The sequence below is a fragment of the Perognathus longimembris genome, chromosome 9 (assembly GCF_023159225.1).
Source record: "Perognathus longimembris pacificus isolate PPM17 chromosome 9, ASM2315922v1, whole genome shotgun sequence".
Taxonomy (NCBI): domain Eukaryota; kingdom Metazoa; phylum Chordata; class Mammalia; order Rodentia; family Heteromyidae; genus Perognathus; species Perognathus longimembris.
Genome location: NC_063169.1, coordinates 9,125,313 through 9,195,032, shown reverse-complemented (window position 1 = coordinate 9,195,032; position 69,720 = coordinate 9,125,313). Strand labels below are relative to the sequence as shown.

The 69,720-nt window shown below is 50.2% G+C and overlaps 3 protein-coding genes across 3 annotated transcripts; 1 reads left to right on the top strand and 2 right to left on the bottom strand.

Annotated features, from left to right (window-relative positions):
- Positions 1-23,092: 23,092 nt before the first annotated feature.
- LOC125357521 (oocyte-expressed protein homolog) lies at positions 23,093-24,231 on the bottom strand. Its single transcript, XM_048354499.1, has 3 exons — positions 24,024-24,231; positions 23,748-23,930; positions 23,093-23,178 (listed from the first exon to the last, which is right to left on the bottom strand). Exons 1-3 carry the CDS (start codon positions 24,229-24,231, stop codon positions 23,093-23,095), a joined length of 477 nt encoding a protein of 158 aa, XP_048210456.1.
- Positions 24,232-46,408: 22,177 nt separating this feature from the next.
- Positions 46,409-46,876, bottom strand: LOC125357632 (protein BRAWNIN-like). The gene has a single exon (XM_048354582.1). The coding sequence runs from the start codon at positions 46,874-46,876 to the stop codon at positions 46,673-46,675; it is 204 nt and encodes a 67-aa protein (XP_048210539.1). The 3' UTR covers positions 46,409-46,672.
- An 8,022-nt stretch (positions 46,877-54,898) lies between these two features.
- On the top strand, positions 54,899-55,744 carry LOC125357520 (KH homology domain-containing protein 1-like). The gene is made up of 3 exons (XM_048354497.1): positions 54,899-55,004; positions 55,154-55,336; positions 55,632-55,744. Exons 1-3 carry the CDS (start codon positions 54,899-54,901, stop codon positions 55,742-55,744), a joined length of 402 nt encoding a protein of 133 aa, XP_048210454.1.
- Positions 55,745-69,720: the final 13,976 nt, after the last annotated feature.

Sequence of the window (69,720 nt, the reverse complement as noted above, 5' to 3'; positions counted from 1 at the left end):
TCTAACAAACACAGTCTCTTTCAAGAGACCTCAGATTTTCACATTTCCAGATTGTTTATACATGTTTCCGTGTTTGCGTGGCTTTAACATCAGCAAGACATAGCTGAGATGACCATGAGATTGGCCAGCCACTTCTGCCAGCTCTCCCTGCAAAGTAAGCTGCCCTCCAGGAGGGTGACCCAGGCAAACTCGAGTCCCTAGGGGAGATCTGGGGCTTCCTGGCAGTCAGGGCAATTGTCTGGCCCTTCCAGCCAGGCTGGAAAAGGCTTTCAGGAACTCAAGGGATCTACAAAGTCTCCTGGCCCCTGTGTTCTGGGGAGGCTTCCCGCTGGGGTCACTGTACTGGGATGGAGGGGTTCGGGACACAGGAGCAGCCTCCTCCCACAGCTGTCCTTACAGGTGCAGGGGAGGCCTTGGCCAAGGAGCCCAGCAAATTCCAAATGCTGATTTGGAGGCCAGGAGCCAGCCATCTCTGAACGTGGTGCAGGAGGAGGGGTGCTGAGAGCTCTGGGGGACATCTACGCCCCCAGTAGGAGCTAGGTGGATTCAACTGGAAATTTCCAGAGACTCATTCCTTCTGGAGCAGGCAGCGGTGGGGAGAATGGGGTGCTGGATGTTTTGTAGTACCTCTAGGAATGCAACAAAGCAGGAATGTGAACAGTTCTCACAAACAGCAGGCGGTCCCCAAGGCTTCCTCCAGCACTGAGGGTCCCGGGAGCCTCTCCTGAGGCGGGTGGAGCCCCTTTCCTTGCTGACCGCAACAGTTACTGGCTGTCCAGACCATCTTGCCAGTGCCAGGACTTCAAGGCCCACAGAGTCAGTCTTTACTGAAAAGCGTTGCAAGCTACCAGGACTCTCCAGAAAGTGACAGGGTGGAAAGCCTGTTTACCATCCTCCTTTTGTGTGTGGTCACCCTGGGTTTGCAAAGTCCCCCGGGGACGACAACGACAGAGCCACCGGATTCAACGGTCTATTCTAGTACCGAGTCTGAACTCAGGGTCTGGGTGCTCCCCTCAGCTTGTCCTCTTCAAGCCTAGGACTTTACTACCTGAGCCACAACTTCCATTTGAACACAGCTGAGCTTTGGCTGGCTAACTGCAGAGACAAGCCTCCAGGTCTTTTCTGCCCCTGCTGGCTTCCTATTGTGATGCTCAGCTCTCTGCCTCCTGAGCAGCTAGGATCCCCTGTGGGAGCCGCGGGGCATCAGGCTGCTGCCAGACACCTGCCAGAGGAGGGAGCTGTAGGAGAGCTGGGCTGCGCTGCAGTGATCTCAAGCCTCGCCCAGGCCACCTGAGGTCCTACCAAGCTTCAGATGAGGGAAACATAGGCAGGGCAGGCGAGTCTCTCTGGTCACTTCAGCAAGGAAGGAGGGAGTGTCTGGAAGAGACACATTGGGGTCTGCTGGGAGCACTCCTGCTCAATCACGGTCATCTGGAAGCAGCGCCCTTTATGGAAATAACAAGCGTGCCTGCCCGCATCCGTGCTAGTCATTACTGCATTCCTTCACAGCGTACTCAAGCAGTATGTTATGAATTCCCTTAAGGAAATATAACTACAGGCCATTGGTGTTGTAGATAGGCAATAACTTTGTAGATGATATTTAGGAGCTATGTGGGCAGAAGGCCTAGGTGGAAGGGTAGGAAGAGAAGTAAAGGCACAGATATGGAAGTAAGATGAATGTGTGTCCTACAATGCTTGTTTATCAAGTACGAGGCCCTGAGTACAAACTGCAGTCCTACCCAAAAGCAAAGCCTATCCTACTCACCCACTGCTTGAACGAAAGATGGGAATCCATGAGTGTTTATGGAAATGGACACGTATGACCTAATTTTACACATTGTGCAAATAACATGTTTGCCATAACCCCCAGCCTTCTGTGTCTGCACTACAAATCAGGTGAGCTATTCAACACTAATTGTTAAACAGCATTGGCAAATAGTCTATGGAGAGAGAGAGAAAGAGAGGGAGGAAGGAAGGGAGGGAGGAAGGGAGGGAGGGTGGAAAGAAGGAAGGAAAGAAGGAACGAAGGAAGGAAGGAAGGAAGGAAGGAAGGAAGGAAGGAAGGAAGGAAGGAAGGAAGGAAGGAAGGACGACTTGTGAACATTTCTTGGGAGTCCTCGTGAGACGGCGTGTGCCAGTGGGCCATGAGAGCGACACGGCAGTGAACTTCCTGAGTGGCTCTGCTCTGAGGAGCGCCCACAGTTGGCCCATCCCCCGCTCCCTGACCTCAGCATTCTCTCTGTCTGCAGTTCAACTGCAGCCCCAGTGGAAGAGCAAGGTCAGTTCCTCCTCCAGCCAGGGCCTGAGCTGCACCTCTCAGGTGTGCTGTCCTCCCGTCTCGGGACGCCCACTGGTGTCCCCAGCAGCAGGGGCAGCTGAGCCTTGAATCTTGTTGGGAATCCGCCTGGCTTGTGAGCCCAGTTCCAGCACCTTCTCTGATCCCGCCACGGGTTGGGTCAGGACGTTGGTGAGGGAGCGAGTCCTCAGATGCTGCGGGACTCCACTCCCCCACACGTGGAAGGGGCTCTCTCTCAGGAGACATGGCCTGGCCAGCTCCGCATCCCTGACATGGGTGTCATTTGCTTGTTCTTCCTTTGCTATCACGGCTGGAGGTGGCTCTGTCACCTCCATCGTCCGTTGGAGATTCTCAGCAGCTGCACCAGGGCGCGGCTCTCCAGCTGCCATGTTTGGAAAGTGCGTGGCTCTCGTTTGGGTGTGTGCACATGAGCTGCAGATCCTCAGCCATCGGGGACTGGGGTTGTCGGGCGGTGGAACACTGTGCACCTGCTCTGTGTTGCCTGCCCTCGGTGAGCGCAGACCACTGAGTTCTTCATTGGAAATATCTTGAGGACTCTGCGTTGGCGCCAGGGTGGAGGGCTGTCGCAGTGTCCCCACACACGGATCTTCCCCTGCTCAGCGTCTGCGCGGTTTGCGTCCATTGTCCTGTCGACGGCCGAGGCCGGGGATGCTGCATGGCCCTTGCTGTCCTCTGTCTGTCCCGCCAGGCTGACGGCGCAGGGAACGGCCAGGTGTCCGGGCTGGGCTGGAGCATGTGGGCAGCACATGGACGGATGTGGCCCAGTGGACGGCTCAGGGCCCCCTTCTCGTCCCACCCCAGCAAGGTGGAGGGGCGCAGAGCAGGCACACTGGCTCTGCCTGGGGGACCTGCAAGGACAAATCCCCTCTAGGGACTGGAGAGACAGCCGTGCCGGGACTCGGGTCCTCACGGGCTGCTGCAGCCCCCACTGTGCTTCCTGCCATTCTGCTAGCAGTGTGTGCCCAGCACACCTCTGAATCTCTGGCCGTGTAGCTCCAGGACTTCCTGCGTGGAGGAATCGGGGTCACGAGCCGTGAGATGGTGAGGGCTGGGTTTCCGGAGATCGGGTCCCCAGGGGTCCAGCTGCTGGAACTGTCAGAGCCAGGGGTGACGTGGGATGCGCTCCGGCCAGGCCCTGCCCTCGGTGGCCGTCACAGATGTCACTGGCCAGGTGTCAGAACGCGTGGCAGACGGGCGGGGAGGCCCTGGGCGCCCTCGGCCCGCGCTGCCCCCACTCCTTCGCGCTCCTTCAGGCAATGGGAAGCGACCTTGTGCGGGACTGACTGCCGCTCGCCCCGCTGCCCACGTCTCCCTCGAAGCCATCATGTTCCTGCTGCAGGAAGAGCTCCTGAGCACACCATGGCCATGGCCCGCACTGGAGTCCAGCTTCTGGCCAGCGGAGCCTCTGGTCCTGAGTCCAGCCGTTCAGACACGGACGCTGCCTTCGCCACCCAGGGAGCTTTCCTCCAGGATTGCCCTCTGGCTCTGCCATGCCGTGTGCTGTCGCCTGGCACTCGCCCGGCCGCAGCCCTGTGGGGACCTCCTCCTCCAGAGACAATCCCACACGTGGAGAAGCTCCAACCCGCACCTCCCTCCGTGGACTCGCTTGCTCACGGGACTCATTTCTCAGCTTCTGGAATTCTAATGCTTCGGATACATTTGGGACTCTGGATGGGTGCTGATCTCGAGTCAAAGTCCTGGGGATGGGAGACAAGAAGGAGGGGGTGCCCCTCAGGGAATACATAGAGCTGGCTAGAAGACAAAGTATTAAGAGGCAAAGCGAATGGTGGCGTGAGGGGAAGGAGGGAGGCTGGTGAGGAGAGTGAGAGCCATGCTGAGCTCCGCGCTGGGGGAGGGGGTGGGGGCGGCCATGCCACACAGGGTGGCCAGGCAAGGCCTAGGGGACTGCAGCTGGACCTGGAGTGAGATGCACCTGTGTCCTGTGCTGGGGGAAAGGAGGAAATCAGGGGCACCAGAAGTTCCCCCAAACATCCTCCCAGTGTGTTGCTGCTTGTGGTGCTGAGGAGGAAACCCAGGGCCTCACCCTTGCTAGGCAGACGCTCTACCAATGACCAGACCCAGCCATCTCTATAAAGTGCTTTGCTGTCCAGTTGGCCCCCTCCCTGGGAGGAACTTTAGAAGGTGGTTGAAATGCCATGACGTTGAAGACACTGAGTCCAAGGAGCCATGACCTCAGGCCACTGTGGTCCTTTCCTGCACTCCCAAGCAGTTGCCTCAGTATGTCCCTGCAGGCCCGCTAGCTGAAAAAAACCCTCTTGCTCATAAGAAAACCCAGATTGAACTACCTCCTAGTCATAAGTATGTGATTGAGGTGAGCTGCCCCGTCCAGAGGAGGGCTTCTAATGGGTAGAAAAGAGAGCCTGGGGGGTCGAGAAGCTGGACAGGGTCTGGGGCTTGGCCCTGTGTGTGTTCTGGCCGGGTGTAACAAGGGTCAGGTCCTCAGCAGGCAGACAGGACCCTGTTGGAAATCAGAAACCTGAAGAGAGACTGTCTCTGGACTCAGGGTGAGCCTTTGCAGGACTCATGGTGGCTTCCAAACTTCATCCTATCTCAATCTCATGAGCAGTTAGCATAACAGCTAGGAGACACTGACTCCAGCTGGTCCTTGTCTCTGTTTTTTAATCTTATGCCCGCCCTGAGATTTGAACTCAAGGCCTCAGCAACACCCCTGAGCTTATCTTCCCAAGCTTAGAAGTCTTAACCCTTTATCCACAGTGCCACTTCTGGTTTCTTTTTCATAGGGTTGAGATGAGGATCTTGAAGGCTTCCCCGCCTGGGCTGCTCAGGGCTCCTGATCCTCAGATCTCAGCCTCCCCCGTGGCTCGGATTACAAGCATGAGCCAGCAGTGCAGGCTTTTCTTCCCTCTCCCCCATCAACAGGTGTGTGTGTGTGTTTTAAAGCAGGATTAGACCCAAAGCCAAGCTAAAGAGCAGGCGATGAGGGAGTTTCCATGTCCCCTCTCCTGCTCACACGGAGACCCCCATTCTGTGTCCCCCACCAGCCTGGCAGCCCGTTTGGACATTTCCTGCGGTTCCTCTGTTTCTCCCTGGCTGAGGAGCTTGTGGGGCTCATCGTCTTCCTCTCCCTGCGCCTTTTTGCTGCTGCTTGTTAGGAAAATGGTGGGGTGGGGGGGAGAACAGGCCGGACTCAGTCTCAACAGGCAAGGACTGTTTACTGAGGGGCAGCGAGGGGCAGCAAGCTTCCCCTGGGGTTGGAGATTGCGCAGGGCGAGTGAAGTTGGGGTCAGGCTCATGGGAGTCTTCATGAAGAAACAGAAAATAAAAAGTAGGCTATGGTCTCTTGGGGGTCAAGGGCGGGCACCCTTGGCCAGGCCCAGCATGGGGTGCTCTGCCTGGGGTGAGGGAACTTTCCGCCATGCCTGCCTGCAGATGAGCACAGGTGTGCACACCTGACGTTCTGCTTGACCTGGGGGAAATGAGGTGTGTGTGTGGTGGTGGGGGGGTTAATACTTTACTACTACTGAGCTCTGAGGCACCCTGGAATTCCTGCTCAAAATCTGTGTCTTTCACCTTTTCCTAAATAAAGAGTGGTGCGCATGGGAGGAGAAAGGTGTTTGCTATGCAATATTTGCTTGGCATAAGCAACACCATTGTAGGGCAGCTGCCGCCATGTTGTTATCCAACCTGAAATATGTCTGTGTGCTTTCAGTCATCCTCAGGAAATCCTGTTGACACAAAGTGACTTCAGTTGGGCCTTATGTTCTTTTAAAGGAGGAAATAGTTCTCTGACTTTAGACCTGAAGGTGTGGGGGTGATTTGGGGGGTAAACTCTTGAATATTTCAAACCACCTAATCGCAAACGTCTTTAAACCTAACTTGTGATCAAGATCAAGGGCAGCGCCGTGGGAGGGATCAACCTGGGACGCTGCCCGCCCCTCATCCTCGCTGAACTGACTCTTGTCAACTGCACCTGCTTCCACAGAAGTAAAGCCGACGTTCCTGAAGGAATGCTGAGTCTCGGGTCTCCCTCTGTGGTGACTGACCTCTCAGAGGAAAACAGCTCATTTCCAACAGCACGGAGTTCCTCACACTTGGTCAGGAGTGATCATTGGCAGTGTACGACTGTGGCCTTACCTGTAAAGCACTTTGTCTTGTGCTCGTTCCTCCCCTTCCTCCTCTGATGGGAAGGAGTCCAGGGTGGATACGCTGGACAGCTCGCAGTCGGCAAAGCCGAGTTGAGCTTCTTCATCTTCAGACTGAGGTGATGGAGAACCTGTCCCGGTTGCAGAGGACAAGGACAACTCCAAGTCAGAAAAGCTTAGTCTTGGTTCTTCATCTTCTGAGTCAGGTACGGGAGATCCTGTTCCAGTTGCAGCAGACGAAGACAACTCGCAGTCAGCATTGCTGAGTCCTGGGTCTTCATCTTCTGATTCAGGTCCAGGAGAGCCTGTGTTGGTTGCAGAGGACAAGGACAGCTCCCTGTCTGCAAATCTGAATCTTGCCTGGTCGTCTCCTGATTCAGTTGCAGTAGAGCCTGTCCCGGTGGCAGAGCACAAGTAATCCTCCAGGAGCCGACCTGATTGGTCTGGCTCTTTCATCTTCAGTGCTGCAGTTGGCACCTGGGGTTGGCTTGCAGGAGTCACCGCAGTGTTCCCTTCCCTGCTGTCCTGGTCTGGCTGCCTGGTGCCACTTGCCTGCCTCTCCAGAGGAAGTGCCAGAAGGTTCTTCTGGGTGCAGCTTGGGCGTGGGTGGTGGGTGGGGGTTGGTCCAGTGTCTGCAGGTGTCCACCAGGCGCTCCCTGCAGGGTGTCCTGGAGTCAGAGCCAGGGAACACCGGCCAGCAGCAGAACGCACGGCGCTTCCCTGCCTATCTCGGGCGAGTTCGCCAGTTGTGGCTGGGACTGCAATGGGGCTGTGTGGAGACCTGGATCTCAAGTTCCCTTTGGTCTTCTGTCAAAGCTGAGGTCCCTTCCTGGGGACCACTTCCTAAGCCTCCTCCTCCAGTGGACCCCACATTGTCCTCCTGGGCTTCTGACTGCTCCTCCTAGGACTTTCACTATTTGCAGATCATAGTTTTCCCAATGCACCCCAGCATCCCCGAGAAGGTCTGGGTGCACCGATTCCTCAGTTTCCTGAAGTTCAGGGTGAATTCAGACTACTTAATATCTAGGCTTTGTATGTTGTCGGGTGTGCATGAGATGCCAAGGCTTAGTTTTGTTACTAATGCAAAAAATTACAAGTAAAATGATGCTAGAACATGATGTGTTTTCCCCCGGTCTGGGGCTTGATCCCTGGGTCTGGGCTGTCCCTGAGCTCTTCAGCTCAAGGCTCGCACTCTACCACTTGAGCTGCAGCACCACTTCCGGTTTTCTGGTGGTTATTTGGAGAGAAGAGTCTCATCGACTTTCCTGCCTGGGCTGACTTTGAACTGCGATCCTCATATCTCAGCCTACTGAGTACCTAAGATTCCAGGTGTGAGCCACTCGTGCCTGGCAGGAAGTGATTTACCAGCCTCCACACACACACAAAATCCCTCCCCTTGCAGACACACATTGGGAAATGGAAACACATGTAGAGACAAACGTATGTCCACATGCAGATACATACCAGTGCGAAATGTTCAAAATGGCTTATACCATCTGATTTTGATTTCCCCTAAGTTCATCTTTTGGGATTTCATCTCTATGATGAATCCTTTGGAAACTGTTGGGGTTCATTCAGCCGATCAAAGAAAAAAATAAAAAATAAAACTGAAAGGGGCAGATGTTGGGGTTCATTCAGCCTTATGGACTTCAGGTGAAGGGCACTGGAGAGCGCACCCGAGATGCCGCCCTTTCCCCAGCCCTGGGGGAATGCGGAAGCAGGCCACAATTTTCTGGGTACGGAACCAGAAGAACCGGCTTTGCAAACAACCCCCAACTTTCTCGCCAGCCCATGAGCCCCCAGTCTCTCCCTGGCACAGCGCTTTCGTGTGACGTTAGCTCATGAGGGGGTCATATGGTAAGCTCGTAGCCTATCAGCGTCCTGGCCGGCCAGTCTCCTCTCGTTCCTTCCTATCATTTGTCTTTACCCCCACCTTAGTAAACCAGATAGCTCTTGAAGCTTCTCCGAGACCCGCCTATGCCTGGCTTTCTTTACTGGTAAGGAGGTAAGCGATCTCGTTTGGCCGTGTGCACGTGAGGTCTGTGCTGGCTCCCCCACTCCACCCTGGTCTTACCTGCAGGTCGGGTGACCAGGGGAGAGGGTGAGAAAGGGAGTGGTGAGAAGCGTAGCAGAGTCTTAGTCCCCGCGCCAGGGGAGGCGACCCGAGCCCGACATTTTTGGCGCCCAGCGTGGTTTCGCAAAACCCACGTGAGGAAGTCTGGCTCCCGATAGACCCTCATGGAATTAGAGTGGAAACTCTGGGACACGTGGTCCTCCCACCCAGGTCATCAACGAGGATGGGACAAGTTCAAAGTAGGCGAAGTAATTCACCCCTTGAAATCCTGAAATTCACCCTCCAAAACGTGGGCATGAATATCTCAGAACCATGTGCCATGCTTATTTGGCAGGAGCTAAATCTCAGGGTCCCGTGGCTAACTGGAGCCAACCCACTCTCGTGGGAAACTTGGGACCAACTAGAGCAGGAATTGCAGGAGTCAGAATGGCGAGAAGAACTCCGACTGCGAGCTATTAAGACCCGCAAGGCTTGCTTCTCCTCGGACACGGGGGAATCCCTGGATTCAGGAGAGGGCAGCCAGAGGGAATTTTGATGCGGAGGGGGCCCCCGACACCCCGCTCCGAGAGGCCCAGGGACGAATGCACGCTTGGTCCCTGTGACCCCAATCCAGACGCAGTTCCCGCGGCTCGCTACCCCTACATATGCAGATTTTGGCAGCCCCACTGGGCTGCAGTTTTACAGCCGCCGCCAGCCTCGGAAGTGGCGGCGCCCCACCACCAAATGCAAACGGCCTGGCCGCTTTTAAATTCGGAGCCCTTACCCCTTCATGGGAGTTGCAGGAAACTACAGATTTCCATGAGTTCAGGAGGGCAGTTCGTGAGAGAGGCAGGCCGAACGCGCCCTGGGCAGAACATCTGCTTTAAGCCTGACTCAGATTCCCTACCCACCAAGGCAATAAACAGCCTAAGGCCCTCCAGCCAGTCCCCATTGTCCCCGAGATGAGGCCAGAGACAGTAATCATGATATTTGGAAAGAAGTTCCGATTCTTAATTGATACAGGAGCAGATCGGACCATATTAAAGAAGGAGTTAGTGCCTCCATGTTGGGACCTAATCCCCAGCCCCCAGATCTCGGGGGTGGGAGGCACAGCTGGGAGTGAAACAACCAGGAACTGGCTTCCTTGGAATGATATGAATGGTGGCAAGGGAATAGTGTGTCCCTTAATAATAACAAAATCACCAGATAACCTGTTGGGACGAGATATCTTGGGAAAGATTAAGGCTGCGGTCATCACAGGCCAGGACCTGTCAGGTGGCCCTAGTGGCTACTAAAAAGAGCCTCCCTCTGAGGCCTCGGGACTGGAGGCTCCTAATTCTTCTACAGGGCCTCACCCCCAATCCTGAAGGCCACTGTTCCTACTGTCCCTGCCATTCGATGGCACCCGGGCACCCCGATTTGGGTGGAACAGTGGCCTATTCCCTCAAACAAATTAGAAAAGTTTAAAAAAATGGTATCAGAACAACTGTCCCTCGTTCAAGTGCTAGACTTGGCCTATAGCAAGGTACAAACACTCCTACAAAGAGGAGGGCTGCATATAGCCAGTGACAAGTTTCAGAAAGTATACCCCTTTAAGATCTTGGGGGCAGAGCTTAAACTAGACTCTGTGTGCCCCCTTAAGCCCCAGTTATCCTTCCAGTAATTTTATACTCTGGTGGAGATGCAAAGACTGTTAGGCGAGATTAACTGGCTAAGACCCTGGCTTCACCTGCCTACAGAGGAGCTGCTTCCACTCCATGACTCTTTGAAGGGCAAAGCGCCCACTGATGTTATTACAATAACTCCATCATTTCAAACAGCCTTCCAAAAAGTCCAATTGGCCCTAAATAAGGCACAGCTGGCACGCTACAAGCCTGAGTGCCCACTTTGGCTTTGGATCCTCCCCGGATCTGAGATTTCCTCAGCTGCTATTACTCAGTCAGGCGAGCCTCTTCAGTGGGTGCACGCCTCAGTGGGAGGAGCTCCCAGAGTTTATTCCCAGCTAGACCAGCTAGCTGACTTGGTAATTAAGGGCAGGGATACTTCCCTGAGACATTATGGGCGAGATCCCGATGTGCTAACTATTCCCTACCGGTTGTCAGATTTTGAATGGGACAGAAGGAATAATGCACGTGTGTCCAGTGCCCTGGAGGGCTTTATGGGAAAGGTAGATTGCCACTATGGCACCTCGAGGTGGGTGACCTCATTTTCCAGGCTACAATGGACGCCTCCTGTACTTTTTTCTACCAGGCCTTTTGTCAAGGCTGCCAATGTGTTTACAGATGGGGGACGAGCCGGCTCTGCCGTAGTGGTGCGCTCCGCCTTGCCCCCTGCCGGTGGGAAAGAAAACACCCATTACTTTGAAGTAGTCACTGGGTCTGTGCAATTTAAGGAATTGTACACAGTTGCCCTGGCACTGACCCATGTCAAACAGCCAATGAACTTGTTTTCTGATAGTCTGTATGTGGTTAATTTGCTACCCAACCTGGTATTTTCATACATTAAATTAGATGAAAACCCAATCACCCCTCTGATGATCCAAGTCAGGTCTCTGTTAAAAGAGCGGGGTGAGCCTATATTTTTACAGCACCTTCGTGGACACCAAGGATTGCCTGGGGACCTGACACAAGGTAATCGTATGGCTGACCAGCTGGCCACTAATGGAACTATTATAGCTCTGGCCATTGTACAACCTCAAAACCTTCAAATGGCCCAAGGACTCCATGAGCGTACTCACTTAAATTGGAGAGGGTTACATCAGAGATTTCCTTCAATTCCTATAAAAGACTTTTAAAAGATTATAAGGATTTGCAAATCGTGTATGCCTTTCATGCAGGTCCCTCCCCTGCAATCTCCTGGGGTCAATCCAAGAGGCTTAAAACCCAATTTTATCTGGCAGACTGATGTAACCCACTACGCTCCTTTGGGAAGGCTAAAATATATATTTATGTCTATTGACACATGCTCTGGCGTGTGTTGAGCCTCTCTGCATGCAGGGGAAAGAGCATGGCATGCTGAAAACCACTTCTTACAATATTTTTCTATCCTAGGGCTCCGTCTACAGGTTAAAACAGATAATGGACCTTGCTTCACCAGTAAGCCTTTACAGGCCTTTTTGCAAATGTGGAATATTAAACATACCACTGGAATACCATATAACCCAAATGGTCAGGCCATAATTGAGAGGCATAATAAGACCCTGAAGGAGCAATTATTAAAACAAAAAGAGGGGGAAGCTCCCATGACCAGCTGAGGACAGCGATGTTTACATTAAATATTTTAAATTTCTCTAAGGACCAACCTCTGTCAGCCTTCCAGAGACACTGGTCAAGCCAAACACCCCACTTAAAGGTGGAAGTCCTTTGGAAGGACCCCCTTACAGGGGTATGGCGAGGCCCAGACCCACTTATCAGTGCGGGAAGGGGATTCGCATGTGTTTTCCCAACTGGGGAACCGAATCCAATCTGGATACCAGCTAGAGACTTAAAATATTGTTCATCTGAATGACCACCCAAGGGCACCTGCCCTTGAGGGATGTCTCCCCTTGATTCCTCTCAGGAAAGCAAAGACCGTGGTGGAATTTTCTATGGAGAAATGGGAAAGCCTGCCTGTACCAGCGATGGACCCAGTGTCGGCCCTGTTTCTTCCCTGGACCTTTGCCTGGCGCCCTTTGGAGTAATGTTTGCTGTGGCAGTGTGGCCCACAGCCTTGCACAAGAACCAAAGGGAAATTTTGCACACTGTTGTTCCTCCCTTCGCTCCCCCCTTTGCCGCTTATCTTAGGGGCCCCCATTGGAGGGAAATAGGAGCTAAAGGACTTGGACACCTTAATGTTTTATGATAAATGTTTACAATAAGCAAGGGATTGGCACCTTGCTGCAATGTTTACTATAAAGTGTTGACTCACCTCAGTTGTTAAGTTACCAGCACCCTGGCTGCCAAATCGCCAGGACCTGAACCTACCTCTACCTCACCATCAAGGAAAGGGAGAGACATCTGTACTACCTTGAGTGACACCAGAATGGACCAGGATTCCTCTATTTTCTATGGACTAAGCCAGATAAGAGACCCTCCATTGCTTTGTGCCTGTTGTAATTGCTCATGTGTTAGTTACTCATGTTTGCATTTGCCTTGTATTATGGTTGCTTATACTCATGTCTGCTTTATGCTCCCATTTACATTATGTTTACATTGCCCTGTGCTAGACACATGGGTCTCTTACATTGTAAGTGATAGGCCAGAGCTGTCTAGGTACCAAGTGGCCTTTGGACTTTTAGCCATCTAGGAACCCCATGAGGCTCGTCACTCGACTCCTAGGACCTGCTGCTCGCTGAGGTCCGCTGGCATGAGAGAAAATGATCAGGGCTTTCTTTCAAGTGCCAATCCCACTCTCCCCGAGTCCTCTCATCGGGCCTGCCAGCCGGGCAGGGAGGTCAGCCTGAAGAGCTAGGGCGTGGCCCAAGACGAGTACATCTCCCAATGGGGGGGGGGGCAACCTAAGACACGGTGCGTTCTCGAGTAGGGCACCTCCTGCTGATCAAAGAAAAATTTTAAAAAACGTAAAAGGCACAGATGTTGGGGTCCAACCTTTGTACTTGAGGGGGAAGGGCATTGGAGAGTGCGCCCGAGACGCCGCCCTTCACCCAGCCCTGGGGAATGCGGAAGCAGGCCACATTTCTCTGGGTCCGGAACAAGAAGAACCGCCCGGCGGTTCAGATAAAGCGAATGACAGCACATGGTGTCTTACTCGTTTTCTTCATACACCGGGGACCCAACAAGGCCAGAGCTAGTCTAGCCCTAGACCTTGAGCCATTTCCCCAGCTCTTTTTCGTTTTTAATCTTGTTTAAAGTTTGTGTCTCTTAGAAACCAGGCCTCAAACTTTCACATTTCTGCCTCAAGTTCCTGGATGGATGAAATTATGGACATACACCACCATGAAAAGAAGTAACTTTGATTTTTTTATATGTTTGTGCCAGTACAGGGCTTGATACAGAGCCTTTACGTTTTGCTTGCCTTGCTCACTTCTGGCTGACAGTCTACCACTTGAGCCAGGCTTCTAGTCTGACCTTTTGCTGTTTCCAACTGCTATCTTCCAGGTCTCAGCATTCAGAGATGGGATTATAGGTGCGAGCCACTGGTCTGTCCCATGCGCAATAGAAGTTCTAATTAATTGGACCATGTTCTTAAAAATTGCTCTTACTGTCAGACTTTTGAGCCCCACTGGGGCCTGGTGGGGCCAAAGTCAGACTTCAAGATCCTCTAAGAAAATTTCATATTTTAAAATACTCTCTAGTCTTATCTCCACGTATACAACAGTAAAACATCCTTGTGACTGTTTCTCTAACTCTTGCTTTATTTTGTATTGTATTTATTTGTAGTTTTATTAGAGTGGGTGATATCCTGTAAACTCTGGCTATAGAAATTGCCATAATTGGGGCTGAGAATGGGGCTTAGTGGTAGAGTGTTCACCTAGCATGCATGAAACCCTGGGTTCCATTCCTCAGTAGCACACAAACAGAAAAGGGTGGAAGTGTTGCTGTGGCTCAAGAGGCAGAGTGCTAGCCTCGAGCATAAAGAAGCTAGGGACAGTGCTCAGGCCCTGAGTCCCAAGCCTCAGGACTGGCAAAAACAAACACACACACACACACACACACACACACACACACACACACACACACACAAAACAGCAAAGCCCTGGGAGACAATTCCCGAACCTTCTTGCTCCAGCACATTCTCAGTAGATCTGTGCTGGAAGTACTTGAAACTAGAGACAAGGTGAGTTTGGACTCCAGGTCTAGAAAGGCAACCATGGCCTGGGTTCCCAGCTTCTCGCAGAAGGATTCTGTGAAGGGCTTGGAGATTGGCTTTGGCAGGTATGGGTGGCTTTTCCCACAGGGATTCAGGGCAGGGTCACCCTCTCTAGGGTGGGACAGGGTGGGAAAGGGAGGCCTGTCCCAGTGAGTGAAGATGAAGGGACCGCAAGGCTCAGCCCTTCCTCGGCTTTTACCATGGCTCTGGGCTTCCTGGGCGCCCAGTAGAGCCGGGAGAGGGAGAGGCGCCCTGGAGCGCAGCATGGGTGAAGTGCCTGACTTTGAAGTCAGGCCCCACTTTACCACGTGGGCCCCACTTTACCATGCGAACCCCACTTTACCACGTGAACCTGAGATAAGTAGGCCCTGTAAGCAAACCCAGCACAAGCCTATTAGGGCCCAGCTGGTTGAGAACTCAAATAACTGGGAATACTTAACTCTGGCCACCCCTGGAATGCCTCGAGCCCTGAGCCAATCAGATTTGTACCTGTAACCTTGCTTGCTTAAACACCTGATTGCTGTTCCTTGGTCTTTGGCCTTTATAAGCTCTGTATAATTGCAGCTCGAGGCTGCCTCCTAACATCCGCTGTGTCGGTGGGTAGGACAAGGCCCGCCACGGCGCCGCTTGAATAAAGCCTTGCTTGCTATTGCATGTCGGAATGTCTGAGTCTCGGTCGTCTTCTTGGTGGTGGTCTTGGGACTTGGCACAACAGGGGGCCTGGTGGACCTGGCCCGAGAACTTCGACACTCCCTTGGTGTTTTACCTGACGGAAGAGCAGCAGGCACGCGTGTTCGGTAGGCGGCACTGCGCCCCATCCTGCCCTCCTCCCCCGCTTTTGTTTTGCTTTTGCCAGTCCTAGGGCTTGGACTTAGGGCCTGATCACTGTCCCTTCTTTTGCTCAAGGCTAGCACTCTATCACTTGAGCCACAGAGCCACTTCTGGCTTTTTCTAGATATGTGGTGCTGAGGAATGGAACTCACGGCTTCATGTATGTGAGGCAAACACTTTACCACTAGGACAACCCCCACAATATGTTTTTTTGAGAAGCATATTTTCATGAACAGAAGGACACAGGTACATGCATGCGCTCTTTTCTCCTGGGCTGTCTTCAAACCTGGAACCTCAGATGTCTCCCTCCTATAGCTATGATTTCAAGTGTAAGCCACCAGCTCCTACTTTGTGAGTTTTTCTGGCAGCATTGGGTCTTTTTATATATATATATAGTGTGTGTGTGTGTGTGTGTGTGTGTGTGTGTGTGTGTGTGTGTGCCAGTCCTCGGGCTTGAACTGAGCACTGTCCCTTGCTTCTTTTACTCAAGGCTAGCACTCTACCACTTGAGCCACAGAGCCACTTCTGACTTTTTCTGTTTATGTGGTGCTGAAGAATCAAACCCAGGGCTTCATGCATGCTAGGCAAGCACTCTACTGCTAAGCCGCATTCCCAGCCCAGCACTGGGTCTTGAACTGAGGGCTAGAGAACCCTTAGCTTTTTTACTGTGGCCTGGCACTTTGCCATTTGAGCTGCACCTCCACTTCTGACAGTTTGGTGGTCAATTGGAGATAAAAATCTTATTAATGTTCCTGCTCATGTTGGTTTTCAGCCTCCTCAGCAGCTAACGTTACAGCTGTGAGCCTCTAGTCTTTGTTTCCATTCCTCTTAACTTTATTATCCAGCATGAACTTTCCCTGTCCCCAACATCCTACTATGTAGACAGCCCAGCCACGAGGTTACTTTAGTTCAAAGACATCCTCTGACTGGTTCCCTGATGTTGTCTAAGCTCTGCTTCTTCACAGATTCTGTACCCTGAGACCTGGCTGTGCATGTATTCAAATTTGGGGGACAGAGCCTGGTAGTTTTAGTACTCTAGCTATTTTACAACTTATTTATTGATATCTTAACTTTCATTGTATGTCAGTGGACACTATTACATCCAAGTTTGTTAGCATATTTTGCCAACTTCCACTTTCCTAATTCACTGAATCAGTGAAAATCTACTGGTTCATGAACCATACTAGGGAGCATTTCCTTTCTAAAGGAGTAGATGCCCAGAAGTGAAAAGACAGAATTTTTATTTCTTTTCCAAACTCTCCCTTAATCATGAAGGTGAGGAGGGACACTATTTGATTCTATATTAAACTTGTGAATAATTTGTGTCCATGTTTTGGTTGGTGCTTTATATAAGTCATTATTTAAAAGTAAAGCATTGGAAGTGGAGCTGAAGAGCTCAGGGACAGCACCCAGGCTCAGAGTTCAAGCCCCATGACCAACAACAACAAAAAAGTAAAGCACCAACTTATACTCCTAACAGAATTTGCTGTTAACTGAGGTTTAAAATAATCTAGGGGCTGGGAATGTGGCTTCGTGGTAGAGTGCTTGCCTAGCATACATGAAGCCCTGGGTTCCATTCCTCAGCACTGCATATAGAGAAAAAGCCAGAAGTGGCACTGTGGTTCAAGACATAGAGTGCTAACCTTGAGCAAAAGAAGCCAGGGACATTGCTCAGGCCCTGAGTCCAAGCCCCAGGACTGGTAAAAGAAAAAAAAATTCTCGAACTGAATAAATAAGAGAACACTTAGGCAGGAGAGTGCCAAGTAAGAGCGCTCACACCTCTAACCCTAGCTATTCAAGATGCTGAGCTATAAGGATCAAAGCAATGCCAGCCCAGGCAGATAAATCAAAGAAAATCTCACCTCCAATTAATGAAGAAAAAGCAAGTAGAGGTGTGGTTCCCATTGGAGAGCGACCATGATGAATGAAAATGCCAAGCCAAAGTGCAAGGCACTGTCCTGAATTCAAGATCCAATACTGTCTCACACACACCACAAAAGAATCATGTGGCATCTTGTGACAGCACTGTTTCAGTAGATCTCAGGCATGCCTAAGGCTACATTTCAACAGCTTCCCGGGTCTGCTCACACTGCTAGTCAGTGATCACATTTGGGGCAGCAGGGATATACACACCTCAATGATCTTCCAAAGACTACATCTAGAGGGGTGAACCAGGGCCGGGAATCCTCATGAGCTGTCCACTAAGGTAGATTTCCATCTTTTAAGAGGAGAACCCTAATACAGGGGTGTTGGGGTTGTAAATTTTCCGGGCTTAGCTCTATCGCTCCCCAACACGTGGGGAAGGGTCCTAAGCTTACCTATCTATTCTGTGGGGGGTCCATACCTACTCTCTTATGTCCCCCCGGCCAGTAGGGTATCGGACGTGGGAGTGAGGTCCGGGTTTAGCCTTGGTTTGCGTGTGGGTGTGAGACCTCCATGCTCACCAGCCCAAGGAAGACACGAGCGCATGAGATCTGGGAGAAAACCTCTAGGGCTTCTGTTTATTCAAATGAGGAGCCCCCCAGATATACCCCCGAGGGCGGGCACAAGACAGGGATTGCAGATTGGTCACAGAGGGCTGTCGCTCAAGTGATGTCAGGGGACCTCCTTTGGCGGGCGGAGGCCTGGCCCCCCAAGGATTGGGTTTCTGGGGTGTCCTCCATTACACATGTGCTGCCCCAGGAGCAGGGCCTTATCTTCATGACAAAGGCAGGATGGGGAGGGGCAGGCCAAGGTCAGCTGTGGCCCCTTAAAGGCACAGCTGACCCCAACACAGGGGGAAAGCACTGCTGGTCATTCTTCTCCTTCAGTACTGGTCTCTGCTCAGCCTGGAAATTATTTCTATTATTATTGTTCTATTACATTATATTTTTCTCTTAAAATCTATTGATCTGGGCACCAGTGGCTCATGCGAGCCGCTCAGAAGGCTAAGATGGAGGCATGAAGCGAATTCAAGAAGCAAAGGATATAAGACTCTTATCTCCAGGAAACCAGCAAAAACCCAGATGTAGAAGTGTCCCTCAAGTGGTAGAGGGCCAGCCTTGAGCACAAAAGCTGAAGGACAGTGTATACCCCCGAGTTCAATCCTCAGTACTCCATTAAGCTCACATAAAAATGCCTTAGGCTGTGAGTGAACTGGGAGGTGATCAGAGCACTGGTGAGCCTGGGAGAACAGGCAGAGCTATAGATTGGATTCCTGAGTTAGAGATGGGCAACTCCCTGTTCCAGCCAGGGTGCCTTAGGAAATCTGTGTCAAAGGAGTAATGTGTTTGCGTGTGACACAATGAATGAACACAAGGTAACAGCCTTATGCCACCTGCTCTGCCCTGGCTGCCTCATCTCACCAGCGCCTCCTGGCTAAAAGTTCAGAATATTTAATGAGTTCCTGGGCCCCCTCTACTGGTTGAAGATTGCGAGTTACAAAAAGACAATAAAGTGTGTTATATTTTTTTGTAAGTGAACACTGCTGGCTGTTCATCTCGGGGTCTGAGCGCTCACCTGTGCCCCGCCCTCAATTGCAGCTTTTCCCTGGTTAGATGGGTTAAGATTCTCATATGTACCCAGCTTGGCTTCAGACCTCCATTCTCAGAGCGCCCTCTTCTGAGCAGCCAGAATTATAGGCATGAGCCCCTGGAGCTCGGCCATGCCACCACCATCCCTTACTTTTTTTAGGTTTCTTATAGCTGCACATTCTTCTCCAAATCCCTTCCACATTCTCCCTTCTAAGTGGTATAAAATTATTTGAAATTATTACAAAGAAATTCCTCCAGGAGCAGATGATTCTAATAAATGCAGGAAATCTTACCAGATGAAGAAGACTATTCAGACCTTGAGAAGTACTAAACTCCACCTAGTGGGGCATGCTGTAATCTCAGGCCTGGGAGGCTGGGACAGGGGATTTAAATGTATGAGGCAAAAACAAAACACAGCCAGTTGCTTGTGGCTCAAGCCTGGAATCCTAGCTCCTCCGGAGGCTGAGATCTGAGGAAGGATTTGAAGCAGATTAGTTTTCTTCGTATATTGAGCAGTCTTATTTGGAAGAAAACATTGGCAAAGGGGCAGGAGGGCATTTCAGGCCTGATGGAAATGCTCTAGAGCTGCACTCTTTGCATCCTTACACAGATCCTTCACCTTGATGGTTTTAATTCAGGCATACCGTATGCCCTAGGAATGCTAACCTTAGTTCTACAATGCAACAAATGGCGTATTAGACCTTCATAGTAACACTGTTCAGCATAGGCCCAAACAGGAAATGACCACCATATACAACAGAAGACTGAGAGGAACATACAAAGGAATTATGTTTAGAAGACAACACGAATAAATCTCAAAGTTAGGTGAAAGAAGTCAGACCCAGGAGTAAATAGTGACTGATTTCAGAGAGCTCCCAATAGTGGGCGTGTGTGTGGTGGGGATTTAGGAGTATTGGTAATATTTACTTCTGTAGCTGCTGGCTGAATGGTTGCCTCCTTTCTGTTGTTTCATGAACCCTTTCATAAGTAGGCTGCCTTTTTATTTTATTTTATTTTATTTTTTGCAAAATCGGTCTTTATTCTAGGGAAACAGAGGTAGCTATTTTCCTTATTCTAAACTAAAATCTTAAGTCAGAGGCAGTACAGATAGCACAGATAGTTTCCAAACACAAATCCGCTTCTTTGAAAAAACAAAAATAAGTAATTTGAAGTTTGGGGTGAACAATACTACTTCATACATCTACTTCAAATCAAAAGGCCCACAGACACTTTTCAGTGACATGAAAGGAATGAAATATAAATCTTATGGATACATAAACGTAGAATAAGCTAGCAGAACTGATTTTTTTTCATTAAAATACTTGTGATGTACAGGCTTTTGTTTCTCAATGCCAGACTGTTAATATCATTAAAAACCTAATCTTTGACCCAGAGTTCAACAATACTGATTTGCATTTGCAAAAAGGTTGTTTATCCAACTCAATGCTTCTGGTCCCCAGAAATACTTTAGGTCTATTACTGGAAGCAGACTGTGGTGGTAATTAATGTTTTAAGAAGTTTTAAGAAGTTTTAAGAAGTTTTAAGAAGTTTTAAGAAGTTTAAAAAAGTTACAGACCTCAGAAGTGCACCTACTCATTTGCCCAGGTAAAAATTATGAATAATAGCTCATTATTATTAGGGATGCTAGTGTTTTTATCATGAATGTAACACATCTGCAAAATGTGACTACATTTGGAAAAAAAATAATCAAAACCGCTTGAAGGTATTATGTACGTAGAAGTATTTATAAGCAATTCCTGCTATAATTCTTCAGTTATTTTGTTTATTAAAAAAGTGAGCATAGGGGCTGGGGATAGGGCCTAGTAGTAAGAGTGCTTGACTCCTATACATGAAGCCCTGGGTTCAATTCCCCAGCACCACATATACAGGAAACGGCCAGAAGGGGCGCTGTGGCTCAAGTGGCAGAGTGCTAGCCTTGAGCAAAAAGAACCCAGGGACAGTGCTCAGGCCCTGAGTCCAAGGCCCAGGATTCGCCAAAAAAAAAAGTGAGCATAGACTAGTACTGTAGCTTCGTAGCTCAATATTAAAGCTCTTGCCTCGTATGCGCAGAACCTTAGGTATGTTCGTCATCAGGGAAAAAATATCAATACTACTTTATATTGGACTTTGCACTAGTAAATATTTCTGTCGACACAATGGGTTCAAAATATACATTCCTGTACCTCAATACTACAGATTTATCACAAATAAAAATGCTAATTCCTCTTTAAATAAAATGCAGCTGGAAATGGTGGCACATGGTGGCAATACCAGCAACTTGGGAAGTGGACACACTGAGGACCCCCAGTTCCAGGCCAACCCAAGCAAAGAACCAAAACAAAAGGGCTGGCAGTGTGGCTCACATGGTGGAACACTGGGAGACCTTCACTTCACTCTACAGGACCACATAAACAATCCCTCCATGATGACAGCCAAGCTTCAGTCCGCTGGGGAGAAAAACCACAAAGCAAATGGGAAAGTACAGGAGAGATCCGCTTAGATTTTGGCTCAAATCTCACCCACCCTCACACTGCTGTCCTAGCTCTGAGTTGAATACATTAGTTTTGCAGGAACCATTCAGTTTAGGTGTTCCATGCAGGACCAATATGTATTGTATGAGTCCCTGGGGTCTGAAACCTAGAACAAAGGAAGTATCCTTCGCCTATGTAAGTGTGGTATTGTCAAGTATGTCAAAAGGAACACAGAGAGCTGGAATGTGGCTTAGTGGTAGAGTGCTCGCCTTGCATGCATGAAGCCCTGAGTTCAATTCCACATGAACAGAAAAGGCCAGAAGTGGCACTGTGGCACAAGTGGGAGAGCACTAGCTTTGAGCAAAAGAAGCTCAGGGACAAGCCCCAGGACTGACACATCTGGAAAAGAAAACAGGACTTGATAAGTTTACAGGGCTTACACCTGTAATCCCAGCTACGCAGGAGGTTGTTATTTGAGGATCATAGTTTGAAGACAGCCCAGACAAAAAAGGACAGTGAGACTTATATTTGTAATTAACCTCCAGAAAACTAAAAGTGGAAGTGTGGCTCAAGTAGTCAAGTTCCAGGATGAGAAAAAAAAGAGCTAAGAGAGAGCACATAGGTTCTGAATTCAAGTTCCAGTACACACACACACACACACACACACACACACACACTCACACACACACTCCTTTTTCTGGGGACACCAGAAAAATATTCGATGTAGTTAAGAAGTCTATCCTATGAAAAACAAAATAGACAAGAAGTTGCAAAAATGAGGACATTGAAGAAAAGGTAGGTAACAGTTACCATCCTCTGTAACCCAAGACTCACAATTTAAAGACTTGTAGGAATGTAAAATCCTATGAAAGTCTAGCTCCCCTTACTGCCAAGGAGAGGGAATTGCATGATTCCAACCAACCTCGACTTTCTCTAAAGCCCAAGAGCTCTTGGCACTTTCTCACCTAGGAATTCCAGTTCCCTAAGTGGCAGCCCAAGCGCAGGACCCATCTTGTAGATAGACGGGTCATTGAGGTGTGATTATAATTGGCCAGCTGCCCCGCCTGCCACAAACACCTCTGTGACATCACAGAAAATGAATACAGCTGACAGCAAAGCAGGACTCATTTTCACCCAGCGTTAATAAGGGCCCATCCAGAACGCTGGACAGCTCCCCATGCACAAGTGGGAGAGGCCCACCGGGAGCTCTGCCCTGTCCAGCAACAGCTTCCACGTGAGAGCCTCAGAAGGTCACTTTGACATCCTGTGCTTGTTAGAAATGCACATTATGAGCCTTTCACAACGCACAGAATCAGAATCTGGAGAAAGAGCCTATGAAATTTGTGCTTCCACAAGCTCTCAGGGGGGTTCTTACTCATCTTCATGTCTGCAAGCCAATTATGGAGTTTACACAATTTGTTTCCTAACAAAAGAGTGACGACAAAACCTCCAATTTGTAGTCTCAGCGACTGAGAGCTAAGGTAGGAGGATTGCTTAAGCTCAAGAGTTGGGGTGGTCTGTCAGCCTAGACAACAAAAAATGACCCCACTTCAAACAATAACCACAAAAAAACATCAATCACTTGCATGCCTCTGTATTTGAGGACTTGCCTCTGACCACAAAAATGGGAGGAACTCAAGATGTACTGTAGCCATGCACTCATCTGTTGAATTGAAACCTCTTTGTAAACCTACTCATACTTTTTAATATGTAAAGGGGAGAAAATATCACTATCAGGCTTCTACTCACTCCTCACCTCACGATATGGTTTATGTATTTATTTTATGTGCTCAAAAAAAGTCTTTGTATACCAGCTGCCCCAAAATTTATTTATTCAAATTGTTTTCATATCCCTGAAGTTACACACACACACACACACACACACACACACACACCAAATGCAGCAACTTCAGAATACTTGTTTGTCTCCAACTTCAATAGCAGGAGCAAGGCTGTGCACAGAACACGCCTGACAATTAGACGGTCTCAGCAGGATGCTGGGGAGTGTCTGCGCCTGACTTAGGGCTCTTCAAGAACTCTTCAGGTTGAGGCATCTTCTCAGCTGGAAGAGAAGCAATGGATACCAATCATCCACAAGGAGAAAACGTTCTGGGGTTGGAGAAAGGAATGGATATCTGCAACATAGCTTTAAAGATTGGGCCTATGCCAGGCCCTGGTGGCTCACACTTGTAACCCTTAGCTGCTCAGGCGGCTGAGAGCTGAGGACCGAGGTTCAAAGCCAGCCTGGGCAGGAAAGTCTGAGAGACTCTCAGCTGAATTAACCACCAATAAGCCACAAGTGGAGCTGTTGCTTAAGTGGTAGAATGCTAGCCGTGAGGGGAAAAATAAAAGGAAGGGAAGCCACGGGCCCTGGTTCAAGTCCAATTACGGGGTGCTCACACCTCCACCACGGCCTGGCCCTGGGAATCACCCCGTGGCCCAGCTCAGGCTGAGTGGGCCCAGCTGCGCCCAGAGTGTCCAACCTCCCCTCCTTCCCCACCCTGCTGACGGCCCCAGAGGCGCTGCAGCTTCCTAGTGCTTAGGAAGTGCAAACCGCTGTGCGCAGGCGAAGGGGCGGCCGGAGGGGGTGAGCAGACCCCAGGGCCCCGGGGGCCTCTCCAAGCCCCTCACCTGGCCGGTCCTGGAGCTCTGCGCCCCGGGCTGCGAGGCTCAGGAGAAAGCTCTTCACGCGATTCTGCCCCGCAGGCCGTCCCAAGATGGAGACCTCAGCCACGGTGCCGCGGGCCACCTTGCTCACGTGCACCAAGGCCCGACTCCGCCATGCCAGCTGGGAGACCACGGCTTGGTGGGGACCTGGACGAGTCGGGCCAGGGGTCAGGGGGAAGGGCTGGCCAGGGCCGGGCCGCCCTGGGGGCTGGGGGGGCGGTGGGGGGTGGGGGGCCTGACCCAGCGGCCTCGCCCGCCCTGGCCGCTCCCCGAAGATCTGATCTGCCAGCCAGGCCTCCAGGTAGAACCCCAGAGGGCGGCTCATGTCCTCCACCGGAAACCACCACGGCCGGACGCGAACCTGGGGGCGCAGACGCGGGGCCCCACGCGGCCTCTCCTGGGGGGAGGACGGCTGCTGCCCGCCCTGTCCGGCCGCACCCGGCCCCATGGGTTCGGCCCTAGCGGACCCAAGGCCTAGAGGATCCATGGCCCGGAGGCCCGGCTGCCAAGGCTGGGGCGGCTTCCGCCAGGCCCGGCTCTTGAGGAGGCCCCGGCCCCGCCCCGTGGGCGGCGCCCCTAGGAGCCCCCAGGGCCATGGTCACTTCCGGCGCCCCGTCACTTCCGCTCCTCCCCTGAACTGGATGTGGGCTCTGGGGGGAGGAGGTTGGGGTTCCCGGGGGCCCAGAGCCTCAGAGGCGTCATCCCAGCCCCAGAATTCCAGCCTCAGGGCCTCTGCCCCTGCACAGCGTCCACGCGGAAAAGCTGATTCTACTTCAGCCTGTGGGGAAATTATTATTATTATTGTTGTTGTTATTATTTTGAATCCTCTTCAGTGCCTAGGATAAGGGTTTCCAGTCACCTTCCAAGCACAGGTAGGTAGATGAGGCCCAGAGCAGGCCCCAGGAGCCTCCAAATTTCCTCCCCTCTCCTCTCCTGGTTCTGCCTCTCCGGATGGTTACCATTTTGAAATGTCAAGTTTTTCTCATCAGGGCTGGGAATATGGCCTAGTGGCAAGAGTCTTTGCCTCTTATACATGAAGCCCTCGGTTCGACTCCCCAGCACCACATATATAGCAAACCTTCAGAAGTGGCGCTGTGGCTCAAGTGGCAGAGTGCTAGCCTTGAGCAAAATGAAGCCAGGGACAGTGCTCAGGCCCTGAGTCCAAGGCCCAGGACTGGCAAAAAACAAAACATAGAGTCAAGTTTTTAATCAAGTTTTTTTGTCCAACGAGATGTCACAAGTGGCCATCGACCATATAAAAAGTTAGACCCATGTTGTTTCCACCATCCTAAGACATTTAACATCAGTATATGTTGCTCCCTGATATTCTTAATTTCACGTCTAGATTTTCAAAGTTGGGTGCTGGTGGCTCACGCACCTGTCATGTTCGCTGCTCAGGAGGCTGAGGTCTGAAGATCAAGGGTCAATGCCAGCCCAAGCAGGAAAGTCCCTGTGATGCCGGGAGCCAAATGGCTGTCATATTGTAACATGAAACATCGATAGGGCTTAATTGAACAGAATGACTGGTGCCTGTGCTACCTCATCCGTGCAGGTTGGTCAGTGCTGATATCCTGTTTGGCGGTACATCCTACCCTTCATTGAAAATCACACACCAGGGCTGGGGATATAGCCTAGTGGCAAGAGTGCCTGCCTCGGATACACGAGGCCCTAGGTTCGATTCCCCAGCACCACATATACAGAAAACGGCCAGAAGCGGCGCTGTGGCTCAAGTGGCAGAGTGCTAGCCTTGAGCGGGAAGAAGCCAGGGACAGTGCTCAGGCCCTGAGTCCAAGGCCCAGGACTGGCCAAAAAAAAAAAAAAAAAGAAAGAAAATCACACACCAATAACCTTCTTGTAATGTACATTTTGTGGTTTAGGAACCTAGCACCCCCAACAGCCCTGCTCACGTCAGTTACCTCCATGCTAATCACTACATAAGCTGCTGTGTAAAAATAAAATTTGAGACCTTGATCAGAATCCTGTCTTGGTCTCCTTCCTTGTGTCTGGTTTGTCTCTCATTCAGGTCAATTCCCCCTCTGGTTCCTGTTGACAAAACCCCTCTGGCCAGAGCACTTTGAGATTCCTATCTCCAATTAGCCACCAAAAAGCCTGAAGTGGAGCTATGGTAGAGCACTAGCCTTGAGCCCGAGAGCTTACAGACAACACTCAGCTCCAGAAACAAACCAAAACAGTTTTTTTTTCTCAACTCAATAAAGATGTCACACATTTGAAAAAATCATGAAACAGTTTCAGATGTGGACATCGCCTCCCCCCTTTGCCTCAATTCCCTCTTCTTTAAATAGCTGGGTGATGGATGCAAGCTTACCATCCCAGCATTGACGCTTCAGGGGAGAATTGTATGTGAAGCCAGCCTGGGTTACATGCCAAGAACCAGTCTCCAAAAACAAAACAATAAAAATAAAAATAAAAAGTAGATATCACTAAAGCATTTTCCTCTTGCTTTCCCCACAGGGAATCTTTATCCTGAGGCTAGTGTGTCACCTTATGCTTATTCTTACACATTTTCTTCTGTATTTCTAGAAATATTGTTTGGTATTTCTTCTGTAACAAATGGCATTGCGCTGTACAAACCATTTTGAATTTAGAATTGAATATAATGTGTGTGTGTTCCCAGAATTGTTTTAATAAAAAAAGTGTCATTTAACATATTAATACACTGAATTCCTCACCCAATTTAGACATCAAGTTTTCAAAAAATCGTGTCTACAAGAGGCAGATTGACATGTAGCTCAGTGATATAGTGCTATGTTTAGCATATGTAAGGCCTTGGATTTAATATCACTAACCCCCAAAAAAACCTGTAACAAAATATCTTGAATCTTAATTTTAGTGGCTATTCCTTTGTAAAATTAACATAATACTTGTACACTGAAAAGAATTTTTGAAAATATAAAATATATCTTAAAATCAATATATGGTAAACACCCATATATCATCTATAGTATATGCCTTGTTATATTGCCTAGGCTGGTCCGGAACTTGAAATTCTCCTGCTCCAACCCCTAACTGCTGGAAGACAAGCATGTACCATTATATTTCACTTCCCTTATATATTCTGCTTCAATTACAAATTCTTTTTTCAATTGTATAGACATTATAAATTTCTTCTCTCAGACCTAATTGCCTTTTCAACTTCTTTCTGGTGTCTTTTGATGAGCACCATTCTCAATGAACACATTTAGTCAATATAGATTGCAATATTAAATATCTTCTGTCTTGTTTAAGAAACTTTTCTGCTGGCTACCAGTGGTACCACACCTGTGATCCTCACTACTCAGGGAGGCAGGGATCTGAAGATCATGGTTCGAAGCCAGCCCAGGCAGGAAAGTCCATGAGACAATTATCTCCAATTAACCACCAGAAAACCAGAAATGGCGCCATGACTCAAAGGGGCACTAGCCTTGAAACAGCTCAGAGATAGCACCTAGGCCCTTAGTTCAAGCCTCACAATGGCAAGAATGGTACCATGATACAAACCTTGAGGACAATCAAAGTCATTAAGGTCCTTGAGAATGGCTACAAAAAATTTTTATGTCGGGAAGCATATTTGTAGGACCTCACTACAATAAATAATGCTAAGAAGATATAAATGCTAAGAAGATTAAATGAAACTTCCAAATGTTAATGAATTGCATATCATCTTTTTAAAAGACAAACACATCTTCCCTGCCCTGAGCTCTGAAGAAGTTCATACTACTTGCTAGGATTGCTGCAGTTTCTACATTCGCATTGAAATCCTTAAGCCATCTGAGGTTAATTCTTTTGACTTGGGAAGGAGGCAGAGGTAGAGCTTCATCTTTCCATTACTGATCCTTTTTTATTTGAGCCATTCTCTGAGTACATGTCCTGAGACCCCTTCCCATTGTCATGCTGTGACTTTCAAACCTCCATAGGGAGTTAAATCAGCCACAGGCTGCTTTGAAGGCATCAGTTAGTCCAGACACAAGATTCTCTATGGTTCTCATCTAGGGGACAGTTTCTTTCCATTTTAGTTTTACTTAGTGTATTGCTTTGCGGTACACAGCTTGATGGTGTTTCCTACACTTTGGAAGCCCGAGTCCCACTTGCTGACATTATTCCAGTTTTCAAATTAATGACAATATTCTTAGCATTTAACAGACTGTACCAATTTAAACCAATTGTTGAACCACTCTACTGCCTCCAAGTGCCTTTGATTTATCCTCAAGAAGATGGTGAAGGTGACTTGAATATTGGCTCCACCATTTTCTTTTTCTTTTTTTTTTTTTTTTTTTTTTTGCCAGTCCTGGGCCTTGGACTCAGGGCCTGAGCACTGTCCCTGGCTTCTTCCCGCTCAAGGCTAGCACTCTGCCACTTGAGCCACAGCGCCACTTCTGGCCGTTATCTGTATATGTGGTGCTGGGGAATCGAACCCAGGGCCTCATGTATACGAGGCAAGCTCTCTCGCCACTAGGCCATATCCCCAGCCAGCTCCACCATTTTCTAGCTATGTGATGGATGTTAATTTCTGTTCTGCAGCAAACCCTGAACAAAACACTACCCAAATTTCCAATAGATCACATGCTTTCATTTTATCTCCTTCCATAGAGGAACCAGTCTCATGGTCTTTGAGTTCTGTCAGTAGAGTGCATGAATGAAATGAATGAATTGCTCTGTGTGTGTGTGTGTGTGTGTGTGTGTGTGTGTGTGTGTGTGTTGGTAATAGGACTCAAGGCTGGTGCTCTACCACTTGAAACACACCTTCATTTCTGGATTTCTGCTGATTAATTGGAGATGAGATTCTCATGGACTTTTCTGCCTGGGCTGGCGTCAAACCATGAACTTCCGATCTCAGTAGCTAGGAAAACAGGTGTGAACTACCAACACCGGTAAGTGAATGCTTTTGTGGTTTCTCATTTAGAAACCTAATCCTTCATTACTGCACTTCTTGGTTTAGGTTGTATGCCTTAAAATTGAGTCTCTGTAGTGTGAAAAATAGTACAGTGCATAGTAAAGACACAAATCATTTCTGTATTGTGAAACATAATAATATAGTAATTTTATATATTTTAGATTATTAAGAAGAAAAGGAAACAAGTAATAAGATATTTACCAATAAGATATTTACTGCCAGTTGAGGAGCAATCCTACAAAAATACATTAAAAGCCTAGTAGTTCTGTATAATAGGGCACACGCATCTAAGCAATTACAGAAACTTTATAATAATTCAGTGAATAAATGGGTAGATGGATGAATGGGTACACAGATATTCCACTCTTCTAACTAATATTCATGTAAATCCAAATCATCACTGACAGTCAATTTAGAAAAATAACTCATTTACCAGTTATATTTTGCCTTGTTTTATAGAATACTGGGTTTGAACTCTACCACTTTTATGAAGTTTGTACATTTCTGATGCTGGTCTGATTTCTGATGGTGGGACCCCAGTGCAGAAGGGTCCTGGTGAGGGTCAACCCACCCTCACTGGAGTAAAGACAGACTACCAAGCAGAACAAGGTCACCCAGGGACACAAACCTGTACACAAGAGGAAAAGAGTTTGTACAAGGAAGCACCCCTGGAAGTAGTTTGCTGACTCTACAATGAGTTTGCAAAAGATTCAAGAACTTGTGGGCTTCCAGGCACTAAGGAAAGATAAACTACATACTGACTGATTACCCAGAATGTTACATTAATATCTCTAAGAATCCAATAAAATGCATTTAGTACTAATGAACCCAACAAAATTACAAGCAAAAATACTTATCTATGGTCATACACTAGCAAGGGACTATCTCCCAATGAAATTTAGAATACTCTACTTGAATGGCAACAATAACAATATTCTGCAGAATCCATTTAAACAATAGGGAAAACATAAAATAAATATTACCAAGCATTTCTGAATGAAATTAAGGAAAATGCAAAGAAATGTGAATTTATACTATGTCCATGGATCAAGAGATTTACTATTTCTAAACTGGCACTCATACATAAGTGGATGTGAAGAGCAGGTGTTGAAACTGAGATTCAGTATCTACCTCACCTCTGCAGAAGTGCAACGCATCAGCACTCAGCTACTAACCATGGAGCCAGGGGCAAACAGACAATGGCCATGCATCTCATGTTTGAACCTGATCCAAACCAGAGTGTTGCTGTAGCATTCAAGCAATGCCTGTGTATGTGGTAGTTTTAATCTTCCAATCTCCTACAGAGTCATCCCTCTTAGATCTCCTAAGGAGGAAAGCCAGTTTTCTGGCTTTGACCCCTTTGCCTTCCTCTACCCTGAGCTTCACCTCCCAGACTGTGACAACCAGGACAGAATCTGTAGAAGATGCACCAGTCCTGCTCTTCCTTTCTGCTCCCTGAGAGCAGGACATTTTCCTCAGCACAGCACCCAGCCTGATCCTGGTGCCGGCTTCGGCTCTTCCTGTATAAAATGCCATAGATACAGAGTAGGAAATACTCCTAGAACCATGGTCAGAAGAATGGTGGGATCACAGCAATGTAATGTGTAGGTGTGTCTGCCTGTGATTGGGTTATTACACTATGTGACTTAACATGACTAACACCTCTGAAAACCACCCCCACTGGACACTACTAATATTCAATATAAAACAATTCCACTAAAATTAGGGAGGTGCATGATACTTTCCCCAAACAGACATTATCTACACACTGGAAGGAATAGGCACACGTGGAGGCAAATGAGAAACCTGGATGAAATGGCACAAAACCGTAGACAGTAGGGATCAGCTTGGAGAATTGTGAGGATCAAAATATTATCGTCTCTTGCTATATCGCAGTTCACTTCTTATGGCTTCCCTGTATCACAGGTTTTATATATATACATATATATGTATATATATATACATATATTTATCTTTATTGCAAAATTTTTGCAAGAAGTATATTGTGGGATTTCCAGTATATAGGCATTTATATATTTATGACTTAAATTATTTTTCCTAAAATTTGGAAATTATATAAAATATTAAAGTGTTAATTTAAACATATTAAATTGAAATACAATACTGTATGTTTTTCATTACCATATGAATACTGTACTGTACACACTCGAAATGCAATATGCCACTACCACTTGTCCACGTTTGCCAACCTGAGATTGTACTCGGCACACCATTGACTGATGGGATGGAAGACAACCAACCATAGCATTGTACATTTTAATCAAGGGTGCTGATTGGCTCAGTGACTGTAGCATGGGCACTGTCCCTGAGCTCCCTTTGCTCAAGGCTAGTCTTCCACCATTTGAGCCCCAGCTCCACTTCGGGTTTTCTGGTTGTTAATTGGATACAATCTTCTCAAGGATTCCCCAGACTCCTCCACTCTGCCAGGCTGTCTTTGAATTTCAATTCTCACATCGTAGACTCCTGAGTGTGTAGGGTTATATGCATGAGCCACAATTGCCTGGCCACCTAAGGGGTTCGTATCTAGTGAACCACCTAAAGGATCAAAGTTGAGTTATGATGCAAGGGGTCAAGTGCCAGTTTTGTGAAAAACAACAACAACAACAACAAGACAATACTGCCCGGGTTCTGAATTCAAGCCACAGGACAAACACATGGCTACATGGATGGATGGATGGGTGGATGGATGGATGGATGTTCAGGAGGTGACCATTGAGGATGAGAGGGAAGAAAGCAGTGGTTGGAGCTCATAGGAAGAATCTTACCCTGGTTGATGCTAAGTCTCCAGAAATTATGGACACATTCCTGAGTGTGCCATCCCTTGCTACTTCCACATCCTTGTCACAAATCATGTATTTTTATATATTTCTAAAGTCCACCGTTGGCTTTGAACTTAGGGCCTTGCACTCTCACTTGGCTTTCTCCACTTGTGGTATTTGGTAGAGAACATGGAAGTAAGAGTCTCTTGGATTTGCTGACCCAGATGGGATTTGAACCATGATCCTCAGCTCTCAGCCATCTCAGGAGCTAGAATGACAGGCATGAGCCAGCAGAGCTTGGCTGCAGTCCCCATCCATTTTAACGAACTTGGATGGCCAAGACTGGGGATTACTGAATGGCTAGAGGAAAATAATCTACAAGATAACAAGATTAGAAGAACCTCACAGCTGAATACAAAATTATGGGGGAGGGGCGCGAGAGAGCTGATACTGAAGACTGAACACTGGGGCTTGAACTCGGGGCCTTGTGCTTTCAATTGGCTTTTTCTCTCAATCCTGGTGTTGTACATCTTGAGCCATAACTTCACTTCCAGATTTCCTGTCTCTCTTGGGATTACACAAATACAGATTTTAATGTTTAGGATACTACTCTATTTATGATGGGACACCTCAATTCAGAGTGGCTTCATATTCCATCTCCATAGCTTAATAGATACATGTGGATTCTGGACTACCTTTGTGTTCAGGATAGATCTTCATCAGCAAACTTGGGAGGGACGAATAAATGCCCCACCTAATTTGACGTTAAGTGTATTCCAGAAGCCAACTCTCGAGACTGACAATCTTTAACATGAAAAGTTGCGGGATGACTGCTGGTAGAGCTCAAGTGGTATAGCACCCACCTAGGACGCATACAACCTTCAGACTAGGGAGAAATACAAGTCGCCTGTGAATCCTAGAAAGCCAAAGCCAGGAACCTGTTAGCAGAATAGTTTCTTCCAAGCTGTTTAATCTCTAGTGTTCATGGTCTCTCAGGCATAAAGCAACACTGAAACAAGTATGGGTAGGATACATAGTGCACTTAGGTAAAATCCAAGTACCTTCTGAGCACCTCTTCTTCACTGTCCAACCGTTCCGTAACCACCTGATGGGCCTCACCTTGCTCAGTTTGCAGGAACTCTCTGAAGGTGGCAGATACAGCGTTGGGAACTAGGCTTGGCTGGGCATCAGTAATTCAAGCCTTAATCTGAGCTGTGCAGAGGCTGAAACATGGAGGATTATAGTTCAAAAATAGCCCAGGCAGCAAAGTGTGTGAAACCCCAGCTCACGTAACCAGCAAAAGAAGCAGACTGGAGTAATGGCTCATGCAGTACAGCATCAGAGAGAAAGCAAGCTCAGGGAATGCACGGACCCAAGGATTTTTGTTTTTCTTTAACCAGGAAACAATGGAGCTTGGCTGGACCTAGTCCATGCTGTGAGCACATCGACATAATTCTCACCACTGGAGATCAGAAATTTGCTCCCTATCCATTTTCTACAGAGATCATCTCATTCAAGACCTCAGGAAGGAGAGACGGAGACCCGAGGGCATCCTTCCCCAGCCCTCCTGGAACTCGGATTCCACTTAGAGCTGGTCCATGCAGGACAGGCTGTTCCGCAGGACCGGCTTCAGTGCTGTCCAAATGTGGGCCGGTGCTACACTTGGGTGGGTCGGGCAGTCCTGGGCCATGTCTGGGGGGCACATACACCGCTGGCAGCGGCCGATTACATCCCTAGGGTAATTATACACCATCTTAGGCTGGACACAGGGCCGGGGCAGTCTGGTTGGGTGAGTTCTCAGGATCCGGCCTGGAGGAAAATAATCTACAAGCTAATAAGATTAGCAGAACTTCACAGTGAAAAACAAAATGAGAGAGAGAGAGAGAGAGAGAGAGAGAGGGTACTGATACTAGGTACCCCATATACATGGAGGCAGTTGCCTCCCTCTTCCCTGAGGTCCCTTCCTGGCCACAGCTCCATCCCTGCCCTACATAGCTTCCCCCTTGGGGGCCTCACTCTCTTGCCGGCCTCTTGCACCTTGACCTTGGGAGAGGGTCAGCAGAATAAAGTTTTCTATCCTACCCGAATACCGCATGGCATTCTTCTTTACTGGCTACCTACTTTAAAAACCTAACAGAAATCTCAAGGCAGGGAAACCCAAAATTGGGAACCGGCCCCTCACCCCCATTCCTGGAACTCCACTTTGGAGCTCAGGTCCATCTTCCTCCTCCCCGATGCCTAGGAATGCAGGCCGTCAACACGCTGAGGACACTCCAGACCCACACCAGACACTCCAGCCCTGCCCCACAGGTTCCTGTCCACCTCCCCAGGCAAAAGAGATTCCCTCCATCTCCCAACTCCCCACACGGTAAACTGTGACAGGACTGCTGGGAAGTCCAAGCCCATTGTCTCCTCTGATACTCGAGGCCTAGGTGTGAGGTCCTGGGAAATGAAGAAAAAAGTGACCCACGCCCAAGGCACGGAGGCATAGGGCAAGAATTCCCATTCCACAAAAGCAAAAGAGTGGAGGGATTTACCAAAGCAACCCAATCCCCCTCACCACACAGTCATTCCTGGAGCACCAAGGCCAGCACCCAGCAACCCCGAGTATTGTTGGGAACTCCAAAGGCTTTCACCACCTCATCCCTATGCCCTGCACAGCTGGACTCCCATGGACTCTCTGCAGCTGGCTGTGCTCAGCGTGTGTCCCTGTCCTGTGCGCAGCCCACAGTCCTGGCGTCTGCACCTTCCTGGGGGTCTGGGGTGTCGACTGCAGCCTTGGCCTCTCTCCCCAGTTCACACAGATGGCCCAGGGGCTGCCTGCCGGAACTGCACCCCTGTCACACTCTGCCGGCCTCTCAGGCCTTCTCCGAAATCCTTGTTCCAGCCGCCAGTGCGGTTTACTCTAGCATTCTGCAGGACCACACAGCACTGCTGTCAGCAGCCTGCGATGTCACAGTGTGCCACTCCCATGCCCTGCGCCACCGGCCATCACTGCACCTGGCCTTTGGCCGCCTGTGAGAGCCTCGAGGTCCCAAGATGGGCGGTGAAGCCTGGAGCTCAATCCCCAGATGCCCCAGCAACACTCACCTTCACGCACCCACCCTCTCATGCCAGACAACGCGTCCACCGGGCTTTACTCATACTCACACCAACACACAGGTAAGTGAGCAAGGGCCCAACTGATGCTTTTGGTAGGAACCCCTTGCCAAGGGAAAGGGGGCGACACACTCCTGCCATTTGACAGGAACCCATTCCTGTAGACAGAGCCTCTGGGACCCCCCACCTCTCCCCGCACCCCTGCTCTGCGGCAGCACATCTGTGTCAGACCCATGGAGGACCGCGCCAGCCCTGGCCTCCTCCATCCACATCTGCCACAGCTGCTCCCTGAGGGGAAGAGCAAATGCTAGGAGTGTTCCTGTACTGCCTGGCTGTGCGGACAGACACGCCCAGCCACTGTGCAGACTCCCACAGATACCATTCCCCCTTCCCAAGCTAGACCAAGCCTCGGAGCCAGGGGGACCTGGCCGCAGCACAGCTTAGGAAGCCCCAACTCCTGCAGAAGCATGTGTCTGCCCAAAGCAGGGATAGGGCCCCCTCCATGAAAGGCTGAGTGGTGAACTGTCAGCTCCAACAAGTTTGAGGGCTGAGACAAGGCAGCCACAGGACAGAGGATCATTTGGCCATGGAGCACCCGTGCCCGGTCTCTGTGCACAGGGATCCCGTGGGAGATTGCAGGGCGCTCGGCAGAGGACAGGTGTGCTTGATGGTGGAGATGGGGACCGGTGGGTTTGTGTCCCCAAAGCTTTTGTAAGCTCCAATGCCTGTGCACCAGGTGGCCTTGCTGACAGACCCAGAGAAATCAAAAAGCAAAGAACTGGTGGTTCATGTCTACCATGTGAGCTTCTCAGGAGCCTGAGATTTGAAAAGTAAGCATGGATAAACAAACCTGTGAGAAACTTATCTCTGATTTATGTGTACCAAATGAACCTACAAACCAAAAACTGCTAATGAAGCTGTGCTTCAATATTCAATTATTAGACTTAGCAAACCAGCCGAGCAACCTGAATACCAGTACAAGAAAAAATAAATAAATACAAAACAATAGACAAAGAAATAACAAAGACTGCATGGAGGAGACCCTGATTCTTCTGAGACAACAAAAGGGGAACGATTCTGCCCTACGCACCACTGCCCCAACATTGAGCTTTGTCACTGCTTGAGCTAGCCTGGGATTTTGGACGCACTAGGCCAGAGCTACAAGCTGGAGGCCTCAGACATGGGCAGAATCCAGAGATCCTTCCATTGCTGTCTGAGGTTGCTGGAGGGTCTGCGTTCTGGAGGAAACCCTCCCATTAGATAAAGGTTGTCACCATTGTGGGCCCTTCTTCCTATTCTCTACATTCACACATGCTTTCAGTCAGTTTTCCAGTACTGCAAAAAATACATGAGATGATAAGTTACAAAATGGAAATGTTTATTCTGGCTCACAGCTGCTGTAGTGCTTGTTCAAGAACCACTGAGAATTAGGATCCAATCTTCCATTTGGGCTTTGAATTATCATTCTTCCCTAATTCCCAAGTCCAAGTCAGGTTTTCATGTTCAATTAGTGTTTTCTATCTACTGGGGGTTTGTATTTTGTTTCTTCTGTGTATGAGAAGAGATGGTTGTTCTGTTGTCACTAGAGGTATGGACAAACGTGTGAGGGTTTGCACCCTGTGCTTTCCAGCACATTAATTCAATGGCGCTGAAGTCTCCCATGTACTGTGTTTTCCTCCCTATTTTTAAATCCCTCTTCAAATGTAAAGGCAAAAACGGGACATGGCTCAAGTTAGTGTTGGTGGCACAGACCTGGTGTCCCAGCTACTTAGAAGGCAGAGACAGGAGAATGCCAGGCTCTGAAGTTCCTGACAAGCCTGGACAACACCGTAGACACCACCTGAAAGGGAAACTATAAACCCCCGGCAGCTATCCATGGCTGTCCATGCTGTGTGAGGTTTAACAGCCGGCTAGTTCAGGGGGCAGTTGATAAAAATCATAACGGGGGATATTTTGTGCCAAATATTGTTTCATCTGAACCTTCTCAAACATCGTGACTGTGGCTTACACTCCCCACAATTCCATTGGCCTCTGCCTGCTCTAACTACATGCCACAAAGGAGCAGCTTGTAAACAGCAGACATTTCTTCTCACAGATACAGAGGCTGGAAGTTCACCATCAAGGCACCTCAGATGTAGGGTCTGGGAGGCCCTGCTCTCTGGATGGCAGGCAACTCCATCAACAATGGCTAGAGAGCTCTCTGGGGAGGGGGAGGAGAGCCCCCACTCCAATGTGAATGCTTCCACCCTCATGACCTGCCGCCCTCACAATGCCCATGCGCCAATGCATTCCTGTAAAAGATGAGCGCCCCCAAAGCAATTTTGGATAAGGCACAAACTAAAGATGAGCGAGTCAGGTGTGGCTCCTGTGCATTTGTAAACGTTTGAGTGTGCATGAGTGTGCTCACAGGTGTGTGCCCACATAAGTGTCTGTATGCGTGTGCAACTGCCATGATTCTTAGTGGAATGAAGTTGCTCCTCAGCTCCTCTGATTGTCTCAGCCCCATTTTCTGGGTGTTATAAACCAGCAACACCAATTCTTAAGGAAAACAGGCAATGGGGGTGCTTGTGGGTGTGCACTTCTGACAACACGCAAGGATACAGTACTAGAAAGAACCCAGAGACTACCTGAGGACACCGAGGAATATCAAGATGCAGAAAGGACTGATCCAGGGCCTCGCCTGGTAATTACTAGCGGTGCTACTGAATTCACACGCGACTCCCGGAAGCCGAGTGCCCAGGGAAGGTGGGGTGAAGGATAGAGTGTAAATCTGCAAACCCCCTTTGTGAGACCCAGAAACACATGGCTCACTGGGGAGGTCTACTCGGGAGTAGGATGAGAAAGAGGAGCCCACGAGTCCTTCCCCGTGGGGACCGCTGACATCATGGAGGCTGGGAGCCGCTTTCCTGGGATGTCCTCAGCCACCTCGAGTGTCCAGAGACAGTGAAGGCACCATGTTCTCATGTTGCTGCCCAAATTCAGCCGACTCAGGCCTCAGTGGATCCTGGAGGCAGTACCTGTGTGTGTGGAGACACCAGAGAAGGCCTTGATCCTGCTCTCAACTAGACACCGTGGCCACTCTCCATAGAGGACCACCAGCGGTACCCACACACCCAGGCCAGACCAACACGGGCCAGGGAAGCAGCCTTCCACTACCGGAAGAACGCCGGCCCCCAATGCTACAGATCTGCAGCTCAGTGTGCACACATGAAATGAGAGAATCTGACCTCCACCTGTGGCACAGGAAGACCACCCACCAGTTTAGCTGCTGGGGCTGTGGAGCTGACTTTGGCTTTGACAGACCCATCCCATTCTGTGACGGTGCAAGATGAGCCACAAGGGGCACACCTGTAACTGTACCTGAGCAAGCCGTGCTCATCTCATGAAGCCAAACACCTTCTGTTTGTAGAGTATGAGCAGCAACACCATGGTGCAGCTGCTGAGGACCTCAAGCTGACAATGGACATTACAGAGCTGCCTCCAGCTGGGACAGCCCCTGAAGAGCCAAGAAATTATACCGATGTTAGCAATGTTGAGCTGAAAAGACCTGTGTCTCCCAACAGAAGCCATTCCATCTGTGGCATTTCAATCCAGAACATCCGGGGACTTGCTTCCTCAGACAATGTCCTGACACAACTGTAAGTGGATCAGAGAAGGTGCTGGGCATGGGCTCAGTGGGACATTACCCACTGGTTCCGAGGACTCTGCCTTTGCCTATCCCTGGGAGAACAGTGTCATGAGAAGGAGGACAGCACAGGCACCTGGAAGGCAAGGAGATGGGGCCTGAGGTGAGCTGCTGCACTGGAACTATACTCAACTTCCCGTCCTTCCCCATTCCTAATCAACTTGTCTTTGTTCCCAGGGGCTGGAGGAGCATGGACAGGGGAAAGGGCTGTTCCCAGGGACCCAATTCCAGAGAGAAGGAGTCAGCGTACCCCATGTTACAGGTCAGGTCCTGTGCAGATGCGCGGCTCACATTGCTTTTCCACTGTGTGGCTGCAGTTAAACTGGAGAGAGAGAGAATGCTGAGGTCAGGGAGTGGGGGATGGGCCAACTGTGGGCGCTCCTCACAGCAGAGCCACTCAGGAAGTTCATGGCTACATCCTGCCTATGGCTGACCCTGAGGCTCTGCTCATTCCATTGCAAGTTTGGGAACTGGCCCTAGGTGGAGGAAATCCAATACGGCCCAGGCCTCTCTAGCAGCCCTTCGGAAGGTTTCTGAGCTGCACAGGACGTGAGAAACTTCTCTCCTCCCACCTGGAAGACTTGCCACTGATTTCCTGACAGTGCAAATAGAGATGGTTTCCAATACAGTTCTGCTTCTTAAAAATACATTCCTCAGAAATGGTCACATGACTTTTGTCTTGTCTCTAACTTGTGCCAGGTATGTGGAGCTGCTGGCTACATGGCAAGAGTTGTCAGAGCTCTGTCTGTTGAGGAGCTATGATTATAGATGTAGACCACAGTTGCTGGATTACTTTTCTTAGTAGAGTAACCTCTCTTTGTGTAGCAAGGTGTGGCCTTAAAGTCTAGATCTCCTTTCCTCAGGCTCACTGTGGGCATGACAGCATGTGCCACCGTGTGTTGTTTAGTATTTCCCAAGTACTGAATACTCCTATTGCCCAGGGAGGATTCCCTCCGTAGTCTGAATCTTCTCTACACTAATTCCTCTCCTGGACAATCTTCTCTGTCATCCAGGACTTTTTCATAACACCTACTCAAGTTCATGGGGAAGAGGAAGCAATGAGTTTGGAAGAGCAATCATGAGGAAAATAGCCTAAGAAGTGCAGGGAAAGAATGTTGTGAACCATCGGCTCCCATGGCCCTCTATTTAATCCTAGCTACTCAGAAAGGGAGATGGAAGAATCTAGGTTAGAAGCCAACATGGGAAGAAGATGCTGTGAGACTCTTATCACCAATGAACCGGGGAAAAGCTGTTTCTGAGGTTGTGGCAGCAGTGAAATCTCAAAGCCAGGAGAGTGGCAATATGGGAACAATGAATGGCCTGGATATGGGTGCAAAGCAACAGAAGGCAACTTGCAGCATCTGGTAATACTGAGCTTGTTCTATTGGATATGATTTGCCTCCAGAAGATGTTCCTACAAACAACGGACATCCCTGGCACATATCCTCAGAAGGCCTGAGAGAGTTTCTATGGTCCTATATCACTATCTCCCAAGACTTGCCTCCCATCTCAGTGTCTCGGGTTCGGGGGGGGGGGGGTCAGCCATTACAACAGATGCAGTGAACAGCAGTAGAACCAAAGACCAGGAAGGAGTGGACCACGGGAAGCTAGAGAAGGTTGAGAGAAATGCCCACTTGTGGCATTGGCCAAACACAGTCAGCAGGCGTCCGAATGCATCCTGAATCAGTTGTCCAAGTCCTGTTTAGCCAGGGGAGAAGGCCAGATAGCCCACAGCATTTTCAGGCCTGTTCACACTCAAGGCATGGCCAGACAATCCTAGATGACTGTGCAGTCAATAGAGGTTAGAAAGACCTGTTAGTACATTCTTCCTCAGGACCCATAATGCCACTCCAGGACGTTCTCCTCCCTCACTTATATCATGCCACAAACCATTTGAATCTGGAGTTCTGACCTGTCAGCCTACATACATTCAGTCCACGTCAGTCTAGACACCTATATGGGTCTTGACGGTGTGTGTTAATTCTGGTGCCCCAAAAGCCAAATCACGGCAAGCCGCTTCCAGGCTTTTCTTTGGTTCACCACAGTAACTTCAATCTAGCCTGTGGCTGGGAAGCAAGCCTAGGCCTAGAGGAGGGTGTGGCTGTGCTCATCCATGCAGTGGAGTGAGATGTCACGGGGTTGTGATAGGCAAACCCAAGAGAGGGAGCACATCTCACCCTCCAGTACTGTCAGGGGAGAGGAGGTCCAGAGCATCAGGGCCTCAGACACACAGAGGACAAAGCACAAGGGATGCTGGGAAAGTGTACACCGGACAAGAGACTGGCCCAAGTGCCACTTCCACACTATGTATTCCCGATTGATCAAAGTTTACAGGCCAGATCAATCACTTTCCTGTACAGAGAGCTCAGGTCTCCACTGTCCTCTGCTTTCTCAGAACAGAGCAAGTCTAAGAAGCACCTTGCAAGGATGGAGTTCCAAGCTCTGTGTTCCTTATCCTCAGACAAGCTTCCCCTCCCCTCCACCTGTGCCTTTCCCTGAACATCCACAGTCAATGGAGGATTCCGGGGTAAAGCTGTGGCTCATAACTCGAGCACTTAGCTCTCAAACTTGAGGCTCTGGGTTTCACCTGAAGGATCACCAACGGGAAATCCAATCAGGTAAACCTGGACTTCCCAATGTAATCTTTTCATCCTGAAATAGAATACATAATCCTTTCTGTACGTGCAGGGACTCTCTACATTCAGACTTGTAGGTAGAATGAACTATGTTATCAAGAGCTGTTCTCATATCAAAAGCATCGTAGTATTTGTGTTATTTAGGCTTGGGCTAACTTTTCCAAACAGAAAGAGAAAGGAATGTCTGCCCGGGCTCAAGTGTGATAGTACCTTTCAAGCAAGTATGAGGCCTTCACTTTAAACTCCAGCTATCCCCACCCAATGAAAACAAAGCTTGATTTCCAAATTCATACGAATTGAAAAAGAAAAGCCTTAAATTCCCAGAGCGAGACAGAGAGAGAGAGAGAGAGAGAGAGAGAGAGAGAGAGAGAGAGAGAGAGAGACACACACACACACACAGAGACAGGCAGAGAGAAACAGAAAGAGACAGATAGAAGGCTTGAATTTGGGACCCTGAGTCTTGAGTCCAACATTTATGTTTGCAAGTTATTAGGGATTGAGTGGCAAGCATTTTTCTGTCATTCTCTCACTTCTGAGATCCTCAAATTACAGAAACTTGAGTAATAGGATCCTAGGAGCCTGCAAGGGTTGCGGCACCTCAGGTGTTTTGGGCGATAATCTTTGGGGGCATGAACTCAGGCTTGGGTGGTATTCCAGAGCTGGATTGGCTCATGGCTAGCACTCTACTACTTTGAGCCACAGGCTGATTTCCTATTTTCTAGTGATGAACTGGAGATGAAAATCTCAGAGACTTTCCTGCCATGACTGTCTTTGAATCCTGACCTCAGATCTCAGCCTCCCGAGCAGCTAGGATTGCAGGTGTGAGCTCCAGCACCCAGCATTTCTGTTTATTCAGAAGACAGAAGCAGGAGGATACAATATGTGGGATGGGTAGCTCCACAAAGAGAGAACTTTACTCAGGAGCTGTTGGGCTACATCTGTAATCTTAGTTACTCAAGAAGTAGAGATTTGATGACTGTGGTTCAAACCCAGTTCATATAGGAAAGTCCATGAGACACTTATGGTTGCATAACGACCAAGAAGCCAGAAAGTGGCAATGTAGCTTAGATAGTAGAGTCCCAGCCTTGAGGCAAACAGTATGGGGCAGCTCCGATTCCCTGATGTCAATCTCCAGTACTACCACAAGGATAAGCAAAGCGACACATTTATGAAAACATTACCACCACCACCACCACCACCAAATCAACCAATATTAACTTAGGAGTAGACCATACAGAAATCCAATGTCCTGTCCTGGGCTTTCTAGCACTCAGAGAGGAAGTATACTTTCTTCCTATCCTGAAGTTTGTGTTTGTTTTTTCTTTTCCTCCTGGTGGTGGTAGGGTAAGTGCTGGTTCTCAGATTTTGAGACTGTTTGGCTAGTGCTGATCACTTTTGTCCCATCTCTAGCCTTCCTATTCTTTTCATGCTAGAGATTGTAACTGTCCAGAAGTGCTTCTGGATCACACACACGTGGACATTTCTGGAGCATATCTCCCTCCCCTCCTTGTTTCCCCCTGAAGGTCATTCTAGAACCCAAAGGTAGTCAGTAATCCACATGTGTCTATTAGAGCAATTTCCATGTAATGTGGAAATTGAGATGTTCTGTCATAATTACAAGCTTGTTTTCCTTCAAATTTGAATCTTGTGATTCAGGCTCCTGATGCCAGCACTTGAGAAACAGAGACAGGAGGATAATGAGTTTATGGTCAGCCTGGACTGTACAAAAATTCCATCTGAGCAAAGAAAGCAAGGCAGGAGCTCAAGACTTGTGCCTGTAATCCTTCCTTCTCAGGTGACTGAGATCTGAGGTTTCTGATTTAAAGTCACTAGGGAAGACAAGTCTGAGAGACATGTATTCCAAACTAGTCAGTGAATGTGGAAGTGGAGCTCTTTCGGGAGTAGTAAAACTCTCGGCTGGAGCACAAAAGGCAAGTGACGGTGCAGACGCTATCTTCAACACCCTGTACCAGGACACGCAAGGACATTCACACATTCATATACACATGAGAGAGAGAGAGAGCGAGAGAGAGAGAGAGAGACAGAGGGAGAGACAGAGAGACAGAGATAGAAAGAGAGAGAAACAGAGAGACATAGACACAGAGACAGAGACAGAGAGACAGAAACGGAGAGAGAGCATCACAGAGACAGAGACACAGAGAGAGAGAGAGAAAAAGAAAAAAAGAGACAGAGACAGAGACACTCACAGAGTCACAGGCACAGAGACAGAGACCCAGACACAAGACACAGAGAGACAGACAGACAGAAGTCGCTGTTTTTGGCATCAGCTCTGGGAATGGAGTCCACTCTGAGCAGTCAGCATGTGGACATCTCTAGGAAGAGACACAGTTATCATGAAGGGCAGATTTCAGTGCTGCACTCATTCCTTGGAAGGAAACAAAGGAGGCTGCAAGTTGACATTAGGGGAAACTAAACCAAGCACTGTTGTCAGTGTGGCGTCAGGACAGAAAGTGCTCACAGTGATTCACCAGCTCCGCTTACAGGACGAGGTCTGTGGCAGCTCACTTCCCTCAAGATTCCTCTTTAGGAGCTGGGTCTCTTGTGGAAATGGGGCATTTCGTGGGTGAGAAATACAAGTGCAGTGTGGATGAGGATAGGTGCTGCTTGTTTAGTCTGAAGTACAGAGAGATGACCTTTCCTTAGGCAAGCAATTAAAAACAAGGAGAGCCCCAAATTTTGGATGTTGTTTATATTTCTAGAAGCAAAAGCAAAAAAGAGAAAAATCAATTTTACTGGTGAGTTGTTAGTGGAATGACGAAATTTGATCCAAGATTATAAGAATGACTTGTGATGGTGATTTTAGTGATACCAAAAATACTACTCTTAGGACAAAAGGAACCCGTTTCAGTAGCTTGTACTTGAAATCACAGCTCTTCTGAAGGTAGAGCAGGAAGTTCCCTGTGGGCCCAGCTGAGCAGAGTTCTGAGACCTCATCTCAACCACTGATGCTGACCTTGGTGGTTCATACCTGTCATCTGGTACTTGTCACACTGGTCCTGGCACAAACATAACACCATGTACCAAAAATGAGTAAAGCCAAAAGAGTGAGGCTCAAGGAAGGAGTGGCTAGCAAGTACAAGCCCCTGAGTTCAAGCTTTAGTATGGAAATTACCCCCCAAAGTAAAATGCCTCACCTGTTTGTTTTGGCATCAGGAGTCTTGCTGTATAGACAGCAGGAGTTTGTGTGCAAGGACTTTCTTCTTAGCCCCTCCTGCTGACATCACAGTTGTGCTCCACACCCCCAGTCTGGAGCCTGCCTCTTGCAGCCTTGCCTCACATGCTAGGGCGCTGGCCTCCAGTGTAAAGCTCTGAGGCAGTGCCTGAGCCCTGAGATCAATCAGATAATGCATTTGAAACACACATGTTCTAAAGTGAAGCCCTTCCTTCTTTTAGAAATGCTGAAATGACTCTAGGATTACAAAGATAAATATCAAAAAGAAATTGCACAGGTTTTCAAAATGGTGGGTGGATAGTAGTATGATTTTGATATTTTCCAAATATCCAGTATTGTTCCCCTTTACGCCCAAGGGCCAAAGCCACCTGTTCCAGCACCCGGTGTCAGCAGCACTTGGGGCCCTTCCTCTCTGAAAATGCCTCTTGTGGCTCCTTTAACGGGGTCATTCCGCACCTCTGCAGCCTGCACGGAGGGCTCCCTCCTTCTTTAGGACATGGCTCCATCACACGCATGGCATGGATACACTTGCTGTCATGACCTGGACCCAGGCTGTCCTGTGAACCATGGAGGTGCGTACTCATCCCTGATCCTCGGCAGGCCCTCACACCAGCCTGCATCCCTCAGCCTCATCCCAGTGGCGCCCAGCACTGTGCTCAGGGCTCAGGTCCAGCATGGAGGGAAGAGGTGCAGTCATGGCAACCTTGAGTCAGTGGAAAGATGGTGGGGACGGGGGTAGCAGGTCTGTTTAGGATCCTCACCAGGGAGGGAGAGCCAGGCCTCCAGAAGGACAACCCCAGGGCCAGCGGGGATTTCTATCTGCAGGCAAGGGGCAGCTGTGGGCAGCACACGCCAGACCTGCATTCCTGGGCACATCAGGAAATTGGTGAGAGCAAAGCTGGATTCCGTTGGGGCTCTGCCACTCACCAGCTGGACTACAATTTGAAGTCTTCAGTAGGAATATCCTAGTGCCATGCACCCCAAACATGTGTCAAATGCCCACAGAGAGGGAATACGGAGACTGCACGTAATCGTTCCACGTGTTCTAGCCGTAACTCAACATGGGAGCTCGAGCGTGCCCCGAAGGAGTTTTAGGAAAATCGAAGTGTGGCCCTCGGGTGGATGGTCTGGACTTCCCACAAGCTCCTTCTCCACACCACGCCAGTTCCCTCCGCCTTTCCTCTCTGGGCCACGTTCTCCTGAGGGCTCACTTCCTCCCACACCCCCAGGGCTGCCGCTGCCCACGGCACGGCTGCACTGTGCGCTGGGAGCTCTGCGTGCCTATGGCCGTGACTTGAACCAGCTTGGTCCCCAGCGCATGCTCCTGTGGGAGGATTCGGAGTCTGTCAGAGGGAAGTGCTAAGGAGGAGGGGTTTTGGGGTTTTGATTTTGTTTGTTTGGGGGTTTTTTGGCTTTAAACAAGAGAAATTTATTCTCACAGTTCTGGAGGCCCAGTGTTTGAAATCCAGGCAGGTATTTGACTCTTGGTAGAATCCTTTCCTTGCTTCCTTCTGGCTTCTGGTGGGGCCTTGCAGTCCTGATGTCCCTGGGCTTGTAGCTCTTCCTCATCTCGGCCCCTGCTGTCACAGTGTTCCTGCTGAGTCTATCTCCTGTCTTCTCATGACGCCTCTTCTTATGAACATACAAAGGACCAGGCCTACCCTAATGACCTCATGTTAACCATGCTAATAAAGATCCAAGGAGGTCACATTCACAGGTAAGTAGTTCACCCTTAACAGTGCTCATTCAAATGTTTAGGTGAATTTACATGTACTTTTTTTTTTTTTATTTTACTGTTTTATTCAGGGGCTCGAACTCAGGGTGTGTGGACACTATCTTTTTACCTTTTTTGCCCAAAGCTTATGTTCTACCACTTGAGCCACACCTCCATTTCCACCTTTTTGGTAGTTAATTGGAAGTAAGAGTTTCATGAACTTTCCTGCCTGCCTGGGCTGGCTTTGAACTGTGATCCTCAGATCTCAGTGTCCTAAGCCACCAGTGCCCTGACATGTGTGTGTGTGTGTGTGTGTGTGTGTGTGTGTGTGTGTATCATTTATTTAAAAAGTCAATACCAATTTGAACTTGGTTTCTCAAATCTACAGTTTCTCAAATTTTGTAGCATTTTTGGCAGATCACGTCACAGTGTTATGATATTCTAGACACATCTCCAAGAGAACATTTGACTTAATCAAGTTCAATACAAGTACTTCCAATATTTAGAGAAATATTAACTTAGGTCCCATACACTCTTTTTTTTTAAACTATGTTTAAGTTTGTAGTTCCCATCTGCCATTATACTCAAGCTAATTCAGAGAAATTCCAGAACTAAAATGGAAGGAAACATGGCAAATGCTCTCTCTTACATGATATACAAGACCAGCCATCTTCCAGTCCACATGCAAAAGGCTGAGCATAGGCAGTTTGGCGTTTTGGTCAAACCATAATGAAAAGTTCACCTAATCAGTGAATATAGACAAAGCACCAATTCACTATTAGCATAGCATTAGGTGCTTAGCCACAAGTAGTTTGACACAATAAGTCATGTTTAGTACATATTTAAGACTTCCATTCACAAAATTCTTGGCATCATTGAGTTCCACAGTTTTTATTGCTCTGCGACCTGAGGTTTGTGTTGTCTCTCTTTTAGTCCTAAGAGCTCTGTTTTGAGTTCTCCAGGCTTTGGTGGACTTTCAGGTCTTGTCAGGTCGGGCCGGTAGTAACTGTGCACCACTTGGGCACTGGCACACATGGCCAGGAGGCTGGCCGCTGCCATTTTCAGATAACTAGGCCAGGACATGCCCGCAGGCATGGTGGAAGGCTGGCAGGAGGGAAAAGGGGCAGTGTTAGAAGGTTCTGGGCCCACGATCCGCCCCACAGCTATAGGGGCTCGGGGTGCTCTCCTACCCCCACGCACGGAGGCCTGTCTTCTCAGCCATGACACGAGGTCACTGAGAGGACGGATAGTTGGCAGGGGACAAATGAAACCTTAGGGCCTTGATCGGTCAGGGAGGGCGCTCCGTGTACAGAACCGCAGCCCCCCTCCCCGCCACTCCGGCCCCCTTGTTTTTTGGGTTTTTTTGGACAGTCCTGGGGCTTGCTCTCAGGGCCTGAGCACTGGGGCTTCCTTTCCTCAAGGCTAGTACTCTACCACTTAGTAACAGTAACATCCCCCCCCCTATATTTCTGTGGTGCTGAGGAATTGAACCCAGGGCTTCATGCATGTTGGGCAAGCACTCTACCGCTAAGCCACATTCCCAGCCAGGGAGGAGGATTGTGTTGTTGTTTTGATGACCTACCTGCTCTTCATTATCCCAGCATGATGTTCTCCGTGGCTGTAAACCATAGAGCTATATGCACAGGAAAATCAGAGCTGAACTGAAACCTCCAGAGTTGTCAACCAAAACAAGTCTTTCTGATTTTCAAGTTGACCGTTTATATTGGTCGTGCGATTTACATGCTGAGGACACAGATTCCATCCTGAACCCTAAGAAGCAGCTCCTCACGCTGACAATAATGCTGATATCTAATGTGAGGTTGACTCCAGGACACTGAGCCTCCAACAACCAGTCTAAGGATGTCTGGACTTTGGCCGTGTCTGGGGCCTCCATCCTGTGGCTCTTGCCTCATGAGTCCAAGCATCCATGCATATGATAGGCATGGACAAAACTCACTATTACGCCAGTGGCTTGTAGGTCAGAAACATGGTTTTGTTCTAAGCATGAGTCCTGCCTACAGGTCACAGAGGGGCTTAGTTTGTGTGTTGGATTGTTTGGTACTTGTGCTTGAATTTTCACGGCTGATTTGCTCATGATTGGGTCCCTACCATGGGAGCCTCATGTTGAGTCTTGCCTTTTGTAGGCCATTGGAGATTAGAGTTTCCCAGGTTTGTCTGCTTGGGCTCATGAAACCCGAATCCTCAGACCTCAGCCTTCTGAGTTGCCAGGATTATAGGTTGAAGCCCCAGGCATCTGGCTTTGGACGGGGTATTGAAACAATGCCCATGCTTAGGAGAAAATGGAAACACAGTGCCTAATGATTTTAGGCTGCACAACCCAGGAGAACCCATTCATGCCCTCAAGTCCTTCTGTGCCAACCCAGAGTGCCCACGCAGGTGACTCGAATAGGGGGACAGTAGCTGTTCTTTGACTCCGGTCTCCCCTGCAGCTTCTTTGCCTTTTGGCTGACCCTGTGTCACTTCTCAAACCTGTGTCAGCTGTCAGTTCATCTCTAGGCCCTTTTCCCAGCTGGCCCCTGCCCAGCACTTAAAAATCTCGCAACTTCTCTGAGTTTCTCTCTTACGAGTTGACGAGCAAAGTGGACAATGGGACTGAAGGCAAATGAGGAATCAAAGAGCTATTTTCCGCGCTGGGGATATGGCCTAGTGGCAAGAGTGCTTGCCTCCTATACATGAGGCCCTGGGTTCAATTCCCCAGCACCACATATACAGTAAACAGCCAGGAGTGGCGCTGTGGCTCAAGTGGCAGAGTGCTAGCCTTGAGCAAAAAGAAGCCAGGGACAGTGCTCAGGCCCTGAGTCCAAGCCCCAGGACTGGCCAAAAAAAAAAAAAAAAGAGGTATTTTCCCTTTGAAGCAACTCTTTGAAGCAAATGATTCTTGAAATCTGAGAGTGCCAGTGAAGGCCTGGAAACAAAATGATCAGATGGGAGCCACGAAGCCCTCAGGAGACATACCCAGAGCTCTGGTCTGACTCCACACAGGGCCTGGCTCACAGGACATCATGATTTCAGCATCTGTGGGCAGAATGAGGACAAGTAGATGAAGTTAGTCTTGGCCCTTCTGAAAATGGTAAGCAGGCCACACTGGATAGAGATCCCATTTGGGACTAGGCCAGTGTCAAAAGACTGTGAACCTAAGATCTGATGAAAGCAGAAGGAGGGGCAGCAATGTGAGGGATAAAACCTGCCTGTGCCAGGTCTCGCTTACCCGACTCTGGTCAACTGCACACACTTCTGCAGAAGTGACATTTGCCTTGTGGAGATTCTAGAATTTGTATCCCATTCTGTCGTGACTTCAATACATCCCAACAATTCATGGTTCCCAACAATTTGACAGAAATGATACCTAGCTGTATGTCCCTTTATGTTTCACTGTGATGCAATGAAATTCGCAAATGTCCGATTGGTTGCAGGAACATGTATATGCTTTATGTACTGGTGTAAGTAAAAACAGTAAAACCCTGCAAAGGCTGAGTGTTGGCTGGGGCACATCTGCACCACCCTGATGACAACCAATGCTGCAGGAAGCAGATGGATGAAGGTAACATCTGTCTGGTTCCACGAGCATATCTAGTTCTAGTTTATGGGGCAGTGAAGGAGGAGAGGCAGTCCAGCAGGCCCTCCTTTCACTCCCCTGCTGCTTCTGCTGTTCCACATCTCTGCTGTCCTTTGAATTGAGCCTGATCCACGTGGATAAAATACCTAGTCTATAAAAATAGAGTCAGGATTTGGAAGTCAGGCATAGGTAGTGATAATACAGGTCTCTAGGAAGCCAACTGATTGGAGCAGGATGCTAAATAAATGTGCCTGCTTCCACCCACCGCTCAGCCTAAATCCAAGGGCAGTGCCCTAAAGGACACATGTTCAGGTCAGAGTCAGGCCCAGCATCTTGGCCACACTGTTAGCGCCCCTCCTCCCTCCCGGCTGCACTGGGGACAGCAGGGCCTCCTCACGCTGGAAAGCAGGAGTGGGGCTGGCTGTGGGCCTGGCTGACAGGGTGGCCAGGGAGGAGAAAGAGCGCTGTGCTCCTAACACTGCAGTGCAGCACCTGTGATTGACCTGAGACTCAGCCGCTGCTACCTCAGCCCCAGGAACCCCACAGCTGGCCCCTGGGCCTCAGAAACGGTCTCCCTGCACACTGAGCAGCCTCTGCTCTGGACAGCCCTCCACTGTGCCCCTCATGACTCCCGGCTGCCTCCCCATGGTCACCGGGCGGCTGAGTTCACACAGCCCAAAGTGATGGCCACCTCTGAAGTCTCTCAACTCAGCCGCCAGAAACCCAATGTCCCGGGGAAGAGCTGGCACCGCCCCCTCGGTCCTCAATGCCCCTTCCCCTTTGCCTGCACACAGCCTTGGCTCATGGCAGACAAGCGATCCACGCAGCACTGTATTTTGTTTTGTTTTGTTTTGTTTTGTTTTTTGCCCTCTCCCAACCCTGGGTTAGGATGAGGTTCCATCGCGCAGATGCACAGCTGGTAACAGCTGTCTACTGTAAATGTGTTACTACCCACAGAGTCTATGTCCCTCAAATATTCTTGGCCCTGCCTCAGACACAGCTGTACCCACACAAGGCTGTACACTTGGCCACTGCGCTGACCTTAACCTGCTCCCTGCACACCAGGGCCTTCCCCCCACTTCCTCTAGGGCGCTGTGAGCCTCCTCCCCTCAGGACCACGGGCTCTGCGGAGTCAGCTGGTGGAGCTCATGGTTCTCAAATCGGGCACTGAGTTAGTGCCTTGAATGATGTACCTGAAAGGAATAACAATAACTATTTATTAAAATATATTGAAAGGTACATAACACGAAGGTGAAATAAAGACAAAAGCGGATGTCTTTCAAGGGAGGGAAAGGATTTCTCTAAGTGTTTGAGCCGGCGCTCAGTGGAGCTCTGGACTTCCTGAGTCCACAAACCAAATTGTGCCCGCAGTGTTAGTGGAAGCACACTGGGGTGCATGTGCTGCAGCTAAGTTGCCCTCTCCACATAAAGGTGGGTCCATATCAGAAAAGATATGCAGAGCCTGTGGGATCTCTGGCGCAGAGAAGACAGGCACAGGTTGGAGTCCATTTGTCCTAAGTGTCAGGGGCAACGTGGAGCTGAATGGTGTGGCCTTGCTCTTCACACATCCGCCACTGGAGGAAGGGGGTTTTCGGCACAAGCATTGCTCAGAGACAGCTCCTGATGCCACAGCACTGTGTCTTGTGCTCGTTCCTCCCCTTCCTCCTCTGATGGGAAGCAGTCCAGGGTAGAACTGCTGGACAGCTCGCAGTCGGCAAAGCCGAGTCGAGCTTCTTCGTCCTCAGACTGAAGGGCTGGAGAGCCTGTCCCGGTTGCAGAGGACACAGACAGCTCCCAGTCAGAAAACCTGAGTCCGAGTTCATCATGTCCTGAGTCAGTGACAGGAGATCCTGTCCCACTTGCAGAGGAGGAGGACAGCTCACAGTCATCATTGCTGATTTCTGGCTCTTCCTCATTTGAGTCAGGTATGGGCGATCCTGTCCCGGTTGCAGAGGACGAATTCAGCTCGCAGTCACCACTGCTGTGTCCAGGGTGTTCGTCATCGGATTCAGGTATGGGAGAGCCTGTCTCAGTTGCTGAGGATGAGGACAGCTGGCAATCATCATTGCTGATTCCTGGGTGTTCTTCATGTGAGTCAGGTATGGGAGAGCCTGTCTCGGTTGCAGAGGACGAGGACAGCTGGCAGCACCAGTGCTGTGTTCAGGGTGTTCATCATGGATTCAGGTATGGAGAGCCTGTCTCGGTTGCTGAGGAAGAGGACAGCTCGCAGTCAGCACTGCTGTGTTCTGTGTGTTCATCATCGGATTCAGGTATGGGAGAGCCTGTCTTGGTTGCTGAGGATGAGGAGAGCTGGCAGTCATCTTTGCTGAATCCTGGGTCTTCTTCATGTGACTCCGTTGCAGCAGAGCCTGCGTTGGTTGCAGAGGACAAGGACAGCTTCCTGGCTGTACAGCTGAGTCCTGGGTCCTCCTGTCTTGATTCAAGTTCAGCAGAGCCTGTCAAGGTTGCAGAGGACAAGTCCTCGTCTAGGAGCCGACCCGATTGTTCTGGCTCTTTGATCTTCAGTTTCGTGGGCACTGTGCACCGAGCGCACCCCGCACTTGGCACTGGGGTTGGCTTGCAGGAGTCACCGCAGTGTCCCCATCCCTGCCATCCTGCTCTGGGCTGCCAGATGCCACCTGCCGGCCTCTCCAGAGGAAGTGCCAGAAGGTTCTTCTGGGTCCAGCTTGGGCGTGGGGTCTGGGGCGTGGGTTGGTCCAGTGTCTGCAGGTGTCCACCAGGCGCTCCCTGCAGGGTCTCCTGGACTCAGAGCCAGTGGAAACTCGCCAACAACAGGAAAACATGGCTCTTTTCTGGCTACCTCAAGGCACCTTTGCGATTTGTGTCTGGAATGTGGCTGCCTGGAGACCTGGGTTCCAAGTTCTCTTTGGTCTTCTGTCAAGGATGAGGTCACTTCCTGGGGTCCTCTTCCTAAGCCTCTTCCTCCAGTGGACCCCACACAGTCCCCCTGTGCTTCTGTATATTGTATATATGTACACAAACTTATGTAAAATGAATATATAGAGAGATATAGAGATATAGAGTGCTCACAGGTGATCATCTGCAGTAATGTCTCCTTTCATGTGTCAGTCACTGGAAGGCATCTCATCATAATGGGGGTTTGACTGACACAAGAAAAGAGAATTGGGCCCCTGAAACTCCACAGCGTTCTTGTTCCAGATCTGTCTCCATTTTCACATACATAAATGCATATCTATATAACTATGTATGTACATATATATATGTATATATATCTCCATTGACAGCACTCACTCTATTGAGTGACTGCAGTGTATTTTCTCCCCATTAATCTCTTCCTCTCTCCTTCCTAACAGCACGTGTATCTGCATCCTTGTATTCACTTTGCTATACTATAGGTTACTTCTTCTAAGAAGTTAATCCATTAGAAACCTCCTCTGTGTATACCACACTTCAGTCACTGTGTTCATGTTTATGTCCCTATATATGAATTCTTATATGATGATTTCCAAATCTAGTGTGAATTACATCTTTGAGTAGATTCAGATGACTTGATATTTCTGACCATTTGCCATTTTTTGTTCTTATTTTGTATTGTTAACTTCCTATTTGCTCTCTCTAGTCAGAGATGGAAGATAGAATTGCCCTCATGTGAAATTCACTGAGAATCACTTGAAAGCTTATATGTGATCAGGGTTTTAGTCTTCCTTAAAAACTTGAGAAGAATGCATTGGCTCTGTTTGCAGAAAAACAAAAATTCAACATTGCTTTCATTTACATTCTTGTTTGTTCATGTACTCTATTTCCCATTATATATACTTCTTATTATATTTGCTCAAGTAAGTACTGAGAGTGTTTAAGTCTCCTTTATAAAGTGATTGTTCCTAGTATGATGTGCTCTCATTATCTTGCATAACTTTGCATACCTTTAACTGCTATGTTCAAGTCTCCCAGTCAATGGGATACAGTGACTGTTTGTACCAACTTGTATAAATATAATAGACAACCCGGTTGCTGGGGGCTGACACCTGGAATCCTAGCTTACATCTCCACATGAAGCCAGCTCAGGCTGGAACGTCTGAGACTCTTCTCTCCAGTGAACCAGCCACAGTGGAAGTGTCCCTCAAGTGGTAGAGGGCCGGCCTTGAGCACAAAAGCTGAATGCACAGCCCTGAGTTCCAGCCCCAATACGTGACAAATGGTCACTTCAAAAGGCTCCAGAGAACTAGGAGATCATCAGCTCACCCAGGAATCTGGGCACACCGGCAGAGCTGTGGCTTGCATGCCCGAGTTAGAGTTGGGCAACTCCCTGTTCCAGCCTGGGTGCTTAGGAAATCGGTGTCATTGCAGTGGTGTGTTTGCCTGTGACTGCAGTGAATGAACACAAGGTAACAGCCTTATGCCATCTGCTCTGCTCTGGCTGCCTCATCTCACCAGCACCTCCTGGCTAAAAGTTCAGACCATTTCATAAGTTCCTGGGCTCCCTCTACTGGTTGAAGATTAAGGGGAGAATGTCCTTAGAAAACCCATCAAATTCCTCACTGTCTTCAGTGAATAATTAGAAGAACTAGAAAGAAAGAGAAAACATAGATTCAAAAAATAAATCCAGGATATTCTTCATAATTCAGCTTTCAATAGCCTGAAAATATCTGTATTACCCTCCACATGGGTAGGACCTGAGGAATTACGCTTTCAGGAGACCACTGTCTACTGCAGAAGAGAAGCTATTTGGGTCTAAATTGAAAGGACTCTGCTTGTAAACCATGAACTGAGATTTCTCCAGTTAGGTAGAGAAACAAATAATCCATGGAAGGAGACCGCAAGCACAAACCTTCAAGTAAAGAAGCAAATGCCATCAGTGAAGCAATATTCCCTTTCCTTTCTCTCCTGTCCTTGCTATCCTCTTCCTTGTTCCCCCATCTTTTCCAGTCCCATTGTCTTGTCCTGTTCTGTCTTCTCTTCTCCCCTTCTTCCCCAATCCTATCCTATCCTATCCTATCCTATCCTATCCTATCCTATCCTATCTGCTGTCAATACTGAAACTTCGCAGCACTAGTACTGTACCACACCCGAAACGCTTTGCTTTTATTAACTCTTACTTTGAGATAGTTTCAGGATAATTGTGCCCCAGCTCCCTCCATTCTCCACTCTCCTTGCTCCCTATCCAGAGTAGCTAGGAAAGAAAAATCAACTCCTAGGGCCATTCTGGAATCAGTTCTCTTCCAGCACAAGACCCAAGGTCATGCTCAGTACATCTTTTGTGAAATCACAGTGATGACAAGTTTGCATTTCTAGGCCTCAGAACCCTGGGTTGTGTTATCTAGTTTATCAGAAAGGTTTGAATCCAGAGCAGAGGAATCTAAGATTGAATTATCAGTGACTGTGTGAATTATCTCTGAAGGACTTGAGGGCTAGTTCAGCCTCTCTAGGGTGGGTCTAGGGTGGAGACGAGTGGATTATCTGAGGGAGAATACAAAACACAGAGCTCGGGATCTTCTTCATCTCTACACCCAGCTACTTGGACTTGCTCCGTGCTGAGTAAAGCCGGGGTAGAGGACAACATGGACACGTGCTCTCTCAGCATGGGAGCATGGTGGACCGAGCCTGAAAATTTCAGTGCTCCGTTGGTTTTCTACCTGGAAGAGGAGCAGGAGGAGGAGATTTTCGGTAGGTGACCCCAGTGCCATCTCTTGTCTTCACCCTATCCATCTCTCCCTGTGCTCCCTCTTTGATCCATACTAGGCCCCCACCATCGGGGCACCGACCCCCAGTTCTGTTGGGGTTTTCCTGTTCTTCCTGTCCTCTTCTGTTCCTAGGGCAGGAGGATAGATATCTTTGCTGCATGGAGGAGCACAGCCACACCCTCATTCAGCTGGAGCCCTGGTTCACCGTCACAGGCCACACTCGAGTCACCGTGGTGGGGCCCCCAAGGGCCAGGCAATGGCTGATGGGCATGATATGGCTTTTGGAGCACAAGGACTTTCACTATCGAGCTCGAGGTAAGCGTCGATGACCTAGTTTGCAGTCAAAGCCTTGCTGCTCATGCATGGCATCTTAAAGACTTGGACTGCTCAGGAACCTGAGAATCACATGTTCCCAAGCCCCCTGGAGGGCAGAGGCCCAGGGTTAACCATATTTGGAATCAAGTCATTGAGAGAGAAAGTGGGGAGGGGGCATCCGAATGGGGACCCATAGGATGGGATGGAATATCTCCTACCCCTCCCTTCATTCCTTCCATCCCCACAGGCTTCCTGTCTGGACTCCTGGACTCTGACCATTCTTCTCCCTGCCCAGGCTACCAGATGCTGCAAAGTGTCCGGAGCCAGCCACTAACCAAAGAAGACTTGGCCGCCTGCCTCCGTGTGCAGCTGGACTCCTTGGTGGTGAAAGGCTACCAGGACAAGTGATTCACTTTCCTCAGGCTTCCTCCAGCCAAGTGCTTGCTTGCCTTGGGCTTCTGTGCACTTCTGTGTCCCTGGAGGACCAGCCTGCTCTGGACAGCTCAGTGAAGACATGGCACAGACAGTGGTGGAGGGTGACAGTTTTGGCTGTGTTGTCTCCCCCGGGAAGTCTAGGCACATAGGTGAGAGGCGTCTTCTAAAGTGTGTATTCTGCTGGTGAAGGAGATCCAGCAACACCCGTGGTGCAATCTGCATTGCCTCGAGTTCACTCCCTCTCCCCCTCTTTGTTTCTCACAAGCTTCTCCAGTGCACTCATTTCCCCCACAATCCCTCCCAACGTCTAACAAACACAGTCTCTTTCAAGAGACCTCAGATTTTCACATTTCCAGATTGTTTATACATGTTTCCGTTTTGCAGTCGTGAATCATGTTGTGCTCTTGTCTCCGGGAATCAGTGTGCTCCCCAAACGGGGAAATCCTGGCAAAAATGTCACTTTACCTTCCATCTCCAAGCCTCCTGTTCAACTAGACACAGTGACTCTCTACCTACCAACTGGAATAAAAATAACTAAGAAGTATGCGTGGTGGATGAGGCCTCTAATCCTAGCTTCTTAGGTTGGTGTATGAAGCCAGCCCATGCAGGAATATTTGGGAGACTCTTATCTCTAATGAGCCAGCACAAAGCTTGAAGGGAAGTATGGCTCAGGAGGTAGAGTGCCAGTCTTCAGGGAAAATAGCCGAGCCAAGGCCCAGGCTATGAGTTCAAGCACAAGTACTGCCTTCACCCCACCCCACACCCCACCCCACCCCAAATCAAAAAGCTTTAGGCTGTCAGGGAACTGGCAGGTCACCAGTCCACTGATGAATCTGGGGGAAGTGGCACAGCTGTAGCTTGGATCACCAAGTTTGAGATGGGGGAACCCACTGTCCGCGCCTGGGTGCCCTGGGACACACGTGTCCAGGAGTGTGTGTTTGCATGTGACTGCAGGAATGAACATGAGGGAAAAGCCTTAGGCCACCCGCTCTACCCTGGCTGCCCCTCTCATCAGCACCGCAAGGCTAAAAGGTCAGAATATTTAGGAAGTCCCCGGCTTCCTCTAGTGTTGGGAAATAAAGTCGAGAGTCTTTCACTCTTTCTGTAAAGGATCGTTGATGGGTTTTGTGTGTGGATGTTACCGGGTTCTTCAACTCGGGGCCCTGAACTCTCCCTTGAGCCACAGTCGCAGTTGCAGCTTTGTGCAGGTTCCTTGGAGATAGGAGTCTCACAGGGGTCTCTGCCCAGCCTGGCTGGGAACCTTGATTCTCACCCTTCCCCTTCCGAGTTAGCCAGGCTTGGAGGTGAAGAGGTGAGTACCACGGGCCCTGGTTTTCCCTTCAAGTATTAAACTTGTGTCAGCGGGATCCTCTCTTCTAAACACTTTCTCCCACTTCTCCCTAAACGTCACAGATTACAGACAAGTTCTTCCTGGAGAGGAACTTAGTCAGCAGGGAAGATTCTAATAATGGAGGAAATCCTCCCAGAGATTTTGGTCTTTGAGAATTCCTAAATGCCGGGGAAGGGACATGAGGGAATCCCTGAGCTTAGAGCCTAAAGAAAGGAAAGAAGAAAGATGAAGAGTGTGAGACCAGCCTTGGCTATGGACAGGCAGGATATTCTTCCTCTCTCTGTCTCTCTCTCTCTCTCCTTCCTTGCTCTCCCTGGCTCTCTCTCTCTATCAAAAAAGAAATCAGATTTTATGGGTTACAAATGTAATCCTAGCAAATAAAGAGACAGCTTGGAAACCTCTTCATTTGAAGACAGCAGCTCAATAAAGTTGACATAAGAAAGACACAGAAGATGTTCTTATCTGTTATGACCTGTTTTGTGAGAAACAAGAAGGCACTGGGACCCATCTCCACTGTGAAGAACAGTGCTGTGGAGTCTTCCAGGTGGAAGCCGAGCTGCTTACCTCCAGCCAGGCTCACACACCCTATGGAAGGATGGAAGGAAGGCAGGCAGTGGTGGACTTCCTCTTCCTCTTTCTGTGGCCACTTGAACAAGTCCTGTGTGAGGGATGAGTCTAGGGGCGGGCCATGTAGGGGACACCGCAGTGATCTTCCTGCTTGGCTCTGTTCTGATGAGAGCCCACAGCTGGCCACGCCCACATCCTGGACCTCAGCATCCTCTCCTAGTTTCACTGCAGGCACACATGGGGAAAGCAATGTCATTGACTCATCTTCACAGGGCCTTAGCTGTAAGCATAGGGGTACATTCACTCCTTCTCTCTGGAAATTTGTCCTGGGAACAACCCTAACTTTCCTGTCTCCATGCACCTCGAGCCCTTGGGAACAAAGACATTTGGAATGGGAATGGGGAAGGACATGAAGTTGGGTACCGTTACTTCGCAGCAGCTCAGCTCAGGTCCCACGTCTGTGCTTCCCCGGTGTCGGTGCTGAGACTCCAGTGTGGCCACTCCAGAGAAGTTTCTCAGTCTTGGCTTCTGCAGCAGGGAGAAGGGACTCCATTCCAGGTGCTCAGAAGCCTCACCAGGTGCCCACATGGTCCAGTCCCAGTTCCTAAAGAATACCAGAACAGTTTGCTTGAAGGCAGGGCTGCTAGAAAGGATGTTTGGGTAGCATGGGAATGGGAGGGGCTTGCGAAGTCCTCTTTCCCATACCCCATTGTCTCTGGGCAATAGCAGAGCCAGCCTGTCCTGCTGCTAGGGCCACAAGATGTGTCCCCTGGTGGCCCGGCCTCCACTCTTCCCCCCACCATCTCCTCTGCCTTTCTCCCCATGCAGGCAAGGATGGAGATCTCGTGCCCCATGGTGAGTGTATGTGCATGTGAATCATTGGGCCCCTGGAGGAGATGCGGAGATCCTGGTGTTTGCGCGGGTTTATCATCAGCAAGACATAGCTGAGATGACCATGAGATTGGCCAGCCACTTCTGCCAGCTCTCCCTGCAAAGTAAGCTGCCTTCCGGGAGGGTGACCCGGGCAAACTCGAGTCCCTAGGGGAGATCTGGGGCTTCCTGGCAGTCAGGGCAGTTGTCTGGCCCTCCCAGCCAGGCTGGAAAAGGCTTTCAGGAATTCAAGGGATCTACAAAGTCTCCTGGCCCCTGTGCTCTGGGGTGGCTTCCGCTGGGGTCACTGTACTGGGATGGAGGGGTTCGGACACAGGAGCAGCCTCCTCCCACAGCTGTCCTTACAGGTGCAGGGGAGGCCTTGGCCAAGGAGGCCGAGGCCCAGCAACTTCCAGATGCTGATTTGGAGGCCAGGAGCCAGCCATCCCTGAACGAGGTGCAGGAGGAGGGGTGCTGAGGGCTCTGGGGGACATCTCCACCCCGGTGAGAGCTAGGTGGGTTCAAGTGGAAATTTCCAGAGACTCATTTCTTCTGGAGCAGGCAGCGGTGGGGAGAATGGGGTGCTGGAAGTTTTCTAGTACCTCTAGGAATGCAACAAAGCAGGAATGTGAACAGTTCTCACAAACAGCAGGCGGTCCCCAAGGCTTCCTCCAGCACTGAGGGTCCCGGGAGCCTCTCCTGAGGCGGGTGGAGCCCCTTTCCTTGCTGACCGCAACAGTTACTGGCTGTCCAGACCATCTTGCCTGTGCCAGGACTTCAAGGCCCACTGAGTCAGTCTTTACTGGAAAGCGTTCCAAGCTACCAGGACTCTCCAGAAGGTGACAGGGTGGAAAGCCTGTTTACCATCCTCCTTTTGTGTGTGGTCACCCTGGGCTTGCAAAGTCCCCCGGGGACGACAACGACAGAGCCACCCGACTCGACGGTCCATTCTAGTACCGAGTTTGAACTCAGGGTCTGGGTGCTCCCCTCAGCTTGTCCTCTTCAAGCCTGGAATTCAACTACCTGAGCCACAACTTGCATTTGAACACAGCTGAGCTTTGGCTGGCTCACTGCAGTGACAAGCCTCAAGGTCTTTTCTGCCCCTGCTGGCTTCCTATTGTGATGCTCAGCTCTCTGCCTCCTGAGCAGCTAGGATCCCCTGTGGGAGCCGCGGGGCATCAGGCTGCTGCCAGACACCTGCCAGAGGAGGGAGCTGTAGGAGAGCTGGGCTGCGCTGCAGTGATCTCAAGCCTCGCCCAGGTCACCTGAGGTCCTACCAGGCTTCAGATGAGGGAAACACAGGCAGGGCAGGCGAGTCTCTCTGGTCACTTCAGCAAGGAAGGAGGGAGTGTCTGGAAGAGACACATTGGGGTCTGCTGGGAGCACTCCTGCTCAATCACGGTCATCTGGAAGCAGCGCCCTTTATGGAAATAACAAGCGTGCCCGCCCGCATCCGTGCTAGTCATTACTGCATTCCTTCACAGTGTACTCAAGCAGTATGTTATGAATTGCCCTTAAGGAAATATAACTACAGGCCATTGGTGTTGTAGATAGGCAATAACTTTGTAGGTGATATTTAGGAGCTATGTGGGCAGAAGGCCCAAGTGGAAGGGTAGGAAGAGAAGTAAAGGCACAGATATGGAAGTAAGATGAATGTGTGTCCTACAATGCTTGTTTATCAAGTACGAGGCCCTGAGTACAAACTGCAGTCCTACCCAAAAGCAAAGCCTATCCTATTCACCCACTGCTTGAATGAAAGAGGGGAATCCATGAGTGTTTATGAAAATGGACATGAATGACCTAATTTTACACATTGTGCAAATAACATGTTTGCCAAACCCCCAGCCTTCTGTGTCTGCACTAAAAATCAGGTAAGCTATTCAACACTAATTGTTAAACAGCATTGGCAAATAGTCTATGGAGAGAGAGGAAGAGAGGGAGGAAGGAAGGAAGGAAGGAAGGAAGGAAGGAAGGAAGGAAGGAAGGAAGGAAGGAAGGAAGGAAGGAAGAGGAAAGAAGGAAGGACGACTTGTGAACATTTCTTGGGAGTCCTCGTGAGACGGCGTGTGCCAGTGGGCCATGAGAGCGACACGGCAGTGGACTTCCTGAGTGGCTCTGCTCTGAGGAGCGCCCACAGTTGGCCCATCCCCCACTCCCTGACCTCAGCATTCTCTCTGTCTGCAGTTCAACTGCAGCCCCAGCGGAAGAGCAAGGTCAGTTCCTCCTCCAGCCAGGGCCTGGGCTGCACCTCTCAGGTGTGCTGTCCTCCCGTCTCAGGACGCCCACTGGTGTCCCCAGCAGCAGGGGCAGCTGAGCCTTGAATCTTGTTGGGAATCCACCTGGCTTGTGAGCCCAGTTCCAGCACCTTCTCTGATCCCGCCGCGGGTTGGGTCAGGACGTTGGAGAGGGAGCGAGTCCTCAGATGCTGCGGGACTCCACTCCCCCACACGTGGAAGGGGCTCTGTCTCGGGAGACACGGCCTGGCCAGCTGCGCATCCCTGACATGGGTGTCGTTTGGTTGTTCTTCCTTTGCTATCACGGCTGGAGGTGGCTCTGTCACCTCCATCGTCCGTTGGAGATTCTCAGCAGCTGCACCAGGGCGCGGCTCTCCAGCTGCCATGTTTGGAAGGTGCGTGGCTCTCGTTTGGTGTGTGCACATGAGCTGCAGATCCTCAGCCATCGGGGACTGGGGTTGTCGGGCGGTGGAACACTGTGCACCTGCTCTGTGTTGCCTGCCCTCGGTGAGCGCAGACCACTCAGTTCTTCATTGGAAATATCTTGAGGACTCTGCGTTGGCGCCAGGGTGGAGGGCTGTCGCAGTGTCCCCACACACGGATCTTCCCCTGCTCAGCGTCTGCGCGGTTTGCGTCCATTGTCCTGTCGACGGCCGAGGCCGGGGATGCTGCATGGCCCTTGCTGTCCTCTGTCTGTCCCGCCAGGCTGACGGCGCAGGGAACGGCCAGGTGTCCGGGCTGGGCTGAGGCGCGTGGGCAGCACATGGACGGATGTGGCCCAGTGGACGGCTCAGGGCCCCCTTCTCGTCCCACCCCAGCAAGGTGGAGGGGCGCAGAGCAGGCACACTGGCTCTGCCTGGGGGACCTGCAAGGACAAATCCCCTCTAGGGACCGGAGAGACAGCCGTGCCGGGACTCGGGTCCTCACGGGCTGCTGCAGCCCCCACTGTGCTTCCTGCCATTCTGCTAGCAGTGTGTGCCCAGCACACCTCTGAATCTCTGGCCGTGTAGTTCCAGGACATCCTACGTGGAGGAATCGGGGTCACAAGCCGTGAGATGGTGAGGGCTGGGTTTCCGGAGATCGGGTCCCCAGGGGTCCAGCTGCCGGAACTGTCAGAGCCAGGGGTGACGTGGGATGCGCTCCGGCCAGGCCCTGTCCTCGGTGGCCGTCACAGATGTCACTGGCCAGGTGTCAGAACGCGTGGCAGACGGGCGGGGAGGCCCTGGGTGCCCTCGGCCCGCGCTGCCCCCCACTCCTTCGCGCTCCTTCAGGCAATGGGAAGCGACCTTGTGCGGGACTGACTGCCGCTCGCCCCGCTGCCCACGTCTCCCTCGAAGCCATCATGTTCCTGCTGCAGGAAGAGCTCCTGAGCACACCATGGCCATGGCCCGGACTGGAGTCCAGCTTCTGGCCAGCGGAGCCTCTGGTCCTGAGTCCAGCCGTTCAGACACGGACGCTGCCTTCGCCACCCAGGGAGCTTTCCTCCAGGATTGCCCTCTGGCTCTGCCATGCCGTGTGCTGTCGCCTGGCGCTCGCCCGGCCGCAGCCCTGTGGGGACCTCCTCCTCCAGAGACAATCCCACACGTGGAGAAGCTCCAACCCGCACCTCCCTCCGTGGACTCGCTTGCTCACGGGACTCATTTCTCAGCTTCTGGAATTCTAATGCTTCGGTTGCATTTGGGACTCTGGATGGGTGCTGATCACGAGTCAAAGTCCTGGGGATGGGAGACAAGAAGGAGGTGGTGTCCCTCAGGATACATAGAGCTGGCTAGAAGACAAAGTATTAAGAGGCAAAGCGAATGGTGGCGTGAGGGGAAGGAGGGAGGCTGGTGAGGAGAGTGAGAGCCATGCTGAGCTCAGCGCTGGCGGAGGGGGGGGGGGGCGGCCATGCCACACAGGGTGGCCAGGCAAGGCCTAGGGGACTGCAGCTGGACCTGGAGTGAGATGCACCTGTGTCCTGTGCTGGGGGAAAGGAGGAAATCAGGGGCACCAGAAGTTCCCCCAAACCTCCTCCCAGTGTGTTGCTGCTTGTGGTGCTGAGGAGGAAACCCAGGGCCTCACCCTTGCTAGGCAGACGCTCTACCAATGACCAGACCCAGCCATCTCTATAAAGTGCTTTGCTGTCCAGTTGGCCCCCTCCCTGGGAGGAACTTTAGAAGGTGGTTGAAATGCCATGACGTTGAAGACACTGAGTCCAAGGAGCCATGACCTCAGGCCACTGTGGTCCTTTCCTGCACTCCCAAGCAGTTGCCTCAGTATGTCCCTGCAGGCCCGCTAGCTGAAAAAAACCCTCTTGCTCATAAGAAAACCCAGATTGAACTACCTCCTAGTCATAAGTATGTGATTGAGGTGAGCTGCCCCGTCCAGAGGAGGGCTTCTAATGGGTAGAAAAGAGAGCCTGGGGGGTCGAGAAGCTGGACAGGGTCTGGGGCTTGGCCCTGTGTGGGTTCTGGCCGGGTGTAACAAGGGTCAGGTCCTCAGCAGGCAGACAGGATCCTGTTGGAAATCAGAAACCTGAAGAGAGACTGTCTCTGGACTCAGGGTGAGCCTTGGCAGGACTCACGGTGGCTTCAAACCTTCATCCTATCTCAATCTCATGAGCAGTTAGCATAACAGCTAGGAGACACTGACTCCAGCTGGTCCTTGTCTCTGTGTTTTAATCTTATGCCCACCCTGAGATTTGAACTCAAGGCCTGGGCAACACCCCTGAGCTTATCTTCCCAAGCTTAGAAGTCTTAACCCATTATCCACAGTGCCACTTCTGGTTTCTTTTTCATATGGTTGAGATGAGGATCCTGAAGGCTTCCCCGACTGGGCTGCTCAGGGCTCCTGATCCTCAGATCTCAGCCTCCCCCTTGGCTCGGATTACAAGCATGAGCCAGCAGTGCAGGCTTTTCTTCCCTCTCTCCCATCAACAGGTGTGTGTGTGTTTTTAGAGCAGGATTAGACCCAAAGCCAAGCTAAAGAGCAGGCGATGAGGGAGTTTCCATGTCTCCTCTCCTGCTCACACGGAGACCCCCATTCTGTGTCCCCCACCAGCCTGGCAGCCCGTTTGGACATTTCCTGCGGTTCCTCTGTGTCTCTCTGGCTGAGGAGCTCATGGGGCTCATTGTCTTCCTCTTCCTGCGCCTTTTGGCTGCCGCTTGTTAGGAAAATGGGGGGAAAAAGAACAGGCCGGACTCAGTCTCAACAGGCAAGGACTGTTTATTGAGGGGCAGCGAGGGGCAGCAAGCTTCCACTGGGGTTGGAGATTGCACAGGGTGGGTGAAGTTGGGGTCAGGCTCATGGGAGTCTTCATGAAGAAGCAGAAAATAAAAATTAGGCTATGGTCTCTTGGGGGTCAAGGGGGGGCACCCTTGCCCAGGGCCAGCATGGGGCGCTCTGCCTGGGGTGAGGGAACTGTCCGCCATGCCTGCCTGCAGATGAGCACAGGTGTGCACACCTGACGTTCTGCTTGACCTGGGGGAAATGAGGTGTGTGTGTGGTGGGGGGGTTAATACTTCACTACTAGCTGAGCTCTGAGGCACCCTGGAATTCCTGCTCAAAATCTGTGTCTTTCACCTTTTCCTGAATACAGAGTGGTGCGCATGGAAGGAGAAAGGTGTTTTGTTGTTGTTGTTGTTGTTTTTTGGCCAGTCCTGGGGCTTGGACTCTGGGCCTTAGCACTGTCCCTGGCTTCTTTTTGCTCAAGGCTAGCACTCTGCCACTTGAGCCACAGCGCCACTTCTGGCCGTTTTCTGTATATGTGGTGCTGGGGAATCCAACCCAGGGCCTCATGTATATGAGGCAGGCACTCTTGCCACTAGGCCATATCCCCAGCCCCTGTATAATTTTAAAATGTATTTTAAAATTATATAACTCAAGGTGAAAAAAAGAAAAAAAGAACAAATGTCTCTCAAGGGAGGGAAAGGATTTCCCTAAGTGCTTGAGCCGGCGCTCAGTGGAGCTCTGGACTTTCTGAGTCTCTATGTCAACCCAAATTGTGCCCGCAGTTTTAGTGGAAGCACACTGGGGTGCATGTGCTGCAGCTAAGTTGCCCTCTCCACATAAAGGTGGGTCCATATCAGGAAAGATCTGCAGAGCCTGTGTGATTTCTGGCAGGGCGAGGACAGGCACAGGTTGGAGTCCATTTGTCCTAAGTGTCAGGGGCAACGTGGAGCTGAATGGTGTGGCCTTGCTCTTCACACATCCGCCACTGGAGGAAGGGGGTTTTCGGCACAAGCATTGCTCAGAGACAGCTCCTGATGCCACAGCACTGTGTCTTGTGCTCGATCCTCCCCTTCCTCCTCTGATGGGAAGCAGTCCAGGGTAGAACTGCTGGACAGCTCGCAGTTGGCAAAGCCGAGTTGAGCTTCTTTTTTTTTTTTTTTTGGGCCAGTCGTGGGCCTTGGACTCAGGGCCTGAGCACTGTCCCTGGCTTCTTCCCGCTCAAGGCTAGCACTCTGCCACTTGAGCCACAGCGCCACTTCTGGCTGTTTTTTGTATATGTGGTGCTGGGGAATCGAACCTAGGGCCTCGTGTATCCGAGGCAGGCACTCTTGCCACTAGGCTATATCCCCAGCCCGAGTTGAGCTTCTTCATCTTCAGACTGAGGTGCTGGAGAACTTGATCCGGTTGCAGAGGACAAGGACAGCTCCAAGTCAGAAAAGCTGAGTCTTGGTTCTTCATCTTCTGAGTCAGGTACAGGAGATCCTATTCCAGTTGCAGTGGACGAAGACAACTCGCAGTCAGCATTGCTGAGTCCTGGGTCTTCATCTTCTGATTCAAGTCCAGGAGAGCCTGTGTTGGATGCAGAGGACTAGGACAGCTCCCTGTCTGCAAATCCGAGTCTTGCCTGGTCATCTCCTGATTTAGGTGCAGAAGAGCCTGTACCGGTGGCAGAGGACAAGTAATCCTCAAGGAGCCGACCTGATTGGTCTGGCTCTTTCATCTTCAGTGCTGCAGTTGGCACCTGGGGTTGGCTTGCAGGAGTCACCGCAGTGTCCCCATCCCTGCTGTCCTGGTCTGGGCTGCCTGGTGCCACTTGCCGGCCTCTCCAGAGGAAGTGCCAGAAGGTTCTTCTGGGTGCAGCTTGGGTGTGGGTGGTGGGTGGGGGGTGCTCCAGTGTCTTCAGGTGTCCACCAGGCGCTCCCTGCAGGGTGTCCTGGAGTCAGAGCCAGGGAACACCGGCCAGCAGCAGAACGCACGGCGCTTCCCTGCCTATCTCGGGCGAGTTCGCCAGTTGTGGCTGGGACTGCAATGGGGCTGTGTGGAGACCTGGGTCTCATGTTCCCTTTGGTCTTCTGTCAAAGCTGAGGTCCCTTCCTGGGGACCTCTTCCTAAGCCTCCTCCTCCAGTGGACTCCACAATGTCCCCCTGGGCTTCTGACTGCTCCTCCTACGACTTTCACTATTTGCAGATCATAGTTTTCTCAATGCACCCCAGCATCCCCGAGAAGAGCTGGGTGCACCAATTCTTCAGTTTCCTGAAGTTCAGGGTGAATTCAGACTACTTAATATCTAGGCTTTTTATGTTGTCATTTGTGCATGAGATGCCAAGGCTTAGTTTTGTTACTAATGCAAAAAATTACAAGTAAAATGATGCTAGAACATGATGTGTTTTCCCCCGGTCCGGGGCTTGACCCCTGGGTCTGGGCTGTCCCTGAGCTCTTCAGCTCAATGCTCGCACTCTACTACTTGAGATGCAGTGCCACTTCCGGTTTTCTGGTGGTTATATGGAGAGAAGAGTCCCATAGACTTTCCTGCCTGGGCTGACTTTGAACTGCGATCCTCAGATCTCAGCCTACTGAGTACCTAAGATTCCAGGTGTGAGCCACTCGTGCCTGGCAGGAAGTGATTTACCAGCCTCCACACACACACAAAATCCCTCCTCTTGCAGACACACATTGGGAAATGGAAACACATGTAGACACAAACGTATGTCCACATGCAGATACATACCAGTGCGAATGTTCAAAATGGTTTGTACCATCTGATTTTGATTTCCCCTAAGTTCATCTTTTGGGATCTCATCTCCATGATGAATCCTTTGGAAACAAGGCTTTGTGAGTGGTTCAGTTCATGTGGAGGCATCTACGTTAAAGTTAGTGGTTTCATCTAGGCTTTCATCACCAATGGTCAAGAAGTGGGAGGTGGGCCAGGTGCTGGTGGCTGCCACCTGTCATCCTTGGTCCTCAGGGGGCTGAGATATGAAGACTGCACTGCTAAGCCTGCCTGGGCATGAAAGAACCAGAACCTCTTATCTTCACAAAAAGAAAGAAAAACATGCTGGAAGTGGAGCTGTCTCTCAACTGGTAGAGCACCAGCCTGGAGAAAGAAAAGTCAGACATCATGCTTCAGACCTGAGTTCACTCCCCAGGGCCAAAACACACACACACACACACGCACGCACACACACGCATGCACACTCACAGGCACACGCACACACACTCACACGCACACACATGCACACACACGCACACACACACACACACAGCAGCAGCAATCGTGGTTATTCCTGGTTTCTTATTGTCTAGGAAATAGCACTTTTGTGCCTACCAAAATCACTAATGATTTCCTAGGTATTTTAAGAATTATTAAGTGATGGTTCATTTTTAAAGGCCCTTTGGGAAATGCAGCCTGTGTCTCTCTGACTCTGGCTTACTTAGCTTCATGTAATGTTGTCTAAGTCTTTCCTTTCCCCTTGCCAGTGGCCGCCCACCCTGTCCACCTGCACAAGCCACCGTGTGGGATGGGCACCGGCGCAGCACAGAAGGGCTTGAGGGAGTAGAAAGGACCCTTGAGTTGATGTACTAGAAGATGTTTTTAATCTTTTATTGTTATTATAAAGGTGGTATACAGTTGTAGCATTATGTGAAGAATACATTTCCTTTTGCACCATGTTACCTGTCCATTCAGTCCAGGTTTTCCCTCGCACTACCACCCATGAGTTGTGTGGTTCATTTTCACGATGGTGTCTAGCGAATAGCACTCTGCATTTGTTCACCCTTTGTCCTCCATTTCTGTGCTCCCTTACTCTCCTAAGAGATAAACAAGACCAAAAGAAAAAAGTAAAGAAAAAGCCTCTCATGTCCATTTCCTGGCGTTCATTCGGTAAATATATATTATTTTATATGATCAGAAGGACACAGACATTGCACCATTGTGCTCCTCTCCTGAGTATCCTTCTTTGTTCTCACTCTGATGTACTCAGAACAATCTTTAAGCACTGCAACCCCCTTGCATCACCTGAGCATGCAGACTGAACAAGAACCCTCAGTGACTCAGAGCACTGGTGTCGTCCGTCTCTAAACCAGCTACTCGGGGGCTGAGAGTGGAAGTTTGGCACTGGTGAGACAAATCTGAGAGACGCTTAGCTCCATTTACCCTGCAGAGAATGCATGAAGGTGTGGTAAAGCACTGGCCTAAGGGGTAAAGCACTAGCCTTGAGTTAATCAGCTGATCAAGAGCCTGACACCCTCAGAGCAAGCCCTAGTATCAGAAAAAGAAATAAATAAAAATCCAAGGGGACACTACAAACAAAAGGACCAAAGACTTGGAGGAGTTGGGATTCCTGTGTATTAAAAAATCTGAAATTCCGCACCAAAGGCCACTGTGCCAACATGGAGCTTGGTCACCATTTAACGTCGTAGCACGGATTTTGGACTCCTGAAGGGAGAGCCACAAGATGGAGGCCTTAGGGAAGAAGTGCAGAGGTGTTGCTGCCCAATAGATGCACATCAGCCTCTGCCCTGGCTGAATCAGCCTTCTCTGCCCAATTTCCTAAGAACCTTCTAAAATGAACTATCGTGTACTATTTCTTAAAATATACACAGGAAATCACTAGTGATTTTGACAGACCAAAAAGTGCTATTACCTAGACCATGAGGAACCTAGAGAATCCCCAACTCGGACCTGCTTGTGAGCATGTGTTTGTGCATGTGTGCATATGTGTGTTCGTGTGTGCATGTGCATATGTGGGTGCGTGCACCCGTGTGTGTGTGTGTCTGTGCACGCACGCGTGCGGGCCCTGGGGAGTGAACTGGGGTCTCAGGCGTGATGTCTGACCTTGTCTTGTCCAGGCTGCTGCTCTACCATTCGAGACACAGCGGCACTGCGGCGTGTGAACTGCGTTTAGTGAGATACAGAAGAGGAAGTGAGGAGAATCACCTGGCGGAAGTGTGGGGGCGCCTGGGGTGGGAGGGGCCGCTCACCCCGAAGCCGGCTGGGCACCGTGGAGGACGCGGAGGCAGGGCCGGGCGGACTCGCTGCGGCCTGCGGCCCATTGCTCACCTCCTCGCGGGCTGCGCGGCGGCCCTGGGCGGGGCGGGGCCCGCACGCGGCCTGCACCGCACCTTCCCCGCGATCCGAGGTCAGCGCACACTGGGCCCCTGCCCCTCGGCCAGGACCTCGGGGTCCTCCCGCTCCTTCACCTGCGCCAAGACGGGGACCCGGTCAGGGAGGCGCCTGCGTGGGGGCTTCCGTCCTCCGGAGAGTCTGTTCCCACGGACAGCGCCCGGCCCCTCCCCAGGCACGCGCAGCCTCCGCGCCCTGCACAGTGGGGGCCGCGGGAGGGCGCGCGGGGGAGGCGCCGGCAGGGGCCCCGGGTGCCGCCCCGCGCCGCGGGCACCGACCTGCTTCCCCGCCTGGCCGCCGCGGTCCTCGCGCTCCACGGGGACGACCTGGCGCCGGCGCCGCGGCCGCGCGCACCGCACGCAGGAGCAGAGCCCCCGCAGCCACGCGAGGCAGCTCCGCAGCCGGCTCCGCAGCCGCCCGCTCCAAGCCGCGGGGGCCGAGGCCGGGGGCGCGGCGGGGCCCTCGTGACGCCCGCCGTCCTCCGCGTCCCGCAGGGCGCCGGGGGCGGGGGCCGGGCGGGGCGGGGACGCCCTGGGCAGCAGGCGGATGGACGGGGCCAAGTAGAGGGTGCGCGCGCTGCCCCGCGCGTCCTTC

Excerpts from the sequence above, each read along its gene's own strand:
- LOC125357521 (XM_048354499.1), bottom strand. The coding sequence starts at position 24,231 with ATGGGGCCGGGTGCGGCCGGACAGGGCGGGCAGCAGCCGTCCTCCCCC. Across the intron at positions 23,931-24,023 it reads AGGGCGGGCGAGGCCGCTGG|GTCCCCACCAAGCCGTGGTC; the intron begins GTCAGGCCCCCC and ends CGACTCGTCCAG. Across the intron at positions 23,179-23,747 it reads AGAGCTCCAGGACCGGCCAG|CTGAGAAGATGCCTCAACCT; the intron begins GTGAGGGGCTTG and ends CTTCTCTTCCAG.
- LOC125357632 (XM_048354582.1), bottom strand. The coding sequence starts at position 46,876 with ATGCCTGCGGGCATGTCCTGGCCTAGTTATCTGAAAATGGCAGCGGCC.
- LOC125357520 (XM_048354497.1), top strand. The coding sequence starts at position 54,899 with ATGGACACGTGCTCTCTCAGCATGGGAGCATGGTGGACCGAGCCTGAA. Across the intron at positions 55,005-55,153 it reads GCAGGAGGAGGAGATTTTCG|GGCAGGAGGATAGATATCTT; the intron begins GTAGGTGACCCC and ends TTCTGTTCCTAG. Across the intron at positions 55,337-55,631 it reads CTTTCACTATCGAGCTCGAG|GCTACCAGATGCTGCAAAGT; the intron begins GTAAGCGTCGAT and ends CTCCCTGCCCAG.